General features: G+C 38.2%; 2 protein-coding genes across 4 annotated transcripts; both read right to left on the bottom strand.

Moving 5' to 3' along the window:
* Positions 1–338: 338 nt before the first annotated feature.
* On the bottom strand, positions 339–7,008 carry ATPsyndelta (ATP synthase, delta subunit). 2 transcript variants are annotated; one of them, XM_071673920.1, is made up of 4 exons: positions 6,870–7,008; positions 2,820–2,925; positions 1,231–1,423; positions 339–740 (listed from the first exon to the last, which is right to left on the bottom strand). In XM_071673920.1, exons 2-4 carry the CDS (start codon positions 2,922–2,924, stop codon positions 562–564), a joined length of 477 nt encoding a protein of 158 aa, XP_071530021.1. In that variant the 5' UTR covers position 2,925; positions 6,870–7,008; the 3' UTR covers positions 339–561. The 2 variants fall into 2 exon arrangements, with proteins under 2 accessions (XP_071530021.1, XP_071530022.1); XM_071673921.1 differs by lacking the exon at positions 6,870–7,008 and adding an exon at positions 6,677–6,753.
* Positions 7,009–11,691: 4,683 nt separating this feature from the next.
* Positions 11,692–57,212, bottom strand: LOC139755525 (uncharacterized). Of its 2 annotated transcripts, none has more exons than XM_071673918.1 (11): positions 56,796–57,212; positions 48,871–49,052; positions 46,126–46,230; positions 39,102–39,245; positions 35,326–35,454; positions 31,232–31,380; positions 21,186–21,290; positions 17,762–18,005; positions 17,402–17,527; positions 14,086–14,265; positions 11,692–12,036 (listed from the first exon to the last, which is right to left on the bottom strand). In XM_071673918.1, the coding sequence occupies exons 1-11, from the start codon at positions 57,088–57,090 to the stop codon at positions 11,839–11,841; spliced, it is 1,857 nt and encodes a 618-aa protein (XP_071530019.1). In that variant the 5' UTR covers positions 57,091–57,212; the 3' UTR covers positions 11,692–11,838. The 2 variants fall into 2 exon arrangements, with proteins under 2 accessions (XP_071530019.1, XP_071530020.1); XM_071673919.1 differs by lacking the exon at positions 56,796–57,212 and adding an exon at positions 49,960–50,056.
* Positions 57,213–60,627: the final 3,415 nt, after the last annotated feature.

Genomic DNA, 60,627 nt, shown 5'->3' with positions numbered 1-60,627 from the left:
CAGTGGATTGGCTCAAAGTCTACAAAAACCCTCTCATCATTCAGCATCAGCTTTGGTTGATCATTTGCCGAGTCATCAGCAGATGAGTAAATTTGGTTATTTGTAGAAAGGAAATAATACTGCATTATTTGTTGAGAGGGAGGAAGTATTATCTAACCCACTAGGATATCCTGTACAAGTAAGAGTACTGAGGAATTACTGTTGAGACAAGATGCAGACAAAGTAAGAGAGGAAGGAGCAGATTTGAAGGTTGTGGAGGAATGCAGTGCTGAGTCATCAGCAGATGAGTACATTTGGTTATTTGTAGAAAGGAAATGATACTGCATTAAAAACAAAACAAAATTTAACCTTATTTATTTACATAATTTTACAGTACCTTATACACCAACAAATAAGGTTTCCCTTGAATCAGTCAGAGAAAAAGTTCAAGTTTATAGAATAAAGTGAGTGCTGATGAGGAAATTTGGGCAAACATAGTCTACAAACTTGTCATGAAGTAAAAATCATACAATATAAAACTGCTGGATCTATGACAACAACTCTGTAGAAATGCAGAGGCCCTTATCCTGATTCGGCAGCCTTGACCAACTCTTCTGCTACCTCTACAGCAATCAAAGCCTCAACTTTAGCCTCTTCAGTGGCTGCAGTATTTGCTTCAGACTGGGCCTTAGAAAGAATTTCCCGTGCTGAACCAAGGTCAAGGTCTTCCACACCAGCAGCCTCCTCAGCAAGTATTTGAACTAAAGAAAAATAAATATAAATATCACTACATAATTGATAAATTACTAATATTGACCAAATATATTCTTGATAACAGGATACTATTATTTCATGAAAAAACCTCAGGATCCCATTATGATGGAATGCTTGGGGCTATAACCCCAGGACAACCATCCAGAGGCTCCTGCAGCCTCAAGGCTGCACTAAACTAAGTAAAAGCGACATGGGCTCTTATGATGTGAGAAGTTCTTTGAAAAGACTGTAATCTCTTTCATCAACTGACAATTATACACCTCATCCAAGTTGACTCCTCACTCACGGAACAACCTCAAGCAGGTAGAATCCAGTAACACAAGTTACAAGATAAAAATTATTGTCAGTTTTTTATACAAAAGAAAATTATGTACTTCAAGCTCAATGAATTACAGCATATATTAAAAACATTCTACACAGTGAAATGAATTTCCTTCAATAATTACAAAATACACTATTACTATTTCTTTAACTAACCAGAGGAGTCCTCATTGATTGTCACAATGCCAGAGCTAACGAAGTACTTCTTAGCAGTTCCATCACCTTCATATACTGTTAAGACACCTGGTTTCAACACAGCCAGGGAGGGAACATGTGAAGGCAGGATACCAAAACTACCGGAAAATGAAGGCACATCAACCTGCCTCACACTTTCTGCATTGTAAAATACCTGCAAGAAAACAATGATTTGGGCTCTGTCTCGACTACAATACCAACATAATAGAACAGTTTGATTTATTCTGACTTAACATATACATCCAACATGAAAAAAGATAAATACTCTATCCATCTGAAATAAAAGATACATCCAACATGAAAAAAAGATAAATACTCCATCCATCTAAAATAAAAAATGAGAAAATTTGGTATCGATCAATCTATAAATCAACCTACATCTCTCTGATGCATGTTCCCTCTTTAAAGAGGTGGACACAGCAATGGTGTCTCCATAACTAGCAAACTCCAGTGCTGCTTCTTTGCTTTTAGTGCCTCACCCTTAACAAGCCAATGGTATAAGCCAACTCTAGCAAAGTGTTTGCAGAGGTTCCTACTTAATGTTCTTATTGAGTACTTCCACCTAATGCTCCTTCTTAATGTTCCCACTTGCTACTCCTGCCTAAATGTTCCTACCTACAACTTTTATTTATTGCTCCTACCATTTTGCCAAACGGCAGGGCTAGCACATTGTTCAATGCAGGAAAATCTAGTTACGAAGAATGAGCTGCGTGAGTTATGTGTTTTCGTGTTATGTGTGACACAGAGAGATAGTATGTTTATTGACAGAATGCCAGTGATCCATGTGTGGATGAGACAGAAAGAAAAGACAGCTAGCTGGGTAAAAAGAATGCAACCTGACAACTACTGAAGTATTGGCTCAATACACAGCTGTCACTAACCCTCCCAATACCTGGCAGTAGTATCGTAATATACCTTCTAGTCATTGGCTGCCTACCAACTATTACTGACAAACAAACATCTGTTTTAATCAAAAGTTAGAAAAATCCTTGAATTGCCAGACTCCTCCTCAAGGCAAAATATACAGCTATAACTACTTGCAATGACACCCACATAAAGTTCCTAAATGCTAAAGCCTACCTTTTTTCCATGCCAGCCAGTCTGTGTGGCTATGTCAAGGATACGTCACATTATGCAATAATTTGCAAAACTGTGACACACTTACTAGACAGAGAATATTTACAAAAACTCAGTAACCATAATCGTTACAAAAACAATTAAAAAAATAACATGCATCTCACTACATATGCTTGACAGTAATCCTAACATATACCATACGCCTGACAGTGGAGTGGCACGAGTCAATGGAAACAGCACATGTATATGTTTCACCATGTTGATAACAAATGAGCTTTAGATGAATAATTCAAACAGTTCCTTCCTCTGTTTCTTATTTTCAAAAGTATTAATAAAGAAGAGGGGGACTTCCAAACCCCCACACTCCTGCCTCTCTTTGTCATCTGTGACAAACAATAGATATAAGGGTAATTTTCTTTCTCCTCTATCCCCAAGGGTATCCAATATGTCCTTAAAAAATCTATAAAACTTACCCGGTTTTGAGATGCAAATGTAAAAGCCATTGGGGCATCAGAATATGCTCTGGTGCCAACACGTGTCACCTGACGAACCAAGGAGGAGGTCACACGGGAAAACATTCTGTGTGAAATTGAAGGGAAGTTAATGACGAGTATCACATATTAAAACAAGCATATCAAGATACCTCATAAAAACATTCTAAATGTAAGTAATTAAGTAACTATGTGCACACCTGCACAAGATGATGAAATTTCAGTTTACCTAGATCCAGCATCGTGAAGTCTCACAGTCCCATGACAAACTATAATGCTTATTTTTGGTATAAGAGACACCACGCATCTCCTTGCAAAAGTAAGCTAATGTGATAATCATCATCTGCTGATTCCATTTAATAATGCCAAATATAAAATGTAAAATCTCTCAAAAAAGACACTTTAAAATGTGAAACAGATAAGAACACGTCATTACAAATGTGATTCTCCCATAATTTATGTGGTTAAAAGATACACATCAAAGTTTTATAATAATTCAAAAGCCTACCAAGTGAGTATATCATAATTTTCCATTTGAATTTACCTGCAATGCTAACAGGAATAGATATATCAACAACAACTCAAACCAAGCCTTCAAGAATCACATAACACAAAGACAGAAGGAAATATAATGCAAACTTCTTCCCCAGTTAGACAACTAATAAAACAAAGAACCAGCTCAAAAGACAACCACTCACCATTAACAGAAATCAGAGAACAAATCCAAACCCTAATCAAAACCATCACTAAGCCTAATCACTGAAAAGAAAACAGAAAACTGGCTCTCCTTCAACACAATCACAGCAACTAACTCTGACACATCCTAACTTACTGCAATAATTCTTTCCCAATTCATGAACACTTCTGACCCATTCAAATGAAATTTCTTCTCCCAAAGAACTTACTCCTGAGACACTAAAAAATCAGCCATAAACCAATTTAACCCATATATAATGAAATCATGAAAAGCCTAAACAAAATCCATACATAAACAACTAGCCACCCACCCTCCATTTTCACCGACATAAAAAATACCATTAAAATTCTTCAAGACCTCTCCTACTACAGCCCCAGACATCTCAAACTTGCAAACTAAACACTGGCCCAGTTGCAATCTAAGTACTTACATATATCTTCAACCAATCCTGGCTACACAACAAAATCCCTAACACCTGATAATTTGCCAACATAATATAAATCCTAAAACCCTTTTAACTCCCCACTTCCAACCAACCTCTTTCACCTCCATCCTCAATGTCCAAACTATGTGAAAAACCAATCCACAACAGAATCAAAGCATCACACTCTCACCCACAAAGCATGGTTTCATACCCAACCACTTTACCATCATGCTGCCTGGTGACCTCACACAACATACCCAATATGACTTCAACCAGCTACAACACCCCTGCTACACAGTACTAGCTGCAACAGACATCAAGCATTCGACATCGTCCCTGACACAACCTCGGACAAAAATACTTGACACCACCCTCCTTGAAAATGAGAGAAAGCGGTTAGCAAATTTCACAGCCCACACCATGACAGTCACTAACATTGGTTTCATCTCAAAAAACTTCAAATTCTACATTGGAGATCCCCAGAATGCAGTTTTTTCTCAAACTCTCTTCAATCCTTTCCTACCACCCCCATTACATTCAACAACTCTAAAGCTCCTACTATTGCCTTACTCAATACAATCAACTTAAAGCTCTCAGACTCATGCTCTGTAACTACTACATTCTATTAAAAAAAAAAAAAAAAAAAAAAAAAAAAAAAAAAAAAAGCAGGCAATGTTAACCTATGGCAACAGCTCTTCTGTAGAGACCTTGTTAAAGGTCAGGTCCTATCTGCTGACCACATTAGCTCTATACCCATAAAAAATTGCTTTACCCATCTGCTTTTCAAAAACTTCATTGTCCCACTTTCAAACACACTACAAGGTACACAGTTTCATGAACCAACCATTCTGGAACAAAGTATATTTCAATATACAACCCAGGTCCTTTTTGAAGATCTTTGCATGTCCTTATGCACTCAGAATTTTATATGTTTCATTCATATCCCCCGTAGCTTCTGGTATGACAGTGACTGTAATCTTGGAGCATTCAGTCTTCCGTCATATTATGATTACTAATGCCAGGTACCAGTTTGCTTTCTTCAATACATTTTCAATCATATGCATTCTCCTATAAGGGGACCACACCTGGTTTGTATACTCCACATGGGTAACTAGTTTGTATACAATCACTTAGAAACTACTAAGACTATGCGAGTATAAAACTAGGCTTGTATACAATCACTTAAAAGCTAATATCATTGTGGAGGTAAACTGAGCTTTTACCTTAAAAGTTTGCTAAAAGTATATGTACTTATTTTTGTTACAAGGATAAACTGAACTTTTACCTTATACCTTTACCAAAGTAAAACAGTTAATATTACAACATTTTCAAGAAACAATTACTTCAATTTGTTACTAGTGAAAAGAGTGAACCGAGAATCTGGTAAAATGTCAGAAAATGGACCAGAAGGTTGACATGCATTTTCCAGGTTTATTATGTATATTCTACCTTAATGGAATCATTACTACTACAGTAAAGAATTATATGAGTATTTACCAACAACCTATCTTTTGATGTTGAATAACTTGTAAGTGGAAGGGTTACGAGGGAGTGGAAAAATCAGGAATTAAATAATAAATAATGTACACTCCAAATAAATATATAAAGGTAACTTCCTATTTCATTGCTACAGATGCCTTGTGGGTTTTAACAATGGAAAAATTTCATTATCTCAACATCCTACACTTAACTCCACCATGATTCACTTTGTTTGAAAGGAAAACATTAAGTAAAAGTCTACACACATATAGGAATCTGACTCTTAAGACATTTCTTAGTATTAACTGGATCTATATCTTAAGAGATATTTAATTTCATCCAATATATTTGCAAAATTCCGATTCGATCTGAGGCATAATTATAAATTTCAATTAGTTGTATATCAACTTACAATGGGAACAAAGTTTTGTAAAATCCCAACAAGTGTCAAGTGAATGTTCCATTCTTTTTTTATGAGCCATCCATAACTGGTCACTTTTCTAATGTCCTCACAAAGATATTGATGCCTGAATGCAATCCTCCGCTATGTCTACTATTTGCTAGATTTATATAAAAGTATTAACTATATAACAGTAATGTTTTCAACCGTTCATATCTTCGTTTCTACCTCACAATTTTCCTCTCCTACAAACACTGGAAGTGCCACAACTAAAACCCCAACCTCTATATCAATTCTTAACAATACAGGGAATTTACTGATACCAATTTTGTTCAATTTCAATAAAAATACGTGCAATTACACCCTGAAATTTTACCCAAAACAATATTAAAAATCACAAAGGGAAATCAATTCCATCAATACAATTTTTTTTCCATATATATATATATATATATATATATATATATATATATATATATATATATATATATATATATATATGCATAAAATAACCAATAAGCATTCAAAACTAAACTGGAAATGTACTAATTACATAACATGCTCAACCTTACTAATTCTTACAAGATAAGATCATGTCGCGATATATTTAATTATCATATGACTAATTATAACTTGCCTAAAGATAACAACCCTTCCTGTTGTGATAACTACCACACATACCATATCAAAACTCAAGTGAACTCCTTCCCACAGACTGCCTACTGCTACCAACTCCTTCACAAAGACTCCCTCAGCATCTAACACTTTACTACATCATTATACACTTTGAGACGACACTTATGTGACTACACTGGAGACCATAAGACATTAAAACCCACTTTTAAATCTATGTAAATCCAACAACCGGCTGGTCATCAGCTGATCACGACCAGCAGCAGACGACTCGCTCCTCTCGACATGGAAGTTAAGGGTTCAACCTGGGGTTTTCAAACGAACATTTATATTCACTATCGAGTCATACTGCTTCATGCTGGGACAGAGGCTTTAAATATGAACAACTTGCAACCTTACCTGATTGTTTTAATGGGGGTGTTCAGCCAGTTTAGGTTCCACGGACAACAGAGGTGCAAACGTTGTCTTCAGAGGGCAGCACCAGAGACGGTAATGGCACACGACATACAGGGATGCCACCCAACACCATCAATATATAACACTGCTACACTTGCCTAGCTGCGCCATCTGTTGAGCAGACTCATTACTAAACGAAATTTAGATTCAGCTAAAATATGGCATTTGAAGCTTTTCTTATCTATGTATACATTTTTCATTTCCTTGGTATGTATAGCTTCCTCTGTACTCACGGCCATTGTTCTTCATCATAATATCAATATGCTATATTTCAGTTAAGATAACTTTATTCATATAATTTCATTATGTAATTGAGACTTTAACATGAATATAGTAATACAAACGTGTAAGAACAGACTAGTTATGATAAAACGTATTTAATGATCATATTGATAAGGGTTTTCGCCCCATTCCTTTTATTTCATCCTTTCTTAAATATTTTCCTTTTCTTAACTTTCTCTATACCTGTTCTTTAACTTTTCTCCTAAATAGAATATTGTACTTAATACACTGTATACCAAACATTTAACACAGCTTTTCAGTTTTCATTAGCAAAATAAGGAGCTGAAATTTGATACATTTGAAATAAACAAATCACATTGATCTATTGGAAACACAAATTGCACTGGGTATTAATTGCTCTACATTTTTCACTGGAAATTCGTCACTATATCAAAAGTTTGTGATTAATGTTTTGGGAAAAGAAACAAAGTATAACGTCTCATTTACATATATATGTCAGTAAAATACGTAAAATAAAGATACCAAAAATCTTCCTCCTAAAATAATCACACGATAACATCTTACCTAGCAAATTAATGCAAATAATAAACTAGAAATACATGTACTTAGATTGAAACGAAAAAAAAAATTGATGGGCAATATGGTATAATATTCTTCCAACTTTAGTATTTTGATACAGAACAGATACACTTCAAACACGAGTAAAGTACTCATATTACAGTCCTATATAATTACTACCATTCATTACATGTGGTGCAGTTAAAATTAACAGAGGCGCCTGTATATTCTATTTTGGAAAATATTGATAAAATTGTTTTATTTTCAATATCTTTGACGATTCTTAACAATCCTCATGAAACTGGACAGTATGGTGCGAGGCAACCACTATAATCTATCCCGATATCGGGGAGGCTATGAACGCGAAAATAGTGGGTTTAATAATAATAATAATAATAATAATAATAATAATAATAATAATAATAATGATAATAAAAGTGGGTAGGGCTTGTAAATGGATGGGAGAGAGTAGAAATTGTACAGGGCAAAAATATTGAAATGCAGTATAATAATAATAATAATAATAATAGTAATAATAATAATAATAATAATAATAGTGGGCAGGGCTTGTAAATGGATGGGAGAGAATGGAAATTGTACAGGGCAAAAATACTGAAATGCAGTATAACGTGGAGCCTAAACCACTTCCTTTGACCAAGCTAGATGATGTCTACTTAGGGTCATGTCTACTTAGCCAGAGCCACGTCGATTGATTGATTGACTTTAGGGACACTAGTACATTATGATAGGTATACACATGTGCATTACACCACAACAAGGTACATAGTAGCATCCAATAGGATGACCTATTAAAGCTTTACAGACTTATTTCCAATAGGGTCCTTGTATTATAGCAAGATGGAGCAGTCAACAAGGGAGCCACTGTACCCCATACAAGACAAAGCCTTCCTATCTTGGAAAGCCAACGTTGGTGTTTTTTTTAAGATAATTTTTAACAGTTATCTCCAGATCATCCTGCTACACGGAAAACACCCGATTTAGATGCGTTAATTAATTCTTATTACGTTTCTCGGTATCAACAGTCGTTACTTTGTAAAATTCAACAGCAAATCACTTCAGTAAAGTGCCTAGCACAGAGCTAAATCATTATGGAAATCGAGTTAACATATTGGTATAATGAAATCGCAGCTTATCCTCTGGGCATGGGGGCTTCACCCAAACTTGTTCACACTAATATTCCTCGCCTTTATTCTTGTATAAAAGTCAGTTACTTTTGACATCATAATTCCCATAGCCCAACTGCAAGCCATTTGTAACTTTCTTAAATAAATGAAAAGGTGATCTGTAGCTTCTGAAATATGGGAACAGTTTAATTAATGAACTACTTGTCATAACGCAAAAGTGCTTAGTAGTAGGTAGCCTAAACTGTTCCGTAAATTTCTGTAAATATTTTTACAAAAGAATTATTGACTGCCTGGTTGCCATTTATCCCAAATAAGTAATCCTCATAATTAAATGGGCTCTATCTTAATAGTTTATCAAAAAACTATTAAGTAACTTTTCTTCTTGGGAAAACATGAAAATCAAGCTATGATGATATTACTTTTATGTTTATTATGGCTTCATAAGTGAGATCTACTGTCATTTTCCTGTTGACTGCATTTTCATTTTCATGGTTACGTTGACATAAACAAACAGACAACATCACATTGCCATCTATTGAACCAACCCAGCACTTCAGGGCCTATGATCACTGAATACAAATTTGGGATCATCGTGTTTCCTTGTCGTCATAAATGCTGCTGCAGTTGATGCACTTGCTCAATGGAAATATGTTGACGGCTCTGACACTGGTGTCAGAATTTTCAACAGGTTTCCCAACCATAAATCCTCTTAAACAACCCCCAACCCTACAACCTCTCCAGAGCTCAACCACTGCCAACCTTGTTACCATCAAGTAATATTTCATTTTACTATGGAGGCTTCATTCAAGGAAAAAAGTCCACATTAAGGCTGGGCCTTAATTAAAATGTAGAGGTTAATAAAAGGGAAAAAGAAGAGACAAGGGAAATATTTACAAATTTTGGACGAAGTGAAAACTCTCCTTTAAAATGTACTAGGTCATGGTTGTTGGGAAAGAATGAGAGAGTAAGAGTTCCAATTATTCGAGGAGTAGGGATAGATACCGTTATCATAATGGCTCACCTTTGAGTTGCCAATGGCCATACAGTAATCATGTGAAGCAGCAGATTGCTCTTATCTCAAATCATTCCCCACTTCCTACTATTTCATTACATCCCACCCACCTCCAGGTTGATCACTCTACCAAGTTTCTTGACATCACTAGAGGACAAACTAAGCTTGAGGGAACACTCAGCACCATAATCCCTCAAACATTATCTCTATTTTGTCCTTAGGCTTAAGATACTGGGGCTCCCAATGCTTGACCTAAAGAGCACCTCTACAACTGTTTTCCTCTTAAATTCACCCATACCTCCCTCAACTAGTCTTCCTGTTATCCACCAAGCAACTGGGAAGATTAGAAAAGGTGCAGAAAAAGCATGCAAGATCATCCTCAGTCCTTCTTGTACTACTTTTCAGGATATGGTAAGTGCACTGCTCCTTCCAGTTCATTCTAAGCACCACTGGACCTCATCCAATAATGAAGAAACTATTGCACCATTTTGCAACTATTACCTTTACCTACTACCACCAGATATGCCTTGTCCTTGAGTTACAGTATGGTACCAAAATTCAAACTTTCAGAGACCACGAAAAGAACAGCCCCACTCCATCCACTGTGAACATTTTAAATAACCTTTAATATTCACATAAAGCTTATCTCTTGATAGCTTCTCCATTTATCATAGACCTGATGTCTACAGTAAACTTATTTTCTCTGTACTTACTACACATGGCTACATATTTACTCAGTAAACCATTAATTATCAATGCCTGAGGATACTATGTGGTGCGAGGGGTGTTGATTGTGTAAGGAATAAGTATAAGAGAGAGGGGTGATAGTTTTCTTTCATTCACACTTGACTGCCGTTTCCAACTTTAGAGAGGTAACGCCAGGAACAGATGAAGAAAGGCCATAGCCATTCTCGAGTTGTCATGTGTAATAAAATGAAACCACAAGTCCCTATCTGCATCCAGGCCCTACAGATCTTTTCATGGTTTATCCTGGACATTTCACACGCCCTGGTTCAATCCACATGTATGAACGGAAAATTGTATGGGAGGGCATTGATTGAGAGGGTGAAGGCATGTAGAGAGCATCAGACTGGGGAGGAACAGTGTGGTTTTAGAAGTGATAGAGGATATGTAGATCAGGTGTTTGCTTTGAAGAATATGTGCGAGAAATACTTAGAAAAGGTAAGAGAGATGTGTAGTAATGAAAAGAATGTGGTTGAGAGAGCAGAAAACGGTATGTTGAAATGGTTTGGACACATGGAGAGAATGAGTAGGGAAAGGTTGATAAATAGGATATATGTGTCAGAGGTGGAGGGAACAAGGAGAAGCAGGAGACTGAATTGGAGGTGAAGGATGGAGTGAAAAAGATTTTGAGCAATCGGGGTCTGAACATAAATGAGGGTGAGAGGTGTGCAATCACTTGAGTGAATTGGAACGATGTGGTATACCGGGGTTGATGTGCTGTCAATAGACTGAACCAGGGCATGTGAAATGTTTGGAGTAAACCATGGAAAGGTCTGTGGGGCCTGGATATATATACACACACATATACAAAGCTACCTTGTAAAAAAGTTGAAATTCACTTGTATTGTGTCCATTAGCTGTAAACAGCTAATGCCATTAACATGGGATGGAAAAAGTGAATACATTACAAAACTAAAGCTCCTCAGCCTTTAAACTGCAGCAAGGCAAGAAGAGGTCAGGAAATCCCAGTTACCTGAAGTAGGTGTGCTACCCTGAACTGTATTCAAGGAGTCTAAATAGTTATTTCAACAATGGATTTATCAAAGGAAGAGGAAAATACATGTTTTACTATGTCTACTTGTATATATTTTTCAATACATCCTTGATATCAGTCATCTAAATTATGAATAATGATAATCAAATATTTGTACATTTTATATACATACTGTTCACTTTTCCGTAAATCTAATATGACACAAGTCTCAGCAAGCTAACTACCAATATGAGGTGAAAATTGTACACAAGATAAGGAGTCATCATAGCGAGGAGTCATGACAGTTGTGAGATAATGTCTCTTCTCTTCCCCACCTAGAATACCAAACTCTGCCACCACTTCATCCACTTCCACGTTGTGCCATCCTTCATCATCCATTTCACTATTGTACTCTAGTGACAGGTTAGCCAACACCTGCAGAATGAGAATGCAATGTGAGCTGTGATACTTTGTTGCAAGAGAAAATTTAAATGCCTTATATTAACTTCTTTTTTATGTTTGAAGCTTCAGTCACTAACGATAATCCTTAACAGAAATGTGAAAAAAGGTTAAAGAGGGAGAAATAAGAAAAGAATAGGAAAAGTATTTCATGAATTTTGACAGTTTTGGCAGAAGTGGAAAATCTGCCTTAAATTTAGACCTTACCATATCTTTTTCTGAAAATTCCAATTTTCTTATTTTGATTTCTAAATGTGTACATATAGGATAAGTAACATTAAAAATATTTTGTTACATATGTTAATACTTTTATCCCTGGGGATAGGGTAGAAAGAATACTTTCCATGTACTTCCTGCATGTCGTAGAAGGCGACTGAAAAGGGAGGGAGTGGGGGGCTGGAAATTCTCCCCTCCCGTTTTTAATTTTCCAAAAGAAGGAACAGAGAAAGGGATCAAGTGAGGATATTCCCTCTCAGGCTCAGTTCTCTGTTCTTAATGCTACCTTCGCTCATGAGGGAAATGGCGAATGTGTGTGAAAAAAGGTTAATACTTAAGAATATATAACAAGTTGAAGTATACTATTTCTGTGAATCCGAGTTTTCTCAGTGAATACAAAAATCATTGTAAATAGTAAAAACTACAGAAATATTACAACATACTCAGATGAAAGCAATATGTACAAATGATAACATTATTACCAGAGAAGCAAATGGTTGGGTGGGTGTTATACAAGGTAAGGGTGACCTTATTTTAGTCCTCCCAATAGCATCAGCATGACAATAGTTGGAACTAATCTCCTCGATAAAGAAAGTTTCATCTTCATTAGTATCAATGCCTCATTCTCCAGTGTCTGCATAATCATCACTGTCATATTCATTATCATAGAGCATACAGGGGTGAAAAATTAGTGAAAAGGCAAGAAGAAATAAGCCAGATGCTAGCACCTCATCTGATATGCCTTGACATGCTTTCACCTATTCATGCAAGTAAATGCTTGTACTGTCATCTGTTTAGAGAAACAACACCTTTTGTATACTGGAAATGATAGAAACAGATCTAGAATCTCACACTTGGGATAATAGTTTTTGGAATATAAATTACCTTAAAAAAAAAAAAAAGGGGCTCAGCCTGAGTATACTGGTATAATAAGGGAAAGGGTAACTTATAGTTGTTAGGAAAGACATGAAGTGGTAAAGATTTTCAAAGCTTTGCAGTGTATGGAATGAAACATACCACAACAGCCCACTCTTCTATAATAAGATGAATGAGAAATTACAAAACCAAACATTACAAATAAGCACTAGCAGCTGACATTATGTAATAAGCAGATCATATTAATAATAATGGACACTGATGATTGAAATTTTCCAGTTTGCTAGAGAATTCCACATTTCGTCTTGGCTGTGATGAAGATGATGATGAAGTTACTTGTATCTGTACCCTAAGAAATAAGAATGCTATAAAATTGGGATTTTTTTTTTTTATCAAATATGCATAAATGGAAAGCAGAAGGTACCAAAAAGAAAGCCAGTGATAAAAGTAGGAGGGAATGATGAAAAACATTTCATATGACAGTGAATTTGGTCTATTCACTGCAATACACATACCTGGTTTGATTAATTTTTGGAGCGTATATGATTTTTTGATGAAACTATGAACTTTCATTCCAACTAAACACTAAGTCTTACAGCAATTCTATCATCCTTATAAACAATCAACTAGTCTACACCAAAGTTAAGCAACATCAAAATGATATGAAAGTTCTAACAAACAATGTGTGTGTGAAATATAAGTGCAATTCTGACAGCCTACAAGCTTCATCTTTAATGTTATATACCTATAAATGGATTTAGGCAGACCTTTTAAAACTCTACAACTGAAACTACTAAGTAAGAAACTGCTTCTGTGGCATAACTAGTATAACATTTAAAGGTATGTTATATCCATACTTCACATGTTATATCCATACTTCACTATGCAGCTGGATTCGTATTAACATTCAACAGAAGGAAATTCAGCTCTTACTTTTTCATCTTCTTGCATGAGAGCAATATTATGAAGAATGCAGGTGGCCCTCAAAAACTTCCTGTTGTTTTCAACATGCCGTTCCAATAGCTGCATGCGCCTAAATCTTGATTTGAATATTGTCATCGTACTAGCCACTAACTTGAGAGCTTCCCTATGGTTCTCATTAAATAATGCCTCCTGGATGAATAAAAATCAGAATATCAAAAGTTTAATATAGGTGCACTGGTATGCAATTACTAATAACAAGTAAAAACAAAAAATATTCCTTGCTTATCCTAGTTTTACTGCAAGTTAAGCTCCTAGGAAAGATCAGTACAAGTGAATTTGGAAGAAAAAAATATATGTTTACAATGTACAAAAAAGGGGGGTGGATTTGTTCCTAGCCAATTAAATTTTGATGAAGAAAATCTGAACCAAGTTTATATGCATCCATTTAAAACAGTTTTATAACAAAAAATTGTTAATATGAAAAATATATATAATAATGATAGAATAATACATAAAACATAGAGAAGAGTGGGGCTAATAAGCTAGAAAATAATATATGAAAGTAGGTGGATGGACAGTAGGATGGCAGGAAAAAATATATTAGCCTCCTTATCTAATCAGTATCATCTGTAGTAGCCTCTCTTAATCTTCAGCAGCCTCTCCTCATCCACCACATCCTGCACCTCTCTAGATCCACACCCAACAGTATCTCTCTTGATCATCACCTCACACCTTTCTTAATACACATCCTGTACCACCTTTCTTGATCCATAACCCTCACCAGCTTTCTTGATTTAAACTCTTAATTCACACTCCACCCCTACTTTCTTGATCCATACCTTGCACTACCTTGCTTGATCCACACCCCACATCACCTCTCTTGACACCTAAACCTTAAAAACTCTATCTTGTTTGATTCACATCCCATATACCTTGCAAGATGAACATCCCACACCACCTAACTAACAGACTAATGGATCTTTATGAAGCTGTCTGTGATAGTGGAACAGATCAGAGACTCATAGATTAGTGAGGTAAGACAGAAAGACTTACAGAAATTTCAAACAGAAAATTATGGTAAACATTCCATGTACCAAAGGAGGCACAGATAATGTCTGTTGTGATGTAACTAAGGGGCACAAATAATGTCTGTTGCAGATTTGAAACAAAGTATTTATCATGCCTATTCTTAAAAGTATCTATGGTACCACTTTCAACCATTATAATTTGTACATCATTCCACATATTAACAATCCTGTTGATGAAAAAGTACTCTGCATAATTTGAGGTAAACTGATGCACAGCCCACACCATCTTGCTTGATGTATATCCCACGCTGTCTCTTTTGATGCAAACCCCACACTACCTCTCTTAGTGCACATTTCACATCACCTCTCTTGTTACACATTCTGCATATATTCTTTTGATTCATACTAATTACAACTGAGTTAATCTTACCAACACAGAAATACAAGTAACGGGTATTTAGTTGCTGCATTGTAATCAGTGATGGATTCACAAGCTGATCATATATCATGTAACAAGTTAACTAACTGGTTAAACTACCAACTTTACACTGTAGTTTTGGTTATTCATGAGGGCTGCATGTCTGGGTCAAAGCAGTCAAATGATTGGCAAAGGTGTAACAAGAGAATGGTTTGTGACGTTGCCATAATGAGGGGTAAGTGGTGTGGTGTAAATAGAAGTTTGAGGAGAGGAAAACACATCAGAGGGCCAGATGCAGCAGGGTGAAAGGAAAAAGACTGTAGAGTGCTGCAGAGTACAAGATGTCCTTCATATTTCTTGATTCTTTGAAACTTGAAGCAGTACAGATGACATGTGAACACAAGAAATGTGGGCAAAACAGGCTTTATGTAAAGGTAAATGCAGTAGTGTGGGTGTTACTGTACTAACCTGACCAAGGAGATTGCATCTTCCTGCTTCTATTAACTCAGAGTTGCCAAAGCCAATGTGTATGTAATGATTTTTTTGTGCATTATGGGGACAGAATTTTAGTACTATCAAAATGACTTTTAAATCTTTGTGAGATGCAGGCATTCACAGTCTTCTTGCTCCAACTATCTCCTATTCTTACACAAAGCCAATATATCTTTACACTGTTCTTAACCATCCCCTCTCTCAGCTTCTGATGACTCTGGTACTGTACCTCATAAAGAACTGCTTACTGTCAACATCATACAATTGATTTAGGAAATCAAAGGCTTTTTTAGGTCATCCATCTCCAATCTCTTCTTAAAAGCAGAGAGCTGTGTAGCCTTCAACCCTTCATTTTAGTTAAGCTTTCTTTCTTCAAATTTTCTCTTTACATATTATAAATCATGCTGGAATTTCTAATGTTGGATTCCTCTGATGTTAAGACAATCCAAGAGTACCCTACAACAATTACTTTACATTTTGGAGGGGAGGAACTCTTTCTCTGGTCTATTTTCTTAAGGATGAAGTTGCCTTCCTGCTACAACCTAGGTTCCAATTTTGTTACAATCAGAAGTTTCTCTTTTGTCTTCATGCTTCAACTACTTGCAACATCCAGACATATCTTTTCGTTATGGTCAGTAAATTTTCTGAATTGATAGAAGAAGAAGAAGAGGAAAAAGAAGACAAAGAAGAAAATCTGTTTTTGAACCAGCTTGTGAGAGTGAAGTACTGGTGAGATATTCCTAGATAAGATGAGATGGACAACTTAGTACTTTCAGCCAATGCTGATTTGCCATCTCAGTAAAGGTTTTTAGCAATTTTCAAAGGTTCATTAAAGAAAAACAACTGCTTGTGAATATGACATACCTGTTGTCTTTCAAGTTTTCGTGTATTCTGAGATTTTTGCATTTACATATTTGTATTGCAATTATGGAGTGTTTCACTCATCCCTATTTACAGAATCTACTAATTCTACAACAAACTTCTAATAGTAGTAGAGCAATACCATCAGTATTGGAGAAATACAGAGATGGGAACAAGAATCCCTGTAATTCATAAATTTCTATTTATGTACAGATTTTGGTTCAATCATTCATGGATACTAAAAAGTCTGTTGCAATACAAGTAATGTTTCTCTATATACCTGGCATTATTTTCAACATATTTTCTTTCTGTCTATTTTTGCATCTCTTATGTAGATTTTCTCCAACATAACTTACTGTGCAGGGGCCTACTATACTGTTCTCTTAGTGCTCTACAACAGTGATACATGAAAATATATGGTATTCCTAAAAAAAAAAATCAAAACACATGTCATTTCAGTTTTCTGTAGATATGGTTCTTCATATCCATATCTCATCATATAAAGTTAAAGGCAAAGGACTCCCACCTGGTATGACAGCACTTCTGTCATGTGTGGTGTCATGATGGCTGGTGCAAGTGGGTACACAGCTGGAGCAACAATGTGTGTTTCTGAACTCGTAAGACTCTGCAGATTAAACCATGCACCTGATTCCTAGATTGATGACATGCATGCCAAAAGAAAAGAAAACTTCATTAATGCAGCTCAATCATTTTATTAAATGTATCACTTTGCTTCAGAGTTCCTAACAACAACAATGGTTAATTATTGTGACTTATCAAAGACAAAACTTTGAAAAGCAAATTACAAAATAACAACAAGTACAGTGCTTACTACTACTACATGAACAAGAAGGTATTATAAATACAATAAGTCTGCAAAGCTTACCTGAAATACCTGAATGCGTGTACCAGTGCATGGAGCATTCAAATGAATATCTCTGAATAGAAGTCTATGGTCCACTATGAATTGCAAGACAAAAGCACACTTGGATCCCAATGCAGCTTTAGTGTAGCAATATTCCTGTTCATCTTGATCAAGTGGTGTCTGCATGTGAATAAGTGCTGCATCCATAGCCCCAAAGACTCCAGGGAAACCAGAGTCATGCTTGATTACCTCAGCTATTGTTATCCTGGTAACAAAATTGTAGGTAAGACTGCTATGTTCTGGAGATAATACACAAAATTTTGTTTCTGCAAAAAAAGAAGAAAGGCAAGCTAAAACTCAGCTTTTTCATTGAAGAGGAATGGAATATGCAAAAGGGTACTTTAGTAATATGTTTAACCCAATTTTAAGGCAAACAACTCCAAGTTCTGAAAGTGAAAGACATGATGAATAGGGTTACTGGTTCAACATCAACGACAAAACATTAGTTTCTGATACATTTTCATTCTTTACATGGTACAGGTTGAGCATCAGTTATGTACTGTAACGTATAAGTAATGCACTGAGTGAAGTGGTTATGGTAGTGCTGACAAAACACAGCCTGCATTAAACTTCAAAAGCTTACTGACGATTTTCCTGTAATGTTATTGAAATGTTTAAGTTATTACTGGAAAACTATACCTCAAGAAAACAACAGGCCCATAGCCAAGAAGGGAGCAGTGTTCCTTTGGGGGAGACAGTTTCTCTTGGCAGAGAGTGAAGGTGGTGCAAACCACACTACCAAAGTACAACTGTATTTCAGCTTATATACAATACCCATATTATTATTCTTTTTCTCATAAAAAAACTCAGCATCCTAAAAGTGTCTAATAAAAATGTTCAGGTTTTGGTTGGTGACCTGACACCAGTGGGACTACCAGCTGACTGTGTAACAACTTGTTTACCAACCATGCTTAGCAATGAAGCTGGAGATCTATCTATCTATCTGTCTATCTATATACTCATATGTTATGGAAACATTTACTAACTCACCCTAGGTGATTGTGTTTGTTCGACTGTGTGTGTGTGTGGGAAGGGGTGTGCTTGTTGTGCTTTGCAAATGTTTTCATTACATCTGACAAAAAAAGCATGTCTAAAGGCCCACATTAAATGAGCGGACAATCAAGAATTAAAAACGTTCCTAAACAATTACAAAGTGATGCAAAACAAATTAAAATTATGTTACTATATGACCAGTCTCAGTTGGTAATGGAGGAGAGGAAGAGATATGTACTCAATAAATCTCTAGATATCATGTGCTCTTCAAGAGCCGATGTCATGGATGCTTTCAGGATGTTTACATTACACTTTCCAACACTAAATATATGATCTATCAATCTACCATATGTGTAATGCAAATTCTCATCATAAGCTAAGAAAAAATCATAAAAACTTGAGTGATGGAGTGTGAAATGGTTATGGTTATTTCCCTTTATATGAGCAAATGTATCATGTCTGTTGGCAAGTTATGGTTGGGTCAGCAACATCATTGGCATAATTCTAATCCTTTAACTCCTCTAGAAGGATAACTATGCAAAGCAAGCAACTCCCTTACACATAAATCTATGAGTTGAGTTTTGCTCCTCTATTTCAAGGCCTCCCATTGAGCCCAGATGGTTGCTGAGTTGGCAGTGCATGAGTTTCTCCTACTGTCAGTCTTCCTTCAGCCATGAGTTTCCCAGGAACAAAATTAAGTAGCTTTCAGCTAGAGCACCAGGCAGATGATCCTGAATTACTTGACAATGATGATCTGGCTTTAGGTCATGCGGAAAAAGATTTTATGGAATCTGAATCTTCCAGCACTGAAAGTTGACTGAGATGAAGCAGGAGATGGTGCTTTTACCACAAGTGGATGCAGTGTGCCAGTGCCTACCTAACCTTGACAACACTGCATATGACTGGTGAAGTTGGTAATATTACAGACTTTTATAATTTTGCTATTATGAAAAATTTATTAGTGGATCATAATGATCATAACATTAAAAGATATATCATCAGAGTGAACAAAATCAGTCAGTGTGTATTGGCAAAATCTTACACTCAGGCCTTAGTCTTGTATGTTTTAGTGTTTTGTTTTGACACAGCTGCAAAACTTCTACAGATTATTAGAATGACAGTGGTGGACAAAATATACTTCTGAAAAGATTTTTTACACTTATTCACATATCTTTGAAACTGTAAGGATAAATACATTTTTTATACAGTTTTAAAGACATATTCACGAGGTTTGAAAGAAAACTCAACTGAGGAGTTAAGGGGTCAGATGTGCTAAGTTTAAAACAATAAAAACTGTATCATGCATGGCAATGGCAAACCTATGAAAGCTGGGTCTCACACAGAAAGAGTTAAGTAACTAGCAAAGTCATTTGTTTCAGTGGTTCAGCTATTACATGAGTAGATTTGTGATCTGACTAAATCAGTTGCACTCTTAAATGAGTAGATTTGTGGTCTGACTAAATCACCTACACCATCTTTCTTAAAATGGTCCTAGAGAGGTGATGTCATTTAACCTGGATGTTTGGATGGCAGCTCTGCTTCAGAGCTTACCCCACCACACCTACTCCTGCCATGATCACCACTTGCACAATGTACTGTGACTAGGCCTGCAAGTCCAAGGTGCACAATCCACTCTCCATCTGAAAACAATTACCATGCCAACTTTCCTTCCTCCCATGACAAGTACAGGAACTATGCAAATTAGAGGCAAATGAAGGTTGAGAAAAAGTCAGATACTAAGAATGGGGCCCCAAAATGGTGTCATTTAGGTCTGCAGGGATTACAAAATATCAGTTAATCTAGTTTCAAGTGGCTCAACATCCACCACCCAAACATGAAGATATGTTTGCAGCACTGGCAAGTTGTCAATTGTTCATTAAATATGATCTGAAACAAACATTTCAGAAATTATCCATGGACAGAAATCCAAAGAATACTGCATGAAAACTACATATTTGGGTCATTTTATGCCTAAACATTCATATGCTACCAATGTTAGCAGGCTAGTACACATCAATCATCTTTGTAAAGGTGAGTCAAGGGCAATCTATTCTGAGATGACATATTGGTTATAGACAAGACTCAAGAAAATCACAACTTTAAAATGTGAAAAGTGCTCAAGAGAATCTAATAAAATGTCTCAAGGAATGCTGTCACAAATGCAAGTTCAATGCATCCAACAAAGACTGTCTGAAGACACTGGTACAGTACTGTCATTACTGATAGTGTTGGCATCACTATACGTAAGAGTATAATCAGAACAATTACAATTAACTGACTTCTGATAAAATTAGGTTTTCTGGAAATCAATACAAAAGATCTTTGTGGCACATATCAATTACATTGGTTAAAAAATCAAACTAGTGTCTACTGTTATTTCTATTTCACTAACCTCTCTTCTAGTGTTGGCATAGTCAGGAACTTTTCTTGCTGTCTTAAAAGGAATTCAGCAAATTTTATAACAGTATCCAGAAAGTTATGAGTCTTAATCTTGAATCTGTGAAAAGAAAACCCGTTAATTCATTTTATTTACAGACACACACACACACATATATATATATATATATATATATATATATATATATATATATATATATATATATATATATATATATATATATATATATATTCTTATTTTCATTTATTAATTTTGCTTTGTCCCTGTCTCCTGCATTAGAGAGGTAGCTCAAGGAAACAGACGAAAGAATGGCCCAACCCACCCACATACACATGTATATACATACACGTCCACACATGCAAATATACATACCTATACATCTCAACGTATACATACATACACACACAGACATATACATATATACACATGTACATAATTCATACTGTCTGCCTTTATTCATTCCCATCGCCACCTCGACCTCGCCACACATGAAATAACAACCCCCTTCCCCCTCATGTGTGCGAGGTAGCGCCAAGAAAAGACAACAAAGGCCCCATTCGTTCACACTCAGTCTCTAGCTGTCATGTAATAATGCACCAAAACCACAGCTCCCTTTCCACATCCAAGCCCCACAGAACTTTCCATGGTTTACCCCAGACGCTTCACATGCCCTGGTTCAATCCATTGACACCACATCGACCCCGGTATACCACATCGTTCCAATTCACTCTATTCCTTGCATGCCTTTCATCCTCCTGCATGTTCAGGCCCCGATCACTCAAAATCTTTTTCACTCCATCTTTCCACCTCCAATTTGGTCTCCCACTTCTCCTCGTTCCCTCCACCTCTGACACATATATCCTCTTTGTCAATCTTTCCTTACTCATTCTTTCATGTGACCAAACCATTTCAAAACACCCTCTTCATTTATTCATTATACTTAATTTCTGTTTCCCACACCAGCAAGGTAAAGCAAGGAAACAGACGAAGAATGGCCCAGCCACTCGTATACACATGTATATACAAAAATGCTCATACATGCACATATACATATATAAATATATCAACATATACACATATACATATCAACATATAGATACACATACACAGACATATACATATATACACATGTACATATATATTCATGCTTGCTTGCCTTAATCCATTCTTGGCACTACCCTGCCCCACAGGAAAAAGCATTGCTACCCCCTGCTTCAGCGAAGTTGTGCCAGGAAAACAGAAAAAAGGCCACATTTGTTCAAACTCAGTCTCTAGCTGTCATGTGTAATGCACCAAAACCACAGCTCCCTAACCACATCTAAACCCCACAGACCTTTCCGTGGTCTACCCCAGTAGGGTTGAGGGACAAGTCAACTGGGGGGAAAGTTTGAATGGAGGAAAACTGGAGGAAGTGAAGTGTTTTAGATATCTGGGAGTGGATTTAGCAGCGGATGGAACCATGAAAGTGGAAGTGAGTCACAGGGTGGGGGAGGGGGCAAAGGTTCTGGGAGCAATGGAGAATGTGTGGAAGGCAAGAACGTTATCTCGGAGAGTAAAAATGGGTATGTTTGAAGGAACAGTGGTTCTAACAATGTTATATGGTTGCAAGGTGTGGGCTATAGATAGGATTGTGCTGAGGAGGGTGAATGTGTTGGAAATGAAATGTTTGAGGACAATATGTGGTGTGAGGTGGTTTGATCGAGTAAGTAATGAAAGGGTAAGAAAGAGATGTGGTTGAGAGAGCAGAAGAGGGTGTATTGAAATAGTTTGGTCACATAAAGAGAATGAGTGAGGAAAGACTGACGAAGAGAATATATGTGTCAGAGGTGGAGGGAACAAGGAGAAGTGGGAGACCAAATTGGAGGTGGAAGGAAGGAGTGAAAAAGATTTTTGAGCGATTGGGGCCTGAACATCCAGGAGGGTGAAAGGCATGCAAGGAATAGAGTGAATTGGAATGGTGTGGTATACCGGGGTCGATGTACTGTCAATGGATTGAACCAGGGTATGAGAAGCATCTGGGGTAAACCATGGAAAGTTTTGTGGGGCCTGGATGTGGAAAGGGAGCTGTGGTTTCGGTGCATTATACATGACAGCTAGAGACTAAGTGTGAACGAATGTGGCTTTTGTTGTCTTTTCCTAGCACTACCTCGCATGCGCACAGGGTGAGGGGGTGCCATTTCATGTGTGGGGTGACGACAGGAATGGATGACGGCAGCAAGTATGAATATGTACATGTGTATATATGTATATGTCTGTGTATGTATATGATGTATATGTATGTATACATTGAAATGTGTAGGTTTGTATATGTGCGTATGTGGGCGTTTATGTATATACAGGTGTATGTGGGTGGGTTGAGCCATTCTTTCGTCCATTTCCTTGTGCTACCTCGCTAATGCGGGAGACAGCAACAAAGCATAATAAATAAATGAATAAAATAATAATAATAATAATAAAGAATACAGATATACATAAATGCCCACACACACATACATATACATGTCAACATATACACATACACATTCCTATGAGTTCACGGGGAAATGAAACAATAAGTCCCCAAGTGCACTTTCGTGCAATAGTCACATCATCAGGGGAGATACAAGATAGAAATATAACAGTCAACCGATATACAACGAAAAAAGTTTATGATACGCTTGTTGCCAGACTCGAACGCACCCGACCTACATTCGGGTAGTCACTTGTTACCAAATGGCGTCCTAGCTACGTCTCTTTAATGTATATCAAATGACTGTTATATTTCTTTCTTGTATCTCCTCTGATGATGTGATTATTACACGAAAGTGCACCTGGGAATTTATCATGTTTCATTTCCCTGTGGACTCGCAGGAACATACTTGATCACCCGCTCAATTGTGATCCTTTCTAATATATATACATATGCACAAACAGACATTTACGCATGTACATACTGATGTGTGCTTTTATCCATTTTCAGAGTTAACCCACCCAACAGGAAACAGCATTGCTACCCCCAGCTTCAGTGAGGCAGCGCCAGGAGAACAGACAAAAAAGGCCAAATCTGTTCACTCTCAGTCTCTAGCTGTCATGTGTAATACACTGAAACCACAGCTCCCTATCCACATACAGGCTCCACAGACCTTTTCATGGTTTACCCCAGATGTTTCACATGCTCTGGTTCAGTCCTCTGACAGCACGTTGACCCTGGTACACCATATCGTTCCAATTCACCCTATTCCTTGCATGCCTCTCACCATCCTGCATGTTCAGGCTGCGATCACTCAAAATTTTTTTCACTCCATCCTTCCCCATCCATTATGATAACCAGAAAATGAGTGAGTGGATATGGCCTTTCTTTGTCTGTTCCTAGTACTGCCTCGCTAATGTGGGGAACTGGCGATCAAGAATGAAAATATTCTTTTTTTAACACTTGATCACCATTTTCTATGTCAGCAATATAACATCAGGAACAGATGAAGAAAGGCCACATCCACACACATCCATTCTCTAGCTGTAAAGTATAATGCACCAAAACCATAGCTCCCTATTCACAACCAGGCCTCACAGATCTTTCTATGGTTTACCCTGAATGCTTCAAATGCCCTAGTTCAGTCCACTGACAGAACATTGACTCCAGTATACCACATCATTCCTATTCACTCAATCCATTACATATCTTTCATTCTCCTGCATGTTCAGGCCCTGATTGGTCAAAAATTTTTTCTCCATCCTTCCATCTCCAATTTGGTCTCCCTGTTCTCCTCATTCCCTCCACTTCTGACACATATATCCTCTTTGTCAACCTTCCCTCACTTATTCTCTCCATATGTCCAGACCATTTCAGCACATCCTCTTCAGCTATCTCAACCACACTCTTTACATTATCACACATCTCTCTAACCCCTTTCATTAATTACTCGGTAAAACCACTTCATACCACATTTTGTCCTCAAACATTTCATTTTCAACTCATCCACCCTCATCTACAAAACCTTATATCTATAGCCCATGCCTCACATCCATCTGGTATTGTTTAGACTACCATACCTTCAAACATACCCATTTTTGCCCTCCCACATAATGTTCTCTCCTTCCACATATTTGCCCCCCCCCTATCCACCCACCCTAAATCTCACTTCTGCTTCCATGGTTCCATTCACTGCTATGTCCACTCTCAGGTATCTAAAACACTTCACTTTCTCCATGTTTTCTCCATTCAAACTTATACTCCATCTTATCTGTCCCTCATCCCAACTAAAACTGATAACTTTGCTTTTATTCACATACTCTTCCAAACTCAATCACCAACTGCAGTTTCTCACTTGAATCTGCCACCAGTGCTGAATCATAAGCAAACAACTACTGACCTGTTTCCCACTATTACTATCATCATTTTTATTACTATAATTGTTTTTATTATTATCAACATTATTAATATTGTTATAATCATTATCATTATTATCATCATTATAATTATCATTATATATCCCTGGGGACAGAGGACAAAGAATACTGACTTCACATTCACAGTGTGTCATAGAAGGACACCCTGGAAATCCTCCTCTCCTGTTTTACTTTCCAAAAGAACGAACAGAGAAGGAGGCCAAGTGAGGATTTTTCCCCTCTAAGGCTCAGTCATCTGTCCTTGACACTGCCTTGCTAACACGGTAAATGGCAGACATGTATGAATAATTATTATGATTATTTATTTATCTATCTATTTTGCTTTGTCGCTGTCTCCCGCGTTAGCGAGGTAGCGCAAGGAAACAGACAAAAGAATGGCCCAACCCACCCACATACACATGTACATACATACACGTCCACACACGCAAATATACATACCTATACATCTCAATGTACACATATATATACACACACAGACATATACACATGTACATAATTCATACTGTCTGCCTTTATTTATTCCCGTCGCCACCTCGCCACACATGGAATAACAACCCCCTCCCCCCTCATGTGTGCGAGGTAGCGCTAGGAAAAGACAACAAAGGCCACATTCGTTCACACTCAGTCTCTAGCTGTCATGTAATAATGCACCGAAACCACAGCTCCCTTTCCACATCCAGGCCCCACAGAACTTTCCATGGTTTACCCCAGATGCTTCACATGCCATGGTTCAATCCATTGACAGCATGTCGACCCCGGTATATCACATTGTTCCAATTCACTCTATTCCTTGCATGCCTTTCACCCTCCTGCATGTTCAGGCCTCTATCACTCAAAATCTTTTTCACTCCATCTTTCCACCTCCAATTTGGGCTCCCACTTCTCCTCGTTCCCTCCACCTCTGACACATGTATCCTCTTGGTCAATCTTTCCTCACTCATCCTCTCCATGTGACCAAACCATTTCAAAACACCCTCTTCTGCTCTCTCAACCACACTCTTTTTATTTCCACACATCTCTCTTACCCTTACATTACTTACTCGATCAAACCACCTCACACCACATATTGTCCTCAAACATATCATTTCCAGCACATCCACCCTCCTGCGCACAACTCTATCCATAGCCCACGCCTCGCAGCCATACAACATTGTTGGAATCACTATTCCTTCAAACATACCCATTTTTGCTTTCTGAGATAATGTTCTCAACTTCCAAACATTCTTCAAGGCTCCCAGAATTTTCACCCCCTCCCCCACCCTAAGTTTCACTTCCGCTTCCATGGTTCCATCCGCTGCCAGATCCACTCCCAGATATCTAAAACACTTTACTTCCTCCAGTTTTTCTCCATTCAAACTTACCTCCCAACTGACTTGACCCTCAACCCTACTGTACCTAATAACCTTGCTCTTGAGGGCATTACTTACATGGAAGGAATGCAAGTGATTGATAGATGTACAAGACAGGGCAGCAGGTGGTTAAGAGGAAGGTGTAGAAACTAAAAAAGGGGAAAAAATGAGAGCTGGGGTGAGCACGTAGCAGCAAACTTTAGGTAGACTAAGAAAACACTTTGGAAGGAAATTCATACTGTGAAAGAAACAAGAGATCAAATGGGAACATCAGTAAAGGGGAGAAATAGGAAGTGGTAACAGGCAGTGATGAGATGGAGAATTGGTGTGAGTACTTTGAAGGACTGTTGACTATGTTTGATGATAGGGTAACAGATGTACAGTGTTTAATTTAGGGTGGTATGCAAAGGGAGAGTCATGGCAAATGGTTTGGCAAAAAGAGAAGAGGTGCAGACAACTTGCATAAGATGAAATGTGGTAATGTGGCTGAGGTGGATGGTACTGCAATTGAATTTCTTAAGAAAGTGAGTGAATGTGTTGTTAATTGGTTATTCAGAATTTTCAATGTAAGCAATGATCAATGTGATGTGCCTGAAGACTGAAGGAATGCATGTATAATGCCAATGTGTAATGGAAAAGGTAACAAAGGTAAGTGCAAACCGCAGGGGTAGAAGTTTGTTGAGTGTACATGGTAAGTTAAATACAAAAGTGGTGACTGAGAGGGTGGTGGCATGTACAGAGCATGAGACTGGGGAGGAACAATGTCATTTATAGTGATCAAGTCTTTGTACTGAAGAATGTGTGTGAGAAAGAGAGTATGGCATTTAAGGATCCAGAGAAAGCATACAACTGGGTTGGGAGAGGTGCTTTGTGAAAGGTGTTATCAATTCTGGAGTATTCTCAAGTATGCAGAGAGGAGGATGTGTGGTTTCATGTGAAGGTGGGTCTGCAGCAAGGGTGTGTGATGTCACCATGGCTGTTTAATTTGTTTATGGGTGGGGGAGTGAGGGAGGTAAATGCAAGAGTCTGGGAGAGAGGGGCAAGTATGCAGTATGTAGATGGTTAGGGGCCTGGGAAATATGTCAGCTGTTGTTTGCCGATGATATGGCACTGGTGGCAGATTCGAATGAGAAACTGTAAAAGAAGATGTCTAAGTTTGGAAGTGTAAGTGAAAGGAGGAAATTGAGAGTATATGTGAATAAAAGCAAGGTTATCACATCTGACAGTGCAAAGAGACAAATTAGTTTGAGTGTGTGGGTTTGAACAGAGAAAATTTTGAGAAAACGCAGTGTTTCAGTAACCTAAGAGTGGTCATGACAGTGAATAACAACCAAATGAACTGCTCAGGCATTTGCCTCCATTTTTATAATGGTGTTACATGCGCCATTCTGTGAATGTGGCAATTTTCCTTTCATCCAAACTTTGCCTCACCAATAACATCACTATCGATGTTTTAGTCTTCTTGAGGAAGATGATTGGGATTCCATCTGGTCCTGGAGTTAAATCTTCTCTGAACTGATCAATTACTCTGATTATATCATCTGATATTTCATATCTATGAATGCACTTCCATCAATTTTAAACAGTTCATCATTTAATTTCAAATTTCATTTTGGGCTGAATACTGGTTTGCATCATTCAGTTAACATCCTGCATAGTCCACTGGGATCATTCTAATTTTCTCCCACTTTAAAGGGTCCAGTCTCTGATTGTTTTTTGTTTTTTTTCCTATGTTCAAGTGTGTGAATAGTAACTTTGTTTCTTTCTATGTTTTATAATACTCTCACTTCACTCACTCTGTGTTCTGCTCAATGAGATTTCATTATTTCTGTATCAGCATTCTTTATTTCTTCATCAAGCTCTTCCATTCTTGCCTCTTTCATTGCTTTTTCCATTCTCTTTTTCTATTCATCCACTGTTTTCTGTGTATTGGTTGGTATCTTCCATTTTGCACATTTCTTTTTGTTTGTCAATATGTTATTGCCTTTGAAAATCTCATTCCAATTTAAGTTATTGCCTCTGAAGATCTCATTCCAATTTGTGCTTACAATCCTTTCAGTAATCATTCTCCAGTCTGACTGATCATGGTGAATACTTATGTTACTCAATCTTTTGCTGTCCTTGGTTACTGTATTCCATTCACACTGATTCATTTCCACACTGTATACTGTAGTGATTTCCATATTATCATGATTTGATATGCTTGTATCATTTACTTCTTTACCTAAAAACAGTGTTATATCTTTTGTAAATATAATTGTTACCTCTTGTCAGTCTCTGCTTTCTCTGTACATGGTTGAATGATTCACAAAGGAAAATCAGCCTCTCATAGTGACCCTTTTCACAGCTGATCTATTATTCTTTTCACTTTATTTGCATCTACAATAAATCAATAATATACCCATCCTTTTGTCATGCAATGAAAGGTAAGTTAGGAAGTTAAAGTCACCATCTTATATTGTTCTGGGATCCAGTTGCTCAAATCCTTTCACAACTTTTTCAGCTTTTGCTGATATTCTTTGAAGTCATTTCCTCTGGTTACTGGTTGCCTACATGACACTAGATTTATTATGTTTAAGGCTGGGATGGTCACTATAATTTGTTCACATTTAGTATGGCTCAACTTCACTATATGCTTTCCTTTTAGCTTATTATACACATAATTGTTACATCTCTCCATCTAAATTTGGTTCTATCTATTCTGAATGTTTCAAACTGTTCCAAATTTGCTTCAATTCTTCTTTTCTCACCGAGCCAAGTTCTGTCAAACTGATCTAGATTGTGTCATCGTCCCTAGATTATTCACTGATGTAAACTACTTTTTACTTTGATCCTGGAGTTTTCACTTATCAGACTTTGTATATCTATATATGTTGTCTTTCAAAGTTTTACTGTTCCTTTCTTTGTCATCAGGAGGTTCTTGAGTTTTGCATATTCATTCAGAGATATTATTCCTTTGGTTCTCTAATGAAAAACAATTCAACTGGTTTGGTGTGTCTCTGCAGTTAGCAAAATCTGGTCAATTTCCTTTTTCAACTACTATTATAATAATTTCATATTCTTGCTATTATTCTATAGAACCATCCTCTTTGATACCGATGTACAATCTTATATTCATACTCCACCCATTCATTAATGATTTATCTCCTGTGATTTCCTTTTTTCTCAGTCCATTTTCCATGTCATGTTCATTCCTGTACTTCCTTGTTTGGTTTTGGTCTTCTTTAGATAATCTTCATCTCTGTTCAAGTCCTCCTTATCAATTCAAACCAGTAAAAACAATGGACTGTGGGATGTCCAGACATTATACTGGCAAATTCCATAAACAGGAGAGCCATTTCACTGAGCACCAGTGCCCTCACAAGTGCTACAGATGCCGAACCATTTCACTGAGCACCAATACCCTCACAAGTGCTTAAGTTCAGAAAGCCAAACTGGATATGTTAGGAGTATTCTGATATTTCTAGTCCTATTCCATCTATAATAAAAAGCTAACATACAAATTACAACCACATTATCTGACAAATCTGAACTGGTTAAATTTGAAAGTTGAATGACTCAGCCCTGAAGGCTGGGTTACTTATATCATCCTGAATTTTTGGCAATCACTCATTCACGTTAATTTCTTTTAACGTAACTGGTCTAACCCCAAATTCAAGCCTTACTCTTGTTTCCCTGTCTTTGCTGTGTTTATACCATCTGTATCTATGAAGAGTCTTGTACTGAAAATGTATCTTCAGTGCTCATCCATGGTGATGCAAACATTTCACATATTACTTCACCTCTGTACTATATTCTATTTTAGTATATCATAAGGGAAAAAGAATATTACCCATGTGTCTCCAATGTGTTCAAGAAGGCAACTACGAGAGATGGGAGTTATGGAGATGGATATTCTTCTCTCCTGTATCATCACTTTCTAAAAGAAAGAGCAGAAGAAGGAGCCCAATGAGAATATTTCCTTGAAGGCTCAGTCATCTGTTCCTAACACTGCCTCACTCAGTCAAGAACAGGTAAGTAGGTATAAAATAAAAGGGCTTTTATATAATAATTTCAAATCATTTCAATGTCTTCTCAATGTCTGTTGTTGCAACAAATGGTCAGTACACTTTCTCATATAAGCAATGGATTATTCAAGCAAACCAACCCCAAATTACCTTCAGTTACAGGAGACAAACAGTACTAAATATGAGTTAATATATAGTCATAAAAAGCATCATAAAGAATAAGATATCTCACTAAAGTACTATCCAAACATATATAGATATGCAAAAATGGATAACATACAATCTTATTCTAACCAACCTTGCAGCTATTGTGGCTATATTTTCAGTAGAACCATAGTAGTACAATGCTGACAATACATGCTGCTCATACTGCTCCAACTCGGCAACAGGCACTCCAGCCTCTACCATTTTCTCTACTATTTCCTTTTGCCATTCCCCCACCAGAAACTTTAGACAGAAAAATAGTTTTCATATAAGAATTTTGTTTACAATGAATAAGATATAATGATTTAGGTAATAATATATCCTTAACTTCTAGAGAATTGCTCAAATAACAGTTTCTGTTTTTCTATTCTCATCCTCACTAGTTACTCTCTTCATATACAGCCTCAAATATGATATATCACTGAAGCAATGTTATATATGATCTTTTGAATATGAGCTGTCCATGGGTTTATTTAGGAAGAAAGCCTAAGCACTAATCCTTCATACAGCAATTCTACCTTGCTGCCATACACTAGTCACTTATTTCAATCAAACATGTTAATAACTTTAAAAAAAAACATGGAAAGTAGTACAGAATTTTTTCCCTAATCTACAACAGGGCTCCACAAATCTTTCCATGGTTTACCCTGGACACTTCACATGCCCTGGTTCAGTCCATCTACAGCACATTGACCCTAGTATACTGCATCATTCTAATTCTCTCTATCCTGTGCACACCTTTCACCCTCCTGCATGTTCACGTGCCGATAACTCAAAATCTTTTCACTCCCTTCCATCTCCAATCTGGCCTCCCTGTTCTCCTTTTTCTCTCCATTTCTGACACATATTCTCTTTGTCAACCTCTCCTCATTCATTCTCTCCATATGTCTAAACCATTTCAGTACCCTCTCTTCTGCTCTCTCAACCACATTCTTTATATTGCCACACATCCCTTTCACCCTCTCATTACATAATAGATCAAACCACTTCAAACCACATGTTATCCTCAAACATTTCATTCCACCCTCCTCTGCACAGCCTTATCTATACCCCATGCTTAGTATCTATGTAATATTGCTGGGACTAGTATTCCTTCAAACATGCTCATTTTTGTCCACACAGAACTTCACTCTATCCCCAACCGTACAACACACTTTTGCTACCACAGTTCCATTCACTGCCATGTCAATTCCCAGATATTTCAAACACTTCAATTCCTCCAATTTTTCTCCATTCAAACTCATATCCCAACTAATCTGTCCCTAAACCCTGCTGAACCAAATAATATTGCCTTCATCCATTTCTATCACTAATCTCCCCAACAGAAAACAGCATCGCTACCCCCTGCTTCAGTGAGGTAATGCCACAAAAACAGACAAAAAAAACCCACATTCATTCACACTCAATTCTACCTGTCAGGTGTAATGCACCAAAACCACAGCTCCCTATCCACATCCAGGCTCAACAGACCTTTCCATGGTTTACCCCAGATGTTTCACATGCCCTTGTTTAGTCCATTGACAGCATGTCAACCCCAGTATACCACATTGTTCCTATTCACTCTATTCCTTGCATGCCTCTCACCTTCCTGCATGTCATAGAAGGCGACCAAAAGGGAAGGGAGTGGGTGGCTGGAAATCCTCCCCTCCCATTTCTAATTTTCCAAAAGAAGGAACAGAGAAGGAGGCCGGCCAAGCGAAGATATTCCCTCTAAGGCTCACTCCTCTGTTTTTAATGCTACCTCGCTAATGTGGGAAATGCAAATATGTGAAAAAATATATATATATATATATATATTCATTCACTTACTTTTATTTTATTATACTTTGTTGCTGTCTCCCGCGTTAGTGAGGTAGCGCAAGGAAACAGACGAAAGAATGGCCCAACCCACCCACATACACATGTATATACATACACAGACATATACATACATACACATGTACATAATTCATACTGTCTGCCCATATTCATTCTCGTTGCCACCCCACCACACATGAAATAACAACCCCCTACCCCTGCATGTGCACGAGGTAGTGCTAAAAAAAGACAACAAAGGCCACATTCGTTCACGCTCAGTCATTAGCTGTCATGTATAATGCACTGAAACCACAGCTCCCTTTCCACATCCAGGACCCACAAAACTTTCCATGGTTTACCCCAGATGCTTCACATGCCCTGGTTCAATCCAATGACAGCACGTCGACCTTGGTATACCACATCGTTCCAATTCACTCTATTCCTTGCGCGCCTTTCACCCTCCTGCATGTTCAGGCCCCGACCGCTCAAAATCTTTTTAACACCATCCTTCCACCACCAGTTTGGTCTCCCATTTCTTGTTCCCTCCACCTCTGACACATATATTCTCTTTGTCAATCTTTCCTCACTCATTCTCTCCATGTGACCAAACCATTTCAATACACCCTCTTCTGCTCTCTTAACCACACTCTTTTTATTACCACACATCTCTCTTATCCTTTCATTACTTACTCAATCAAACCACCTCACACCCCACATTGTTCTCAAACAACTCATTTCCAACACATCCACCCACCTCCGAACAACCCTATCTATGGCCCACGCCTCGCATCCATATAACATTGTTGGAACCACTACTCTTTCAAACATACCCATTTTTGCTTTCCGAGATAATGTTCTCACCTTCCACACATTTTTCAACGCTTCCAGAACCTTTGCCCCCTCCCCCACCCTGTGTCTCACTTCCGCTTCCATCCGCTGCCAAATCCACTCCAAAATATCTAAAACACTTCACTTCCTCCAGCTTTTCTTCATTCAAACTTACCTCCCAATTGACTTGTCCCTCAGCCCTATTGTACCTAATAACCTTGCTCTTAGTCACATTTACTCTCAGCTTTCTTCTTTCACACACTTCACCAAACTCAGTCACTAACTTCTGCAGTTTCTCACCCGAATCAGCCACCAGCGCTGTATCATCAGCGAACAACAACTGACTCACTTCCCAAGCCCTTTCATCCACAACAAACTGCATATTTGCCCCCTCTCCAAAACTCTTGCATTCACCTCCCTAATAACCCCATCCATAAACAAATTAAACAACCATGGAGACATCACACACCCCTGCCGGAAACCGACATTCACTTGGAACAAATCACTTTCCTCTCTTCCTATTCGTACACATGCCTTACATCCTCGATAAAAACTTTTCACTGCTTCTAGCACTTGCCTTTCACACCATATACTCTTAATACCTTCCACAGAGCATCGCTATCAACTCTATCATATGCCTTCTCCAGATCCATAAATGCTACATGCAAATTCATTTGTTTTTTTATTTCAAAGCAAACACCTGATCCAAACATCACTTACCACTTCTGAAACCACACTGCTCTTCCCCAATCTGATGCTCTGTACATGCCTTCATCCTCTCGATCAATACCGTCCCATATAATTTCCCAGAAAAACTCAACAAACTTATACCTCTGTAATTTGAACACTCACCTTTATCCTCTCTGCCTTTGTACAATGGCACTATGCATGCATTCCACCAATCCTCAGGCACTTCACCATGAGCCATACATACACTGAATACCCTCACCAACCAGTCAACAACACAGTCACCCTCTTTTTTAATAAATTCCAGAACAATACCATCCAAATCCGCCGTATATATACACGTATATGTACATAAACACCCATACATACATATACATATATATTCATATGAACATATACATACATTTACATACACATATACAGACATATACATACACAAACATATACATATATACATATGTACATTTCAACAAACCCTCTTCTGCTCTTTCAATCACACTCTTTGTATTACCTCACATCTCTCTTACCCTTTCATTACTTACTCGATCAAACCACCTCACACCACATATTGTCCTCAAACATTTCATTTCCAACACATCCACCCTCCTCTGTACAACCCTATCTATAGCCCATGTCTCGCAACCATATAATAATGTTAGTACTACTATTCCTTCAAACATACCCATTTTCGCTCTTCAAGATAATTGTCTCTCTTTCCACACATTCTTCATCCCTCCTAGAACCTTCATCCCCTTCCCCACCCTGTGACTCAATTCTGTTTCTGCAGTTCCATTCTCTGTTAAGTCTACTTCCAGATATCTAAAACATTTCCCTCCCCCCAATTTTTCTCCATTCAAATCCTGAAAAAAACCTTACCTGATAAACATGTTTGGAGACTCTAAATGTCTGGAGGAACTGTGAGTCACTTAATTCTGAGTCTAAGCTAAGGAGAGGTTCAGTCTTAGTATCCTTAAGCTTCCGAGATCTCCGAGGTCTTTTGCTGTTCTGGAATAAAAAACAATACAAGGTCTAATATCATGCTAAAAGCAATAATGACTCTGGAGAAGTTAATACTTTTTAGAAATATGGATGGAAAACTAAGGTTTCACAACTACTCAGAAGAGTTGGACCAAGCACTCCATCAAGCAAGCATCTAGCAAACTCTACTGAATTTAAATTCTACTTGGTCATTAAGCAAGCTCTGGACATTCACTTCTCAACTGCAATACAATGAACTCAGCTCCAGGGTTCCCACAGAAGGCCCTCACTGATTAACATTCTCAAGTCCCTAAATACAAAAGGAAAACCTTGTTTTGGCTCTGTTTCTTCTTCATCTTTTTTTTATTTTTCTTTATAACAATCAACACTCTAACTTTGGTCTTTACCTTAACCTGTCCACTGGCAACTATCTTTTGTCAAATTCAAAGTGCATGGGTACCTACACCATTCAAATCAAGGTTTTACAAAGGCTGTTGATGTAGTGGAATCTATTGTGTATTATGCTGTTAAGCAGAAATTTGATCAGCTTTCAGCAAATACGGCAGATTTGGACAAGAACTTACAGCACCTAGAAGGATGTGAATCCGTACCACACTTAAGCTGTAAGATGAACTTAGACAGATATGTACCAAATACCACAGTAATGTGGACTTAGATAAAGGTGAAGTGAGGGTTACTGGGAGAAAGGAGGGCCTTAGTGCTAAGGTTGTCTAAAACACTCCCTGAATTATCTTATTCAATAATTGTTGCCAAAACACAAGTGATGCAGACTTTCCAGAGCCTTTCATAACCCTGTCAAGCAATCTACAGTAGCCTTGAACCCTAAAGCAGTCATTTCTTCCTTGCTGATCAATGTCCTGGCTTACATTTTATCACATTTCTAAAATAATCCATTCTCATCCACATTAAACACTTGTTGAGATGCATACCATAACTTATTTCCTCAATAATTCTTTTAAATGTGCAGATTATAATCACAAGTTTCTCACCATCCTAAAACCTCCTAAGCACTTTTAATTTCACCCAAAAGTGTTAACCTTATATATGGTACTCCCATGAGTATCTTCAGCATACCTTGAAGACATACTGAAATTACACAGTCTGCAAAAAACCTTGTCTGCCATCCCATACATTTTCAAATGTGGTCATAGTTACATTTCATTACTCTGTCATCTCTCTTTTGGCCTTGATTACCATCTGCAGATGTCTGAGTATGGAACTGGCAAGGTTCCTGAAGTATCTTATGTCCATGTTTTGGTCCATAGGGTTCTGATCTTCAAACTGAAGTGGGGAACTGATGATATGTTACAGTAAGCAGCCACTTGATCATGTATTCCAAGCGCCAGTACACCTAAAAATCTCACATCTACCCACATTTTCTTGCTACTAGGTGAGAATTTGGGCTTTCACCTCCTTAGAAAGGTAAGATGCACTGGTGAAAGAAATACAGTACCCAAAAGTGAAATTCCCAAAATAAAGTGGCTGCCTGGAAGAGTAAAGAAAGAACATCGTTCCCTCAAGATAGCCACAGGCACACTGACGTGGGCTGCTGGTGCTCACATCAGAAAACCTAATTCAGCAACCAGATATACAATGATTTCATCCTGAGAGTGTCATAAGTTTGTACACACAATAAACCTTTGCCAAGTGTTGCCTTTGAAAATATGATGGAGACAAAGTGTTTTTTTTTTTTACACTACTTTGGAGGTAGGTACACAAACCATGGCCAGTATCAGATGCACTTGTTTACAAGTGTACAGCCAGTGGGTGGGATATGAATGTATTCTGTCAGTTAGCAGGATATGAATCAGACAGATTTACAGTGACATCAATGAAACATGTATGATACATAAAAAAATACCTTAAAATAACCTGACATATTATGGCAGTGGAAATGATTAATATGTAATGAAAAATTGTGTCATCAAAAGATTATAGGTTGAAAATGTGAACGTTAAAAATTTCCCCTTTTACAAATCTGTTCATTCAAGCATGAAGGTTACACGTGACAAGTTAATAATGTACCCTAATTCTCGAGTATCACTAATGCAAAATATCTAAAGCTGAAATGTTGCAAGTTGGGGTAAAGGTGTACACTGATAAAACTGTTGTGTTTGACTTGATAACAGTGAGAGTTGATGAGCTCCTCACAGCCAGGTGCCTTTTAAATCCCCCTTACACTGAGATGATTAAGAAGCATGGCACATGATTTCTGCTATATGTCGAAAAGGGAGGTTCTAAGGCAATATTACAACACAAGAACTTGAGTTGTAACACCATCACATCCTCAAAAGAGTCAACAACTGCTTTGATGGATGCTAACACTAGCTAGTGAATGATCAAAGGCCAGAACATTTGCTAAGTACAGTATTTAAAACATTATGAACTTCTTTCTGCCTACATTACTTCATCAATCTTATCATGGACAACTCATGAGTGAAATACCTAACAGTAAAACATTGGATGTAGTAAAACATTGGATATCAGCATACAATACTCCATCAGTTGGGCCAGGAAAAATAGTTCTTATCTTGAAACTTCCATGATCAAAATGCAGGAGAAAACATGATGATCTTGACTGATATGAGAATAACCCAAAAAGGAAGAAGAAAAAAAAACTAATAGTGCCCCAGAAAAGTCCTTCAATATAATTCTATATCTTATATGAAAAACTTTGGCCCTGCAAGGAGGTAACTGCATTTTCTGCCCTTGGGGTGGTCCAAGTTGCCTATTGCTTCACAGTGTGGTAATGATCAAGGTATGGGTCTCCCGGACCACATGTGACTTGGCAGTGATCTTCATTCACAAGTTGCTCTCAATGCTCATGAGAAACAGTTTCTATGAAAAAGAGACATCCCTTCCCTCATAAACAAGCTATGGGAGCCCCTTATCTATGGAAACTTCAGTCAGGTTAATCAGACAAAAGCAACAAGGTGGAGGATTGCATTACTGACATCTGACCCAGGTGGCACAACCCCAGAGTCTGAATTAGCATAATCAACCTAAGGCAATATCTGTTTATTCTCCCTGTATGGGGCCAATATTTTGAACATCTTCAAACAGAAGCAAAACTTTCCAGAACCAAGGAGCAAAATAGATACAAGGGGAGAGGCAAAGAAAAAGTGTCATCATCTGCACAGAATAAGGCAACACTCTCAAATGCATAGTAAACCAACAAACTGTACTATCTGCACAAAATAATTCAACAGTATATGAATAAACCACATCCTAACCAAATCAAAAATGAATATTCATCCATGGTAGAATGAAAGAAGCCAGAAAAAAAAAGGCCACAGGTCAGTATCAAACTGATGGTGAGCAGGACAATAACATCAGCACTGTGAAGGGGGTTACTGATTGGCCAGTGGGTGAACACAGGCCAAGTCTGCAAGAAACTGATACCAAATATGTGGTTAGATTACATGCCACTGGCAGACTACATCAAAAAAATATTTAAATCAATATAAAAAACAAAGCTAAAATCTATTAATAAATTTCTATTTCATTAAAGTATAACTGAGTCAGGATGAATACTCAAAATTCCATAGCCCCTAGTTCATTATAAGCTCAGGTACTCATAATAAAGTAATCTGAATTATTAAAAGAATTTGAGTAAATCATACTATCAAAAGATAAAGACAAAAATATCTTACCGGATTTTTATGGTGGTTACAGTGATCAGACTCAGCTGGTAGTTGGATATATATTCTACGCTCACCCTCAGCTCGATTTTCTTTCAGTGCCAGACGAAGGAGGAGAGACTTGATTCTCCTCGCATTTACTGTATCTTTATCCACCTAATGTTATGAAATTAAAAGTAAGTTGTAATTATTCAGACATTACAGATCTAGCATAATGCCCTTCAAAATACAGCTCATCTTAAAATCAGTACTACTACATACATCGTAAAAATAAACTTTCTAATTTTTCATAATTCATTTTTCAGTTCATGATAATGTGTCTAAAAATGGGCAATGTATCAGGCTTGCTTAGTACACCAATATTGCAGTTTTCACAAATCTCCATGCATGAAAAAACTCAGAAGATATTGAAATTTTCATTCAAATTCCAACGGGGTTTGAATACATTCTATGAAGTGCTCCTTTTTCACCGTTTTACAGTTATGCCATCACAAAGTTAAATACCATATCAGGCAAATGATAAATCTCACTACACCTGATGTCCCAAAAAGAATCTGCTTCTCAGTCACTGTCTATGATTTATTTTACAAGTATAAGCTTGCTTTTGTATAAAAGTAACCATTTCTACAGATAACATGTTATACCTCTATTATGTCATCTGAGAGAAAGCAGATAGTAACTGGTAGGCAGCCAACACCCAGGTAGGTATATTACCAGTAAGACCCACCTGGGTATTGGGAGGGTCAGTGACTCCTATGTAATAGGCTAGCACATCAGTGGTTGTCAAGTTGCCCTCCTCTGACCCAAGTAGCTGTCTTTTCTTCCTGCCTCAACCAAATGAGAACTACTGGGATTCTGTCCACAAACATGCAGTCTCTCTTTTTCATACATAACACTTGACAGCACTTGATTAATACAGCTCATTCTTCATAACCCTAGATTTTCCTAAGCTGAGCACTATGCACTATCCCTGCCTTTCGACAAAATGTCAAGATCAGTAGATACAAACAGTAGGTAGGAACATTTAAGCAGGAGCATTTGGTAGAAACATTAGGTAGAAGTCATAGATAGGAACATTAGGCCAGAGCCTTTGGTAGTAATCAGTAGGAACAATAGGTGAGAGCCTGTACAAACATTGTGCTAGAGTTCTCCTCTGCCAGTGGCCTGTTTAGGGTGAGCCACTAAAGGCTAAAAAGTGGCACTGGAGTTCACAAGTTATGGAGACTCTATTGCTGTTAGGCCACCCCCTTCAGGGAGTTTCAGTTGGGAGGAGGCATCAGAGATACAGATAGATAGATATAAACAGATTGAGAGAAAGTCAAAGTATAATTCTTATGCATACCTTAGTGATAAATACATTTTTTTTTTTTTTTTTTTTTTTTATACTTTGTCGCTGTCTCCCGCGTTTGCGAGGTAGCGCAAGGAAACAGACGAAAGAAATGGCCCAACCCCCCCCCCCCCATACACATGTACATACACACGTCCACACACGCAAATATACATACCTACACAGCTTTCCATGGTTTACCCCAGACGCTTCACATGCCTTGCTTCAATCCACTGACAGCACGTCAACCCCTGTATACCACATGACTCCAATTCACTCTATTTCTTGCCCTCCTTTCACCCTCCTGCATGTTCAGGCCCCGATCACACAAAATCTTTTTCACTCCATCTTTCCACCTCCAATTTGGTCTCCCTCTTCTCCTCGTTCCCTCCACCTCCGACACATATATCCTCTTGGTCAATCTCTCCTCACTCATTCTCTCCATGTGCCCAAACCATTTCAAAACACCCTCTTCTGCTCTCTCAACCACGCTCTTTTTATTTCCACACATCTCTCTTACCCTTACGTTACTTACTCGATCAAACCACCTCACACCACACATTGTCCTCAAACATCTCATTTCCAGCACATCCATCCTCCTGCGCACATCTCTATCCATAGCCCACGCCTCGCAACCATACAACATTGTTGGAACCACTATTCCCTCAAACATACCCATTTTTGCTTTCCGAGATAATGTTCTCGACTTCCACACATTTTTCAAGGCTCCCAAAATTTTCGCCCCCTCCCCCACCCTATGATCCACTTCCGCTTCCATGGTTCCATCCGCTGACAGATCCACTCCCAGATATCTAAAACACTTCACTTCCTCCAGTTTTTCTCCATTCAAACTCACCTCCCAATTGACTTGACCCTCACCCCTACTGTACCTAATAACCTTGCTCTTATTCACATTTACTCTCAACTTTCTTCTTCCACACACTTTACCAAACTCAGTCACCAGCTTCTGCAGTTTCTCACATGAATCAGCCACCAGCGCTGTATCATCAGCGAACAACAACTGACTCACTTCCCAAGCTCTCTCATCCCCAACAGACTTCATACTTGCCCCTCTTTCCAGGACTCTTGCATTTACCTCCCTTACAACCCCATCCATAAACAAATTAAACAACCATGGAGACATCACACACCCCTGCCGCAAACCTACATTCACTGAGAACCAATCACTTTCCTCTCTTCCTACACGTACACATGCCTTACATCCTCGATAAAAACTTTTCACTGCTTCTATTTTATTTATTATCTTATCATACTTTGTTGCTGTCTCCTGCATTAGCGAGGTAGCGCAAGGAAACAGACGAAAGAATGGCCCAACCCACCCACATACACACGTATATAAATACATGTCCACACACGCACATATACATACCTATACATTTCAACGTATGCATAAATATACATACACAGACATACACATATATACACATGTACATTATTCATACTTGCTGCCTTCATTCATTCCCTTCACCACCCTGCCACACATGAAATGACAACCCCCTCTCCCAGCACATGCATGAGATAGTGCAAGGAAAAGACAACAAAGGCCTCATTTGCTCACACTCAGTCTCTAGCTGTCATGTATAACGCTCCAAAACCACGGCTCCCTTTCCACATCCAGGCCCCGCAGAACTTTCCATGGTTTACCACAGATGCTTCACATGCCCTGGTTCAATCCAGTGACAGCACGTCAACCCTGGTATACCACATTGTTCCAATTCACTCTATTCCTTGCATGTCTTTCACACTTCTGCATGTTCAGGCCCGATCACTCAAAATCTTTTTCACTCCATCCTTCCACCTCCAATTTGGTCTCCCACTTCTCCTCGTTCCCTCCACCTCTGACACATATATCCTCTTTGTCAATCTTTCCTTACTCATTCTCTCATGTGACTAAACCATTTCAATACACCACACTCTTTTTATTACCATACATCTCTCTTACCCTTTCATTACTTACTCGATCAAACCACCTCACACCAAACATTGTCCTCAAACATCTCATTTCCAACACATTCACCCTCCTCCGCACAACCCTATCTATACCCCACGCTTCACATCCATATGACATTGTTGGAACCACTATTCCTTCAAACATACCATTTTTGCTTTCTGAGGTAATGTTCTCGCCTTCCATACATTCTTCAATGCTCCCAGAACCTTTGCCCCCTCCCCCACCCTGTGACTCACTTCCGCTTCCATGGTTCCATCCGCTGCCAAATCCACTCCCAGATATCTAAAACACTTCACTTCCTCCAGTTTTTCTCCATCCAAACTTACCTCCCAATGAGTGAGGAAAGATTGACAAAGAGAATATATGTGTCAGAGGTGGAGGGAACGAGGAGAAGTGGGAGAACAAATTGGAGGTGGAAGAATGGAGTGAAAAAGATTTTGAGCGATCAGAGCCTAAACATGCATGAGGGTGAAAGGTGTGCAAAGAATAGAGTGAATTGGAATGATGTGGTATACTGGGGTGGACGTGCTGTCAATGGATTGAACCAGGGCGTGTGAAGTGTCTGGGGTAAACCATGGAAAGTTTTGTGGGGCCTGGATGTGGAAAGGGAGCTGTGGTTTTGGTGCATTATGAATGACAGCTAGAGATTGAGTGTGAAGGAATGTGGCCTTTGCTGTTTTTCCTAACACTACCTTGCGCACACACGGGGGGAGGGGGTGTCATTTTATGTGTGGTGGGGTGGCGATGGGAATGAATAAAGGCAGCAAGTATGAATTATATACATGTGTATATATGTATATGTCTGTGTATGTATATATATGTATATGTTGAAATGTATAAGTATGTATATGTGTGTGTGTGGATGTGTATGTATATACATGTGTATGTGGGTGGGTTGGGCCATACTTTAATCTGTTTCTTTGCGCTACCACACTAACACTGGAGACAACGATAAAGTATAATCAATGAATAAATAAATATATATATATATATATAGAGAGAGAGTGGGGGGATTCTACAAACTCAGACGATACCTAAAGACAAATCTAATAATCCATGTGACGAGGAGTTAACCCTTTCACTGTGCACTTAAATTTATGGGTTAGTTCATCAAGAAAAATATTAATATTATCTTTTTTGTTACTCTTCCAGTATGGAAAAACCATAAAATTTCTACATTTGACAACATGAGAATACTAGCTAATAGCGAAAATTGTATTTACCAAAATTTTTAAAAAAGTATTTCATAAATATGGAAATATGCATATACCTGTAGTGACCTGGGTAGTTCCAATAATGCCAAAACTACTTCAAAACATAATTCTTCCATTAAAGGCAATTTCTTATACTTATTTGCCATTTCTTACATTAGCAAGGTAATGCCAGGAAATGGCAAAGAAATGGTCTCATTCACTCACATCACTCTATCTACATAAATGTGAAGTGTAATACACCAAAACCCATATTGGTTCACTATATGTGATTCTCTTTGTGTGAAATTATTGCAGAACATAACCCCTATATAAAGCAAGGGATGAGTTTACTGTACCTTCACACTCCCAGATAGCAAACCTTTCCACATGTTCCTCAATGCTCCTAGGACCTTTGCCCGTTCACACATTTCATGACTTACTTCAGCTCCCATGGTTCCATTTCCTGCCACGTCCACTCCAACTTAGGTTTTTCCCAGTTTTCTCCATTCATACTCACACCCCAACTAACCTGTCTCTCTTTGCTGATATACCTAATAACCTTGCTTTTATTAACATTAATTTTCAGTTTTTTTCCCCCACACTTTCCTAAACTCAGACAGCAACTTCTGCTGTTTTTCACTCAAATCTGTGATATGTGCTGTATCATCAGCAAACAATGGCTTACCCACCGCCTAAAGCCCCCCTCCATTAAAAAACATATATATACCCTCCACAAAGGCTCAGGCTGGGGCATTTGAATATGTGTGGCTGTAACCAAGATGAGGAAAAAGGAGAAATAAGCAGTCTGTTTGAGGAAAGAAACCTGAATGTTCTGGCTCTGGGTGAAACAAATCTCAAGGGTAAAGGGGAAGAATGGTTTTCGAATGTCTTAGAGGTAAAGTTAGGAGTTGGTGTGAGGGCAAAAGCTCAGGAAGGGGTAGCACTAATGCTAAGCCAGGAGTTGTGGGGAAGTGTGAAATAGTGTAAGGAAGTGAGCTCCACACTGATGTGGATAAGAATGAAAGTGCATTGCAAGAGAGAGAGATGGGTGGTTATTAGTGCTTATGCACTTGGCCATGAGAAGATAGATCATGAGAAGCATGAGTACTGGGAGTAGCTAAAGGAGTGTGTCAGCAGTTTTGATGCAAGAAGCCAGATGTTGGTGATGAGTAATCTAAATGCAAGTGAGTATTGTGGTAGTTGAGGGTATAATTAGGGGCATGAGGTATTCATTAAGGTGAATGGAAATGATGAACAGCTTGCGACATTGTGTGATGAAAAAGAAATGGTGATTGGATACATACATAAATATACATGGGTGAGTAGGAATGATGGTAAGCAGGCATAATTGGATTACATACTAACTGATAGGTGGGCAAAAGAGAGACTCTTGGATGTGAATGTGTTGAAAGGCACAGTTGGTGAGATGTATAATCATTACCTGTTGGAGAAGAAGGCGAAGATTTATGGGGGTTTTGGAAATGAGGAAAATATGAGTGACAAAAGCTGGTGAAAGTAATTAGCCTGAAAAAGAGACAAGAGTGAGAAAATACCACAAGATATTGAGAACAGAATGGCAAAAGATGAGAGTAAATGAAAGTAGAGGAGTGGATAAGGAAGGCAAGGTATTTATAAAAGCAGTGCTGGCATGTGCAAGAGAAGTGCGTGGCATACAGGAGTGGAAGGTGGGCAGGGGAGAAAGGATAATGAGCAGTGGGATGACAAAGTTGCAAATTAAAGAGAAAAGAGAGGTTAGTGGGTGATATTTCCTAGGAAGGAGTGTAAATGACAGGAAATTGAACAAGAGAGAGCAGCATATCAAAAGGAAGGTGCAGGGGTTGAAAAAGAGGGCAAATGAGAGTTGGAGTAAGTGAGTTTCAGTAAACTTCAGGGAGAATAAGATGCTTAGGAAGGGGCTTAATAGTGTGAGAAAAACAAAAGAACAAATGGGAACATTGGTGAAGGGGCAAATGGGGAAAGGGTAACAGGTAGTGATGAAAAGAGGAGGAAAGAGTTAGTATTTTCAAGGACTTGAATGTGTTTCATGATAGGCATCTTCTAACATAACAGGTTATTCATGCCTTAGGTGTCATGTAGCATAGGGTGCGAATAAATGTTACAGGGCCCGAACTGACTGAATTCACAATGGTGCAGCTTGTAGTAACATGATGAAAAGAGCAACATTAACTTGGAGTAAAATCTCAGAAGTTGGAGATAATATAAAGGTGACAAAAATTACTGGACTCACAGTATTGATTTCTCAAATGCCAAGAAGTCAACGTTTTACTATACTGTGTCACAGTATTCTTCACTTAAGGTAAACTCTAACTAATGCAAACATATTCTACTTTAAAGAGGCCAAATAACCATGGAATTACTATGTTTATCAGGGCACCATATCTTGCAACTACAAACATCATTATGTAGAATAATTCATAAAATAGAAAGATGTTAAAATCACTAGAAATGAAAATAGAGGGTAAATAGCATAAGGTTACTCTCGCAAATATAAATCAAACAGTACTTAAAAGCATTGAACTATACCTTAAATAAAGGAAATTTAACTGTGTCCTTCATTATGATTTTTGCAGGACAATTAACCTTCTTTGAGATTGGTAGCCGGCGGTCTTTGATCTTCAGCATCTCCACCTGAAATGGATACTGTATATGACTATCATCCTGATAAGCTCAAGAGTTTTCTTTTTTATTCTACACTGTCATTGCTAAGAGTGACTGATATTTCAGTGAATCTTATAAAGGGTGATACTGTCAAGAAAAAATACTGATGGGACGGTTATTGAATAATCAGTTCAGAAATAACCATAGCTATCGACTGGAACTTATGATTTATGTAATTAACATGAAGGTTTTGAATGTTGATAAACCTTTTCTCTTCAAGATTATGTTCTACATGCAACACTGATTCCCTTAAATTAAGGTCAGAATTCATCCTGTACCCTCATAATTCACTCACAATCTGCAAACAACCAATGTGTTGTTCATTAAACCATTTAGCTGTGCTCTATAATGAAAGTTATAATAAGCTTTTCTTTATTAATGCAAAATAAATAAAAAGCCCATGGCAGTTGAAAAACAATTTTGTACATCCTACATGGTTCACCAACCCTCCCTTAACAAGGAAATAGCACCGGAGTCCTGTAAGGTGCTACCCCACCATGGTGGCTCCCTTATACCTAATGCAAAGGCAATGACTCTCTCAGCTGACTGTCATCGCCCACTGATTAATTCACCATTTTTCTCTCTCAACTATGTTTTGTCATCATTTATAAAATCTATGAATGTTATAATGTCATCATATGCTATGTAAGTGTTACATATAATAATGCAGAAGTAAACGTTCTTTTTTTCACAAGTGATTGCCATTTCCCACATAACTGAGGTAGCACCAGGAACAGATGAAAAAATGGCTTAATTTGCTTACATCCTCTTTCTAGTTTTGTATAATGCACCAAAACCAGGGCTTCCTATCCACAACAAAGTTCAACAGATCTTTCCATGGTTTCCCCTGGATGCTTCTATGCTCTTGTTAGTCCCACTGACAACACATAACCCCTGCATATCACATCACACTAATTTGCTCTGTTTCATTTAAGCCTTGTACCCTCCTGCATGTTCAGGCCCTGATCACTTAAAACTTTTTTCACTCCATTCTTCCAACACCTCCTCAGTTAACCCCCTTTACAATGTTTCCTCCACTTCCAACATGTATACCCTCTTAGTCATCTCACTCATCCTCTCCATAGGTTCAACCCATTTTAGTCCATCCTCTTTAGTTCTCTCATACATACTCCTCTTACTACCACACCTTTCTCTTACCCTATCATTTCTTAACATTCCTTACACCACATAATGTCCTCAAACATATTTTCCCCAACATATCCACTCTCTTTTGTATACTGTCACCCAGGGTCCACTCCTCACATTTATCCAACAGCACTGAGACTACAATATCACCAAACATACCCAATTTTGTCCCCCACAGACAGTGACGCCCTTTTTTCCACTAACTCCTGAGAGGATCCAGAACCTTATCATCTTCACCCGTCCTATGGCTCACTTCAACTCCCATAATTCCATATGCTACTATGCCCTCTCCAAAGCATCTGAAACAATTCATTTCTTCAAGGTTCTCTTCATTCAAACTTACAATCCAAATTATCTTGCTTCCCTGATAAACTACATTACCTGCTTTTCTTCATATTAACTCTCAAATTCCTCTTTTAACTCACTCTCCTAATGCCAAAAATCATCTTAAACACATCTTACTCGAATCTGCCATCAGGGCCATATCATCTGCACACAGCAGTTGACTCACCTCTATGGCCTCCTACCCCCAACATACTGTAGACCTGCCCTTCTCTCCAAAACCTTCATATTCATCTTTCTCAACCATCCCATCCACAGACAAATCAAACAGCCATCGTGGAATCATGCACCCTTGATGAAGACCCACCTTCACAGAGAACCACTCAACCTCTTCCCTTACAGCTTGAACAAACACTTTACTCTCCAGATAAAATCTCCCCTCTGCTTCTAGTAGCTTTTCTGCTACACTACAGACTTATAAAACCTACAATGCATCTCTCTCAACCCTATCAAATGCTTCCTTCAGGTCCACACATCCTCTATCTTACCAAAAGCCACATTGCTACTCCTTAATTTGATGTTCTGTGCGTGCTAACACCCTCTCAATCACTACTCTCCAACAGTTGTACAAGACTATGGATCATCCTCAAAGATCAGATCCATGTGTATATTTGGAGGTGCAACAAATGGACAGCAAATACATGATCTTAAAAGAGGAGTGGAGATTTGTATTGCCATGCCCGAGCACCTCATACATCAAATTCACTGACACACTCTTCTGTTCCTAAATCACTCACCTCTCTTACTCCTTTCACTAACAAATGCATGAGCAGTGAATATCAACCACTTCTCATAATTCACTTTCATTCTCACCTACATAGGTCTGAAAATCACTTCCTCCCATCCTAGTACACTCCTTCAACTCCTTCTACAGCATAAATAGTATGCCCTTCTTTGCACTTACCCCTCACACTGACTTTATCTTGGACATTCTGAGCCATTCCTCTGCCCAAACATATAACTTGTCTCTTAGCATTCTTATTAACAAACCAACAATTTCAAAGTAAAAGAAAAAGATACAATGAATGAAACGTCATGAACAGTGACCCACATTCACTAGTGTAATGGGTAGTAAAATGTTCAATTAAGTGTGGACATGCTTGTACTGAAAAATGTGCTTACATTTCTTCTTGCATAGTGTTTCTGCTTTTGGTAGACATTTCTGTCAATACCGTACTGACATTCCAGTAATTTGCTACCAAGAAGAATATATGGAATGCCATCATACATAGGGGTATAGTTTTCAGTTTTAATCTTCTGTTCATCTTGATGCCAAAGAATTTTATGATTATCTGCAGACCAATCTGAAATAAAAAAAATTCATTTGATACATTTATTCTGGTGTTATATTAGGATACACAGAAAATGCCCCTACTTTTATAATTTTTTGACAAGTTTCAGATCTTTCCTTATTAGCACCAAAAATTTATAATGAATCCCTCATATTTGTATATCATATACCACACAGAAATAGTAAGTTAAAATTGGGTCCCTCACTGTGAAAAATGTCCAAGCAATGACTAAAATTCCTGAACATATTGGTGTTAGCTTCATTAACACACATTTAATTATCTTAGGATACAGTAACAATAAAATGCAATTTTTTCTGTTTCTTTACAATAATTCCCATAGGAAAAAACAGCATAAAGTATGCCAAATATAACATGCCCCTTTCATCCACAAAGTTTAATCATGTCTTTGCTACATATGTGAATACACCAAAACCCTACATCAAGATGCCTAGGAATGTCCAGGGATGTCTGAGAAAACCCAAAGTGCCTTAACCTAAATGAAGAGCTTTCCTAAATCAACTTTAGGGCATTACCAGGCATCCCTAGACAGATTTCAAAACTATGACTGCAGCATAAGATAAAATGCAGTACATGCTCAGTCCAAGATTTAAAACCAATCAAAAACATTAATCTTCTGCAGCTTTACATGCAAGTACACTTTTTTCTATAAAAACAAATGCAAGGAAGTGCCAGGAACAGATGCAGTCTGGCTTCATTTGCTCAAATCCACTTTTTAGCTTTCATGTATAATGCATCAAAACTAGAGAATTTACATGTTATTACATACAATGAGGCATATCAAGATCATGAATGATCATACAACCATTTCTGTGATATGACTTATGCAAGGTTTGTGCTCTCTAAAAACTGTTGGAAAATATGAATAGAATAAGAATTCAAACTCATAACAAAAGGTTACCTTATATTCTCGAGATAGGAGCTTTCAAAAACGAAGGTCCAAAAGGATGAAAAGCAATTTCCTTACTATAAGCTTGAACTCAGCCTGAGCTGTGGGGCTAAAAGACCAAAGATGACAAGATAAATGTAAACATAAGGTAAAAAAGATAAGATGAAAAGGCAATAACGAGAGTAATCAAACTAATGCCAGTGACTATTAGTCTCACATGTGAAAACGAAAGCTTTAACATTATTTACACTGTCATATTGAAGGCTATGGGGGGATATAATCAAAACATACATGATTCTGTCATTTACTAGTTTAGCTATGCACTGAAAGTGGCTTTGGATATTGAGTAATTTAGTACGGTGTTTCAACATTAGAATAAAAGTTGCACAGCATCATCTGAAGCATTTCATTATATTCATATACATAAATGCCCATACACATATACATATCATCACATACACTTACACACACATACATAAATGATCTTAGCTCCTTAGCTAAATCAAATTGTTCAGTGAAAGAAATGTAATTCAATTATGTTTGGTCTCTGACACAACTGATCATAATGTAAATATCTCTTTTGGTCATTAAATGTGACAAACTGATAATTGAAAAAATTATTAAGAAGTATCCCCCAAAATAACCCTGTCCACACACAATGTTAAGAAGTATCCCCCAAAATAACCCTGTCCACACACAATGTAAAGAGGAAAGTCAGACGTCAGGTCACATAATTAGTGCCCACCTGCACTCCATGGGGACTATGTTGCTCTGCCTCATTGCTACCTCTGTGCTTTTAAGGACGTCAGCACTTGTATCTCCCCCACTCTCCCCAACCGACCCACATATACATGCATGTACATAAATGCCCACACACACACACATAAACATACCTATACATTTCAATGCATACATACATATACATAGATAGACATATACATTTTTTTTTTAATTTTGCTTTGTCGCTGTCTCCCGCGTCTGTGAGGTAGCGCAAACATATACATATTCATACTTGCTGCCTTCATCCATTCCCGTCACCACCTTGCCACACATGAAATAGGATCCAACCCCCAGTCCAAGAGGTAGCGCTAGGAAAAGACAAAAAGGCCACATTTGTTCAGACTCAGTCTCTAGCTGTCATGTGTAATGCACCAAAACCACAGCTCCCTTTCCACATCCAGGCCCCAAAATACTTTCCGTGGTTTACCCCAGCTGCTTCATATGCCCTGGTTCAATCCATTGACAGCACATCAACTTCAGTATACCACATCATTCCATTTCATTCTATACCTTGTACATCTCTCACCCTCCTGTATGTTCAGGCCCTGATTGCTCAAAATCTTTTTCACTCTGTCCTTCCACCCCTAATTTGGTCTCCCACATCTCCTTGCTCCCTTCACCTCTGACACATATATCCTCTTTGTCAATCTATCCTCACTCATTCTCTCCATATGTCCAAACCTTTTCAACACACCCTTTTCTGCTCTCTCAACCACACTCTTTATTTCCACACATCTCTCTTACTATTTCATTACTTACTCGATCAAACCACCTCACATTACATACTGTCCTCAAACATTTCATTTCCAACACATCAACCCTCCTCCAGACAACCCTATCCATAGCCCATGCCTCGCAACCATAAAACATTGTTGGAACTACTATTTCTTCAAACATATCCATTTTTGCTCTCCGAGATATTGTTCACTCCTTCCATACATTCTTCATTGCTCCCAGAAACTGTGCCCCCTCCCCCTTCCTGTGATTCACTTCTGCTTCCATGGTTCCATCTGCTGCTAAGTCCACTCCCAGATATCTAAAACACTTCACTTCCTCTAGTTTTTCTCCATTCAAACTTACATCCCAATTAACTTGTCCCTCAATCCTACTGAACCTAATAACCTTGCTCTTATTTACACTTTTCTAAACTCAGTCATCAACCTCTGCAGTTTCTCACATGAATCAGCCACTAGAGCTGTATCATCAACAAACAACAACTGACTCACTTCCCAGGCCTTCTCATCCCTAATAAACTGCATACTCACTCCTCTCTCCAAAACTCTCATATTTATCTTGTTAACCACCCCATCCATAAACAAATTAAACAACCATGAGGACATCACACACCCCTGCCATAAACCGACATTCACAGAGAACCAATTACTCTCCTCTCTTCCTACTCGTACACATGCCTTACACCCATGGTAAATACTTTTCAGTGCTCCTAGCAACTTACCTCCCACACCATATACGTATTCTTAAAATCTTCCACAAAGCATCTCTATCAACCCTATCATATGCCTTCTCCAGAACCATAAATGCTACATACAAATCCATCTGTTTTTCTAAGTATTTCTCACATACATTCTTCAAAGCAAATACCTGATCCCAATCTCATGCTCTGTACATGCCTTCACCCTCTCAATCAATACCCTCCCATATAATTTCCCAGGAATACTCAACAAACTTATGCCTCTGTAGTTTGAACACTCACCTTTATCCCCTTTGCCTTTGTACAATGGCACTATGCATGCATTTCGCCAATCCTCAGGAACTTCACCATGGTTCATACATACAATGAATATCCTCACCAACCAATCAACAACACAGTCACTCCCTTTTTTAACAGATTCCACTACAATACCATTCAAACCTACTGCCTTGCAAGATTTCATCTTCCGCAAAGCTTTCACTACCTCTTCTCTGTTTACCAAACCAATCTCCTTGACCCTCTCACTTCGCACACCACCCCGACCAAAACACTGTATATCTGCCACTTTATCATCAAACACATTCAACAAACCTTCCAAATACTCACTCCATCTTCTCACTTCATCACTACCTGTTATTACCTCCCCACTTGCCCCCTTCACCGATGTTCTCACTTGTTCTCTTGTCTTATGCAGGTTATTTACTTCCTTCCAAAACATTTTTTTATTCTCCATAAAGTTTAATGATACTCTCTCACCCTAACTCTCATTTGCCCTCTTTTTCAACCCTTGCACCTTCCTCTTGACCTCCTGCCACTTTCTTTTAGACATCTCCCAGTCATTTGCACTCTTTCCTGGTATCATCCAACCGCCTCTCTTTTCTCTTTCACTAATAACATTACTTCTTCATCATACCACTCACTACCCTTTCTAATCTGCCCACCTCCCACTTTCTCATGCCACATGCATCTTTTGCACATGCAAACACTGCTTCCCTAAATACATTCCCCATCCAGTCCCCTCATGTCATTTGCTCTCATCTTCTGCCATTCTACACTCAATCTCTCCTGGTAATTCCTCACACAAGTCTCCTTTCCAAGATCACTCACTCTCACCACTCTCTTCTTTCCAAAATTCTCCTTTTGTTTTTGAAAACCTCTGAAAATCTTCACCCTTGTCTCCACAATATAGTGGCAGACATCCCTTCAGCCACCCCTCTCAGCACATTAACATCCAAAAGTCTCTCTTTTACACGCTTATCAATTAACACATAATCCAATAATGCCCTTTGGCCATCTCCCCTACTCACATATGCATACTTATACATATGTATATCTCTCTTTCTGAACCAGGTATTTCCAATCATCAGTCATTTTTCAGCCCACAAATCCACAAGCTCTTGACCATTTCCATTCACAAAACTGAATACCCCATGTACACCAATCATACCCTCGACAGCCATATTACTCACCTTTGCATTTAATCACCCATCACTAGTACCTGGTCTTGTGCACCAAAGCTGCTGACACACTCACTCAGCTGCTCCCATAACACTTGCCTCTCATGATCTTTCTTCTCATGACAAGGTGCATAAGCACCAATAATCACTCATCTCTCGGTCCACTTTCAGTTTTACCCACATCAATCTAGAATTTGTTTTCTTACACTCTATCACACACTCCCACAACTACTTCAAGAGCAGTGCTACTTCTTCCTTAGTTCTTGTCCTCTCATCACCCCTTGACTTTACTCCCATGACTTTTCCAAACCATTCTTCCCCTTTACCCTTGAACTTCTTTTCCGCCAGAGCCAGAACATCCAGGTTTCTTTCCTGAAACATATGACCTATCTCTCCTTTCTTATCTTGGTTACATCCAAACACATACAGACACCTCAATCAGAGCTTTTGAAAAGGATGAGCACTCCCTGCTTGACTCCTGTTTCTCCTTTTAGAAATTGAAATACAAGGAGGGGAGTGTTTTCAGCCCCAATTCCGTCCCCTCTAGTTGTTTTCTACAACCGTGGGGAATATGAGGGAAGTATTCTTTCTCTCCTATATAAAAGGGGATAAAAGTGAGTGCTCAAATTACAAAGGTATAAGTTTGTTGAGTATTCCTGGGAAATTAAATGGGAGGGTATTGATTGAGAGGGTGAAGGCATGTACAGAGGATCAGATTGGGGAAGAGCAGTGTGGTTTCAGAAGTGGTAGAGGATGTGTGGATCAGGCGTTTGCTTTGAAGAATGTATGTGAGAAATACTTAGAAAAGCAAAGGGATCTGTATGTAGCATTTATGGATCTGGAGAAGTCATATGATAGAGTTGATAGAGATGCTCTGTGGAGGGTATTAAGAACATATGGTGTGGGAGGCAAGTTGTTAGAAGCAGTGGAAAGTTTTTATTGAGGATGTAAGGCATGCGTACGTGTAGGAAGAGAGGAAAGTGATTGGTTCTCAGTGAATGTAGATTTGCGGCAGGGGTGTGCGATGTCTCAATGGTTGTTTAATTCTTTATGGATGGGGTTGTTAGGGAGGTGAATGCAAGAGTTTTGGAAAGAGGGGCAAGTATGCAGTCTGTTGTGGATGAGAGAGCTTGGGAAGTGAGTCAGTCGTTTTTCGCTGATGATACAGCGCTGGTGGCTGATTCGTGTGAGAAACTGCAGAAGCTGGTTACTGAGTTTGGTAAAGTGTGTGGAAGAAGAAAGCTGAGAGCAAATGTGAATAAGAGCAAGGTTATTAGGTACAGTAGGGTTGAGGGACAAGTCAATTGGGAGGTAAGTTTGAATGGAGAAAAACTGGAAGTGAAGTGTTTTAGATATCTGGGATTAGATTTGGCAGCGGATGGAACCATGGATGCGGAAGTGAATCATAGGGTGCAGAAGGGGGCGAAAGTTCTGGGAGCATTGAAGAATGTGTGGAAGTCGAGAACATTATCTCGGAAAGCAAAAATGGGTATGTTTGAAGGAATAGTAGTTCCAACAATGTTATATGGTTGCGAGGCGTGGGCTATGGATAGAGTTGTGCGGAGGAGGGTGGATGTGCTGGAAATGAGATGTTTGAGGACAATATGTGGTGTGATGTGGTTTGATTGTGTAAGTAATGAAAGGGTAAGAGAGATGTGTCGTAATAAAAAGAGTGTGGTTGAGAGAGCAGAGGAGAGTGTTTAGAAATGGTTTGGGCACATGGAGAGAATGTGTGAGGAAAGATTGACCAAGAGAATGCATATGTCAGAGGTGGGGGGAACAAGAAGTAGGAGACCAAACTGGAGGTGGAACGATGAAGTGAAAAAGATTTTGAGTGATCGGGGCCTGAACATGCAGGAGGGTGAAAGGCGTGCAAGGAATAGAGTGAATTGGAACGATGTGGTATACCGAGGTCGACGTGCTGTCAGTGGATTGAACCAGGGCATGTGAAGCGTCTGGGGTAAACCATGGAAAGTTATGTGGGGCCTGGATGTGGAAAGGGAGCTGTGGTTTCGGTGCATTATTACATGACAGCTAGAGACTGAGTGTGAATGAATGGGGCCTTTGTTGTCTTTTCCTAGCGCTACCTCGTGCACATATATATATATATATATATATATATATATATATATATATATATATATATATATATATAATTTCTTTCAAACTATTTGCCATTTCCCGTGTTAGAGAGGTAGCGTTAAGAACAGAGGACTGGGCCTTTGAGGGAATATCCTCACCTGGCCCCCTTCTCTGTTCCTTTTTTGGAAAATTAAAAAAAATGATGAGAGGGGAGGATTTCCAGCCCCTGCTCCCTCCCCTTTTAGTCGCCTTCTACGACACGCAGGGAACACGTGGGAAGTATTCTTTCTCCCCTACCCCCAGGGATTTATATTTTTTTTTTTTTCTTATTATACTTTGTCGCTGTCTCCCGCGTTTGCGAGGTAGCGCAAGGAAACAGACGAAAGAAATGGCCCAACCCCCCCCCATACACATGTATATATATATATATATATATACACACCAACAGAGGGATTCAAACCCTGCTTAGGGCGTCTGGCTGCCTCAGCCACACAGAAATTAAGACACACATCAGTCTTCTACAGACAAATGTACATACACCATCAGAGGGATTCCAACCCTGGGTAGGGCTTCTGGCTGCTTCGGCTACATAAAGGTTAAAAGACACACACACTAGACTTCTACAGTTTTTATGTGTTAGCATGGTCTTTAATCTCATGTGGCTGCATGGTCTTTAATCTCATGTGGCTCCACTGGCATGAGAAATGTGTCAATGGACAGACAAATGCATATACATCAACAAAGGGATTGCAACCCTGGTTAGGGTGTCTGGCTGCTTCATATGATTTTCTTCCAAATTTCTTAGATATTCTTTGGTATTAAGGGTTTTGTAAGACAGAGTATTAGAAGCTGGTTTTGATGCACAGCTAGACTAGTAATTCATTTTCTGTATGAAAGTTCGCATATAAGTTCAACCGACATGAAAATATGTATTCAGTCACGGAACAGGTTATTTGAGGAACTGTTTACACATAGTGTAAGTGAAACGATGAAGTCTATCAAGAAAAAGAAAAGCTTTTATAAAAAAGAATTTGCTATTACAACATACTTGTTATAAGTTGAAAAACGCCTATTACCAGAATTAAAAAAATACTTACCATTTCTTCCAAAACCTCTTTGAACCTTGTAGCAAACAAATCGTGACCTGGTCCACTCCTGAAATAATCTTAATGTTTCATTTGCTTTCTCTAGTGTATAAACATACCCAAAAGTAGGTTTCAATTTAACATCAAAATAATCACTGTAAGAGCTTGGTGAGGTATTACGAGGTAAGTCAGGAGTGTGTTCTTCACTTGTGCTTCCAAATTCATGATCTGCAATTATATCTGCGTTTATCACTGCTTCCTCAACTAATTGTGGATCTTCCACTTTGATTGTGATGGATTCTTCCATTTCTTTTAAACAACTCTTCTTTTTTCTATATTATGCAGCTTACTTAAGATTTTCTGAAACTTGGCGTATGTGAAAAACAACTTCCATTTGTGTTGTTTACAATTTGCTTCCTACTACTGACGGGTATGTACCGCAATCATATTATTTCACCCGAGTGTTGAGTACATGTTGCTCAGACTTCTACTCAGCCTCTTTTGAACTATATATAATAAACTATGTTATTATTCATAACCTAATGTAGTATGAAATATAAATACAAGGTATATTTTAACTTTTAAGATTATATCGGATTGTATTCTCTCTAGTTGGAAGGTTAGGTTGGTGTTGTATCGCTCGCGTGAGAACGTTACTATCTGCAGAGGAATATTATTATTATCATTATTATTATTATTATTGTTATCATTATTATTATCAAAAATGAACTCTCACTAAAGCTTGTTTTCAGAAAGGACCTTGCATGTTTGTGAAACATTGTCTATATACTTCTGATTATGGTAAACTGGTAAAGAAAGAAGAATACTTTTATCTTTTTAAGAAATGGTACAGTCAAATTGTGGACTTTGACACTAAGTTCACATATTCTACTTTTGATGGGTTTGTGTGGATCCAGCCTAATATTTACTAATGTCTAGCAGATACTTCCCGATACTAGATTTACATTTATCTAACATGTCACACATATGGTAGCTCATTCATTCACGATTAATTATTTGCGTGAAATATGATCTCATCTGTAGTCTGGAACGAAATAATTTCATTGTATTTCCTTTTTAAAAATGGTTTTGCCAGTATGAAGAGCTTACAATAAGTTTTCTCTCTACCTGTTGAAGATTTGTATATCAAATCACATTTTGCACTTTTTCAGTAATTGTAGTGTTAAGGTCTTTAAACTTTCCTCTTGCATCATATTTCATAGCTCGATGAGGTTTGATTACTCTACCTTAAACAGTTTTCAAAAGATATCTTTAGTGCTGTGACAACACAGTATTCAAGGCATGGACGAGTGAATTATGTCTGATAATAAGAATATTTTTCTGTTTATCTGGCAAAAAGGTTTTGTTCCAAATTTTGTAATAGTTTGAATTTCAGTCATGTAGTTACTTGGCCCAAAGCAACATTTTCAACCTCTTCCAGGGTTCGTGTCTCCCTAATGTAAAAGGCTCTCACCTCCTGAGTGGTAGGGAGGTTTAATCTCAGACAACAAAAATCTTAATGTATCATTGCTGATTCGTATTTCTCTATTTGCTCTCCCAGTCTCTTCCATTTCTTATTCCAGTGTGTATCCTTTCTGCATTTCCCCATAAGGAATTGCAAAAGCCAGACTGAAAACTCGCATAGATTGCTTTCTTGTCCATTGATCTCTGCTCATCGTTATCATTAATATAATTATCATTGAGTAGTTATCAAACAATCATTGACAGCTTCGTTTATCTATTCAGCTCCAAAACAGACATAATCTCCATAGAATCTCGTTAAAATGATCGACAGATGTGTCACCCCAACGATCTTGGCCAATTCTCCTTGTAGCCTTCGTTCAGTGATGACAGGGAAAGTTGGCTCGTTTGATCATTCATCTAACTTCACCACATACTGAGACACCAAATACGTAAAAAAAAAAAAAAAAAAAATCACTTCCCATTGGATCAAACCAACAAGTGAAATGATTGACAGACTGACATCGACTCAAAAATCTCGGCCCATCTTTAATCATTATCGTTAGTGTAGAATTATCAGTTATAAATGGTATGGGATCTAATCGGTGGATTGTATAACAGAGTAAACATAACATATAAAGTGTAATAATTGTACAATAAGTGCATTTCAAATGACGTGTCCCTATAGTTCTCCAGTGACCCTGTAATCTCTTAACTACTTCCTCCTCAGTCTTAACAGTAGTAGAATAATGACGTAAGAATTACATCGTCTCATACACATGTATGGGATATGCTTCCACAGTTTTGGATATATACATTATAGTGTAAATCTGCACTACAGATATGTGTTAACAGCACCATAGAAATAACATGTAAGCGGAAGGAAAGCATATCAGTTGAGTTTTTTTTTTTATCAATTTAGTCTTTGGTCGCAGTGACGTAATGAGAATTTGGAGACCCTAGGCGAAGCCATTGTTACATTCCCTCCTGCGAGTGAGTTTTTGAGAATTGTAACTGAACCATTTATGGTATATTCAATATACAATAAAAAATGAAATGATTCAAGCTCTGCGCATTCCCGATTTCTGGTCATTACAACATAAATATTGGACAATAGTAATGGGCAGCGTATGCTTTACTGGAGAAATGTTAATGCAAAAGAAATATTCACGGTACATCACACCTTCAAGCATTTGCGAGTTGTAGCATGATCATAGAGGCTAGATAGCAGTTGAAGAGTCTGCAAGGGTTGGAAATAAAAAAATTAATCAATAATAATGCAAAGAGGTAAGAACTCTCCACTTGCACCGGGCCTTGAAATAATCTAAGGAAATTCGAATCTCACTTACAGCACCCAGAGTATCACGGCCAGGCATAGCAAGAATTATTTTGAAAGGTGCTGATTAATAACAACCAATAAATAGTTTTAAAAGTGGTAATGAAACACGCTACAAAAATCACGGAAAATGAGAAAAATGTGAAACATATATTCAGTACATTATACTTTGTCGCTGTCTCCCGCGTTAGCGAGGTAGCGCAAGGAAACAGACGAAGAATGGCCTAACCCACCCACATACACATGTATATACATATACGCAATATATATATATATATATATATATATATATATATATATATATATATATATATATGTATTTATTTATTTTTTATTTATTTTGCTTTGTCGCTGTCTCCCGCGTTTGCGAGGTAGCGCAAGGAAACAGACGAAAGAAATGGCCCAACCCACCCCCATACACATGTATATACATACACGTCCACACACGCAAATATACATACCTATACATCTCAATGTACACATATATATATACACACAGACTCATACATATATACCCATGCACACAATTCACACTGTCTGCCTTTATTCATTCCCATCGCCACCTCGCCACACATGGAATACCATCCCCCTCCCCCCTCATGTGTGCGAGGTAGCGCTAGGAAAAGACAACAAGGGCCCCATTCGTTCACACTCAGTCTCTAGCTGTCATGCAATAATGCCCGAAACCACAGCTCCCTTCCACATCCAGGCCCCACACAACTTTCCATGGTTTACCCCAGACGCTTCACATGCCCTGATTCAATCCACTGACAGCACGTCAACCCCGGTATACCACATTGATCCAATTCACTCTATTCCTTGCCCGCCTTTCACCCTCCTGCATGTTCAGGCCCCGATCACTCAAAATCTTTTTCACTCCATCTTTCCACCTCCAATTTGGTCTCCCACTTCTCCTTGTTCCCTCCACCTCTGACACATATAACCACTTGGTCAATCTTTCCTCACTCATTCTCTCCATGTGCCCAAACCATTTCAAAACACCCTCTTCTGCTCTCTCAACCATGCTCTTTTTATTTCCACACATCT

The sequence above is a fragment of the Panulirus ornatus genome, chromosome 19 (assembly GCF_036320965.1).
Source record: "Panulirus ornatus isolate Po-2019 chromosome 19, ASM3632096v1, whole genome shotgun sequence".
NCBI classification, from domain to species: Eukaryota; Metazoa; Arthropoda; class Malacostraca; order Decapoda; family Palinuridae; genus Panulirus; species Panulirus ornatus.
This window is presented reverse-complemented; position numbering and strand designations above follow the sequence as displayed.

Excerpts from the sequence above, each read along its gene's own strand:
- ATPsyndelta (XM_071673920.1), bottom strand. The coding sequence starts at position 2,924 with ATGTTTTCCCGTGTGACCTCCTCCTTGGTTCGTCAGGTGACACGTGTT. Across the intron at positions 1,424-2,819 it reads CATTTGCATCTCAAAACCGG|GTATTTTACAATGCAGAAAG; the intron begins GTAAGTTTTATA and ends GTTTTCTTGCAG. Across the intron at positions 741-1,230 it reads AATCAATGAGGACTCCTCTG|TTCAAATACTTGCTGAGGAG; the intron begins GTTAGTTAAAGA and ends ATTTTTCTTTAG.
- LOC139755525 (XM_071673918.1), bottom strand. The coding sequence starts at position 57,090 with ATGGAAGAATCCATCACAATCAAAGTGGAAGATCCACAATTAGTTGAG. Across the intron at positions 46,231-48,870 it reads AACACTATGCAAGAAGAAAT|GTGGAGATGCTGAAGATCAA; the intron begins GTAAGCACATTT and ends TATCCATTTCAG. Across the intron at positions 14,266-17,401 it reads CAGAAGTGCTGTCATACCAG|GAGGCATTATTTAATGAGAA; the intron begins GTGGGAGTCCTT and ends TTATTCATCCAG.